At 37.4% G+C, this 72,089-nt stretch overlaps 1 protein-coding gene and 1 long non-coding RNA gene across 4 annotated transcripts; one reads left to right on the top strand and one right to left on the bottom strand.

The window, feature by feature from the left end:
* Nucleotides 1-41,091: 41,091 nt before the first annotated feature.
* Nucleotides 41,092-54,990, bottom strand: LOC140794279 (uncharacterized). 3 transcript variants are annotated; one of them, XR_012110101.1, is made up of 13 exons: nt 54,752-54,982; nt 53,487-53,771; nt 53,313-53,393; nt 51,428-51,523; nt 51,176-51,259; nt 51,008-51,077; nt 50,842-50,924; nt 47,794-47,873; nt 47,563-47,661; nt 42,288-42,396; nt 41,735-42,185; nt 41,426-41,515; nt 41,092-41,332 (listed from the first exon to the last, which is right to left on the bottom strand). XR_012110101.1 is itself a non-coding variant. In XM_073146241.1 (12 exons), the coding sequence occupies exons 2-12, from the start codon at nt 53,733-53,735 to the stop codon at nt 41,294-41,296; spliced, it is 1,080 nt and encodes a 359-aa protein (XP_073002342.1). In that variant the 5' UTR covers nt 53,736-53,771; nt 54,752-54,990; the 3' UTR covers nt 41,092-41,293. The 3 variants fall into 3 exon arrangements, 2 of the variants coding, with proteins under 2 accessions (XP_073002342.1, XP_073002343.1); XM_073146241.1 differs by lacking the exon at nt 41,735-42,185 and having other exon boundaries at nt 54,752-54,990; XM_073146242.1 differs by lacking the exon at nt 41,735-42,185 and having other exon boundaries at nt 53,487-53,754; nt 54,752-54,990.
* Nucleotides 54,991-64,344: 9,354 nt separating this feature from the next.
* On the top strand, nt 64,345-65,731 carry LOC140793976 (uncharacterized). Its single transcript, XR_012110041.1, has 3 exons — nt 64,345-64,476; nt 65,307-65,396; nt 65,491-65,731. It is a non-coding gene; the product is annotated as an uncharacterized lncRNA (long non-coding RNA).
* Nucleotides 65,732-72,089: the final 6,358 nt, after the last annotated feature.

The following is a 72,089-nucleotide window of genomic DNA, read 5'->3' as shown; positions in this document are numbered from 1 at the left end:
AGCGTGTTCAAATGCGGGTAAATGCGTTCGCACAAATAGAAACATCGTCTTCACTAGCGCATTTGAACACGAGCGCACGCGTTCGCACAGACAGTACCTGCTGTTTCTACGCGCGTTTGAACGTAGCCTAAGCTGTTCGAACGCAACCTGTGAAAATCAAGCTGCCGCGTTCGAACGCACTTGGGCCCATTCAAATGTACCTGAGATTAAGTCAGGTCGTTTGAATGCACTAGAGCCGCGTTCAAACGCACGTACGAAGTTTGCAATTTTTGGACTTTCGTGAGTTCGGATAAGACTTGGATTTGACTCTATCTTGGAGATCTTATAAAAGTATAGTGATGCCCTAACTCTCTAGGGTGGTTGGTGAAGCAATTTTGAAGGAGACTTCTTGAGGCTACATCGTTTCTTCAACCAATAAGGTCCTTCTCATCTACAAAGCTTAATCTTTCACCTTAAGGGCTATCTAGACGAAAGAACAATCTCGAGGGCTACTGAGGTTGCACATCAATCACGAGAAGCAGTGAATCGTGGGTTCTAGCAAGCAAGACTGAGAGGAACAAAGTCGTTTGGATCGACGAGTTGTTTTGTGAGTCAGTTTTGTAACTGCTACTATTCTAGTGATTGGTTTTGATTAGAGTTTGGATCCATAGTTTTTTTTTCCCATTTGGGTTTTTCCATGTTAAAATCTTGGCGTTCATCTTTCTTTCATTTTTTAATATATCTTTTGATTTTATTTAAGCAAACGAGTGATATCATTACCTAGGATTTAGATACATACGTGTGAAAAGATAGATATGGAGTTGGATACACTGGTAATTCAAATAACTATAAAATTGTCTTTGTCTCTGTAGGTCTACAAAAGGAAGAAAATCTAAGGTCATCAACCGCATTTATAAAGCAATCCTAGATGAATATCTCTAAACTGAAGATAAATCAACAATCTGGTAAATCTTCAACGGTTCAAAAGGTAAACTTTAGACATACTCCTCAACTAAAGGTGAGTAAAAAATGGTTTGTTCCGACATGCTTTCATTGTGCCATTCTAGGGCATAGACAATCTTATTGCAAATTTTTACAAAAACCTAGGAGTGCCTTCATTTATGGGGTGAAGACAAAGGCCATATGGGTCAAGAAAAGTGATTTGAAATGTTAAGTTGTACATACTGCTTTGAAAGCTTTAAATTTTGACTTGTGTTATTTAGACAGTGGCTGCTCAAGACATATGTCAGGCAACAAATCCTTATTTTGTAATCTCGAAGAACATGAAGGGGGGAGTTGTGACATTTGGAGATGGCAATTCATCCAAGGTAATAGGTAAAGGAAAGGTAAGTACTCCAGGTGTTAAATGTTCTTTATGTTAAGGACTTGAAATCAAATCTTCTCAGCATCAGTCAATTTTGTGATGAAGATTATGAGGTAAAATCTTCCAAAAATGATTGTACTATTCTAGATCATGATGGTAATGTTTTATGTTTTGGATCTAGAGCATCTGATAATTGCTAAGTTGTTTGAACTTCACATAAATTGAAATGTAACAATGCGTCTTTTGACATTACAGATCTATGGCATCAATGTCTTGGACATGTGAATCACAAGGAATTGCTTAATTTGTCCAAACAAGAAGTGGTAAGAGGAATACCTAAGATGAAGAAAATGTAAAAAAGAGTGTGCAATTCGTGTCAAATTGGAAAACAAATTAGGATCTCACACAAGAAAGTAAATGCAGCTACCACTGACCGTGTGTTACAATTAGTCCATATGGACTTAATGGGTCCTACTAAAATAGAAAGTCTTGGAGGTAAACGATATATAATTTTAATGGTCGATGATTACTCCAGATATACCTGGGTTGCCTTTTTACGTGAGAAGTCTGAAACCTTTGAAGTTTTTAAATCACTATGCTTGAGACTACGGAATGAAAAATTTTCTACCCTAGTTAGGATTCGTTCTGATCATGGTAGAGAATTTGAAAATAATTATTTTTTTCATATTTTGTGATTCTCTTGGGGTATTCAGCAAGAATTTTCAGCTCCTATAATAACTCCATAACAAAATGGGATTGTGGAAAGAAAGAACCGTGTTGTGCAGGAAATAGCTAGGGTTATGCTTCACGCTAAAAAGGTTACTAAAAGGTTTTGGGCTGAGGGTCAATACAGCGGTACATGTGATAAAATCGTGTTTATCTAAGACTAAGTACAAAAATGACTAGATATGAAATCTGGAAAGGTAAGAAACCTAGCATTAAATATTTTTGAGTATTTGGTAGTAAATGCTATATCTTGCATGATCGAGAATATTTGACTAAATTTGACACTAGGAGTAGTGAGGGCATCTTCTTAGGGTATTCTAATAATAGCAGAGGCTACAAAGTATTTAATCTTGACACTTCTTCTATTATGAAATCTGCTAATGTTATTATAGATGAATCCATTGCTGACAAAACTGAAGCTTCTTCTATTTTTGTTCCTACAGGTACATGACGAAGACATTGGAAATGAGCTTGATCTAGAAATTGAGAAACAGGACGAGGATAAGGTTGAAATGAACAAAGATGACTGCAACATACTAGAACCATTTGCCCGAGTGAAACTAAATCATCCACTGTCACAAGTGATCGAAGACTTTAATGAACCAATGAAGACAAGACGACAAATCCAAAGTGAGGTATCATTTACTTGTTATACATCTTCTTTTGAACCTAAAAATGAGAAGGAAGCATTGTTAGATAACTCTTGGTTCAATGCTATGCACGAGGAACTAGAGCGATTTTCTAGGAATGATGTTTGGTATTTAGTTCCTAGACCTAAAAATGTGAACGTCATTAGAACAAAATGGATATATAAGAATAAAAGTGATGAACATGGCAATATAGTTAGCACAGGGATATACTCAGGTTGAGTGTATAGATTTTGATGAGACATTTGCTTCTGTTGCTAGATTAGAATCTATTCATATACAGGGATATACTCAGGTTGAGTGTATAGATTAAAATGGATATATTGCTTATCATTTAAAATTTAAATTATTTCAAATGGATGTTAAAAGTGCTTTCTTGAATGGTATCCTGAATGAAGATGTTTATGTGGAACAACCTAAGGGTTTCGAAGATCAGAAATTTCCTTTTCATGTGTTTAAATTGAAAAAGGCCCTGTACGGGCTAAAACAAGCTCCAAGAGCTTGGTATAAGAAGTTGACCACTTTCTTAGTGGATGCGGGGTTCACTCGGGAGGAGTGGACAAGACATTGTTCATTAGACGTGAGAACAAGAGTTTATTTGTGGCACAAATATATGTGGATGACATTGTCTTCGGGGCAATGAGTCAATCTTTAACTAAGGAGTTTGCAGATCTCATATACAATCAGTCATTTTGAGATGAGCATGATAGGTGACTTAAAGTTCTTTTTGGGATTTCAAATTACTCAATTGGAGAGAGGGATTTTTATTGTTCAAACGAAGTATGCTAAGGATCTTGTGACTAAATTCGGTTTGAAAATATAAAACATGCTAGAACTCCTATGAGTACAAGTACCAAACTAGGTAAGGACATTTTAGGAAAAAGTGTTGATTAGACACTATATAGGAGCATGATTGGTAGTCTTTTGTACTTAATTACAAGTAGACCAGACATTGGATTTAGCGTCGGTGTGTGTGCTAGGTTTCAGTCTGAACCGAAGGAGACACATTTATTTGTTGTGAAATGTATCATAAGATATGTCAGTGGCATAGTTGATTTAGGTATCTAGTTTACTTATGACTCGGATGCTATCATATCGGGATGCACGGATTCTGATTGGGCAGGTTCATGTGATGACAGAAAAAGTACCTCAGATGGATATTTTTATGTTGGAATTAATCTGTTTGCTTGGCACAGTAAGAAACAAAACTCGATATCTTTATCTACTATGGAGGCCGAATACATTGCAGCGAAGAGTTGTTGTTCTCAGTTATTGTAGATGAAACAGATGGTCAAGAATTATGGCATTGAACAAGATACTATGGTGCTTTATTGTGATAACATGAGTGCTATTAATATATCAAAAAATCCTGTTGAACACTCGCGTACAAAACACATTGATATCCAACATCATTTTATACACGAGTTAGTTGAAGACAAAATAATAGTACTGGAACATGTTGAGACGAAAAATAGTTGGGAGATTTGTTTACAAAACCTTTGGATATATAGAGATTTGAGTATCCTCGTACTTCTTTAGGGATTTGTGCTTTGGACTGATTTTTTCTTTCAGGATTTGTGCTTTGGTTTGTGTGTTTTTATTTCTTTTCATTTCTTTTAGGTTTTATTTTACTCTGATTTTTTTTTAGGTTTCAGTTTTAGATTTGTCGAGAGTTTGATTTTTTTTTTTTAAAATGATGCACTTATAAATTCAAAAATATATTCTTGACATATAAATATGACTTTTTCTTGATTATGAGTTACCATAGTCAATTTTGTCATCTCCTAGTATATTGTGTCATTTCTAATTTATTCACTCTCTCGAATTCTATAATAATTAAGTTAAATTTAATGCCCTCATAATGTGTGTATATTCTTGAGTGAGCATGACATCATGAAATTTTTTTCTTAAATAGTTCACTATTGACCTTGATTTGCACAGTTTGACCTCATACTTAGTCATTAGTAATGTGTTCATAAAAGATCAATGAAAAGGGCTACAATGAGTTAGTGTGAAAATCATCTTGTTTAGAGTCCAGTTTGACTTAGTACATTGCTTGAAAAATTTTCAAAAAAGAAAAAAAGAAAAAAAAGGGGGTGATATATGTGAATATCAGTTTGCATATTGTTTGATATGTACTACAAGAAAAGGGCTACCTACTCATGTGTGAAAACCATCATTGCACCTATATGGGTTCAGCGCGAGAAAAAAAAATATACAGGAAAATTTTTTGTCAAGTTCTAGTGAATAAGTCGAAAAGTGCAAAATTATATACTAAGTTGGTTTAACTACTGTGTTGGATCACTGTTTAAAATAGAAAAGTTTGTTTAAGAAGATTGTTTCAAGTTGTCTATGCTCAACTTGCATATGCATAATGTTATGATCAATCAAGATTAATTTTTAATGTGAGTGATGCATTAGAGTTGATCATAATATGCTCTTGATGATTTTATTGATCCGTGTATGACTTATTTCCTTTGATTGTCATATTCTATGTCTTGAATCTATTTTGAATTTTTAGTAGTGCATCTCCAAAAATATTTTTTAGATTTTGTTACTCATTTAAAAAAAATGGCATTCAAATGCAGTCTTCTTGAGTTCAAACGTGATGCCTGGCACGTTCGAATGCGCAGACTGGTGCGTTCGAATGCACTCGGGGGTTCTTTAAATATTGCGTCTGAACCCAAGGGTTTTCATCTTTCTCCTTTCAAACCCTAGAAATCCTTCATTTCCTCTCTCCCAAATTCTCAAGATCGTCACGTTTTACATCAAAATTTTCACTTCAAACTCTTTTAAAAGCTAGTTCTACTCCGGATCTAGAGTCTTTCGGCCGAATCTTCAAGTTTTTCTTTACTTTTTGCGATGTATGATCGTGCATACAATTTCTTATTTTAATTCAAATTAGCCTCTTGATCTTGGTTGATTTCGTGCGTTTTTGAGTTTTGATCACGTTAGAGTTAATATCTTGATGTTTCCTGAGCGATTGAACGTAACAACTTAGCTTTTTTCTAGTGGAAGATGGATTTTACTTAGGACTTTCATGGTTTCTAGTATTTTTTTGGCTTTCTTGTTATTTTCTGTATGCTTTGGGCATGTGTTGAATCTTGCAATTTGTTCTCTCTCTAAAATGCCTAAAAAAGCTGCAGTTTCTAAGAAACCAAGGCCGCCTTCCTCACTATCTTTGTCTCCCAAGTTTTCTTCATCAACTGCTGCAGGGAGATACAAATATAATTTTAGCACTCGACCAATAATTTGTGAAAGACTAGTTGTTATTTCTGATTTTTACCGCCATGGGGATAGAACAAATATTTACTAAGCGAGGAAGGTTGTTAGTGTCGGATGGACGGGACAGCATATGTGGAGGTTGCTCGGGAGTTTTTCAACAATGCCAATGTTTTGGATCGTTGTATACAGTCCACCGTCCGTGGGGTCTTTGTATACTTGGACTCTGAGGTCGTCCATGCTGAATTCCAAATTCCTAATGGCGAGTTCCAGTATCCCTCTACTGATCCTCTTCCTTCTGTTCATGATTATGCTAGTAATGTGTTAATACAAGGGGAAGGTTGGATAGGTAACATGATTCCACATCCGAAACTGACTTTAGTGGCTCGCATGTTACATCTCATTTGTCTCTACAACGTCACTCTGAAGACTCGGCATTCTAGTATCAGTCAGGACCGGGCCTTCCTCCTTCATGCAATACTGTCAGGGGTTTCTATTGATTTGGCTGCTGTAATCTATGATTCTATTTTGACAGCTGCTCAAAAAGAAGCTCCCTGTGAAGGTTTCCATTTGGTATTTTTCATTACCAAATTGTGCATGCAGAGAGGGGTGAGAGTGCATGCCACAAAAGCTTCGCTTACTCCATAGAAATCGTTGGATCGGATCACTATTAAGACGAGTCAAGCTCATGATCAACTGTCTCCTTACAAGCCGACCTCCTCTTTTGCCGCTGGACGTCAATCACACCATGACAGTTCTACTGACAGCTCTGACGATGATTCATATCACCCTGAGGGAGAGTTACCACAGTTCTCCGACCGATTTGATCAGCTTAGCACTCAGGTGCAGGACTTACAGTTGGCTGTAACGCCTCTGCCCGGCATGGGCACGTGCATGCCCAAATGAGCACACAATATGCGCAACGCACGTGACAAGTCGGGCGGGGCCTGTCACGCACAATACTCTCCTATGCACTAATAATTATGACATCATCAAATAAAACCTGCTAACCTATCCATGATCACATAATTCATCACCAAATAAATCATACTATTAACCAAATAAATCTGTTAACATATATATATCCCAGTCTACAATAATATATATTAGACGACTACATAATCTGGTAGGACCACACAGGCCACAACAAACTATCAATATACAACTAAAACAACTAATACAAGAGTACACTATGATTTGACCTGTACTGTCTAAATCATCGTCTAATACAAAAAAGAATACAAATATCAAATACTGGTACAAACTCAATATATGGTTAAACTATCATCTATACCGTCTCGCATCTATAGCTCACAACATCATCGCTCTAAAATATCTTCTCAAGATATCTCAAGTCGCTATCACGTACCACATATCTGAGAGGGTTAGAAAAGAAATAAAAAGAGTCATGAACAAAAGGCTCAGATGATAATGAAATCATATGTATTTCTACATCTCAGTCATCAATGTTATCTCTATATGTCATCATCATATTAGACCACTGTGCATAGTCAACACTCGATACCCGGTCTCAACATCATGTCCAAAGGCTCAAAGCATACTCTGCTACCCGCAAGAGTATCTCAATTATAACCATACCCCGCCACCCGCTAGGGTATCAACATCCATCCAGACTGGGCACCCTTCCTAGCTGATAGAAACCTTATGAGGATAACTCGCCACATATGTCCTAGCGAACGACATGTGTCCAAATGTCTACTGCGCACATAGACTAACGACGTCGAACGTAAGGTCAATAGGATCGCGGCTATGTCGGAGCGATCAATCATCCACCAAGCGCGTCCTAACCCTCGCGCCAACTCGGGTATCCTCACGCTTTCTATCAACTATCCTATCAATCACATTTCATGCTTTCCTTCTACATGACAGATCATATGTATATATCCAGTACGATAACAAGTTACTGCATAATAGAAATTTAAGTGAAATAGGAATCAAGAGAAAAATGATACAATGTAGTCTCCAACTATGTAGTCTACACATGCATACTCATGCTACAAATCAACTGAACATAACCTTACAACAGTATAATCATCTCTCCTCATCTCTATTTATCATCATCATACTCACATCCAAGATCAGCCTAATTATATGCATGATTTAAATGTGCTCGACTGTAATCATCTCTAGATAACGTCATATAATCATCCTGGAGGCCAAGACATACATGTACATAAGATATAATATATCCTAATTGGAGGAAGGCGTCTAGGGGATAAGACTACTCACCCTGATCAGAAGACGCAAACCACGTATCACTTATATTCGCTAATCAACTAAGTGACACTCCTCGCTAGCAAGGTCCCCAGGGTCTCAAATAAGGGGAAGGGGGTTCGGGATCTGAAAATATTTAAGTAGCATGAAGTTAGCCATTCACCTAATTAAAATCCATTCATATAATATATGATGATTTATTAGGCTTTATAATATCTAATTATCTTTATAACTAGCTAGATTTTTAATTATAAATAAAAATATAAGTATAGATAAGAACCTAATTATAATTAAATTATATCTTGATTAATTAGGGACTATGTAGTCATTACTTTATAAACTAATAAATAAATACTTAAGCCTACTATTTTATTTGTTACAAAATAATAATGTATAATAAATTATTAGAATTATTTAAAATGTATCACATAAGAATATTAGTATATAAATTTGATAATTATAATTTACAAAGGTGTATATATATATTAATCTAATAGAGATATATATAAATAAATAAATATGAGTATTACCTATATTTATACCTAATTAATCATTGATTATACAAATTATAATTTATACTAATCTTATTGAAGAATATATATTATTATTAAAATAATTAATGTCTAAATAATCTATTTGCATTAATTAAGAAAAACAACTTAAATAAATAAATGAAAATATGGATGATGGGCTTGGTCCAGCATTAGCGTGCTACAGTGTTGGGCCAAGCCTAGTACTATTGTAGGAAAAAGAAGAGAAGAAGCAGTTGAGGAAGAAGAAGAAGAAAGGAAGAAGAAACAAGAAAGAAGAAAACGAGGAGAGAAGAAGAGAAGGAAGATGAGGGAGGGAAGTGTGGACCCGGGACGGCGGGGAGGGCACTGGCCGCTGGTGGCCATCCAGCGGTGGACCTCTCGTCGGCGGCTCGGCTTCAGCGAGTTCGAGCCCAAGGGCAAGAGAAAGGGAACTAGAGAGAGGGTTACCCAGGCATTGGTAGGCCGGCAGCGGCACAAGGGAAAAGAGATAAGAATATTGGAGATGCGCGTAGAGGAAGATTTCCAAGCTAAAATATCGATGCATGCATATTCGGATACTTACGCACCGAAGAAGATATCCAAGCTAAAATATTGGAGATGGCACGAAGCTTCGAGCGGGGAGCTTGTGTTGCCGGGATGGTAAATGGGTAGAAGGACACGATATCATTGTGGACTTGTATCTGTTGGTGCTGTGAGGAGTGGATATTGTCGTTGGCACTCAGTGGTTACAGAGCTTGGGACTAATCACATTTGATTTCTGGTACATGTGGATGAAATTTAAGCAAGGAAGCAAAGACGTGCGTCTTGATGGTGTTCGGTCCCTGTTGATTCTAGCGATGCAGCCAATGGTGGGGCTGCCTTGTGCGTGTGATTTGGCCTACCTTCTTCAGTTAGGTCCAGCCGGAGATGACCCTCTAATGAGTCCAAGTACTATAATTATATAAATTTGCTGGACTGTTTGAGAAGCCAAAGGAGTTGCCATCAAGGTGAACGGTGGACTATGGCATAGAGATTGTACCCAAGGCTGCACCAGCGAAAGTGAGGCTGTATTGGTAAACCCATGTGCAAAAGGAAGTTATCTCGAATGCGGTAGTCGAGATGTTGAAGCAAGGCCTCATACAACTAAGACATAGCTCTTACTCATCACTCATGCTGTTGGTGTGAAAGAAGGATGGGATATGGCATTTTTGTGTCGATTATCGAGTACTAAACGCTATCACCGTCAACGACCGGTATCCCATTCCGATCTTAGAGGAGCTGCTAGACGAGCTTGTAAGGGCGACTATATTCAGCAAGCTTGACTTGAGGGCTGGGTATTAGCAAATTAGAGTTCACCCGACAGATGTGCACAAAACTGCATTTTGGACTCCGGACAGGCACTACGAGTACTGGGTGATGCTATTTGGTCTTACCATGCTCCAGCTACTTTTCAAGGCCTCATTATTGATATTTTCGGCCTCTACTACGAAGGTATGTCTTGGTATTCCTTGATGATATTTTGGTGTACAATAAGACTGAAATGGAGCATTGACAGCATTTGGAGGATGTGCTGAATTTGTTGAAGCAAAACCAGTTGAAGATTAAGAATTCCATGTGCCTATGGGGAGTACCACAAATGGAGTATTTAGGCCACCATCTCAGCGGAAGGTGTAGTGGCGGATTTTCAAAAGGTAGCATGCATAACCGCTTAGCCGATACCTACTACTACCACAGGATTGCGAGGATTCTTGGGGCTAACCGAGTATTATTGCCGCTTCATTGCCGGGTATGGCAAGATCGCTGCTCCTCTCACTTCTTTATTGAAGGACTCTTTTAGATGGACGGATGAAGCCACTATAGCTTTTAAAAAATTGAAAACAACAATGACAACGACACCCGTTCTAGCTCTACCGGACTTCACCAAAGAGTTTATTGTGGAATGTGATGCATCGGGAGTTGGCATAGGAGCTGTACTAATGCAAGGTGGACATCCCATAGCCTTTCTTAGCAAGGCTTTATCACAAAAATTGCTGCAATTATCTACCTACGAGAGAGAGATGTTGGCAATTCTGCATGCGGTGACAAAGTGGAAGCCTTTATTTGATCGGTAGGCGATTTATTATTTGAACTGATCAAAGGAGCCTTCCATACTTTATGGGACAGCGTATACACACTCCGACACAGCAGAGATGGGTCACAAAATTGTTCGGGTATGATTATGAAATTCAATACAAGAAGGGAACGGAAAATAGAGCGGCGAATACACTATTGCGCCAACCTGATACCGTTGAGGTCGCAGTATATTCTTCTCCTACCTTTCCCTTCCTTGACGAGCTGAGGCATGCATGTACATCTGACCCAGATGTTTTGAGATTGTTATGGGAGGTATTGGATGATCCGGAGCGCCATCCAAAGGTGGAGAATCGAGGCGGTTTGCTGCTGGACTGCGGGTGCATTCAGGTGCTTACAAATGATAGATTGCAGTAGAAATTGTTGGAGCACTTCTACCAAACTCTAGAGGCTCGTCATGACGGTGTCTTGAGGATTTATAGGAGTATATCTTAGAGTTGCACGTGGCCAGGATTGAAGCGTGATGTGAGGAGTTTTGTCCATTCTACGAAGTCTGTCAAAGGGCTAAGGCAAACACATTGAAACCGGCCGGATTACTATAGCCTCTACCGATGCTGGACTATGTTTGGGAAAATATTTCTATGGATTTCATCGAAGGTCTTCCGATGGTATGTGGTTATTCCGTTATTTTTTTGGTAGTTGACAAATTGAGCAAGTATGCACACTTTTCTTCATTGTCACATCAATTTTTAGCCATGTCAGTGGCTGAAATTTTTGTTAGAGATGTTGCTCAGTTACATGGCATGCCACGCACGATTGTCTCGGATCGTGATCGTTTATTTATAAGTGACTTTTTTATGGAGTTTTTCATATTATAGGGACTCGATTGAACTTCAGTTCGGCCTACCATCCATAGACAGACTGTAACAACCTATCCTTAAAAAAAATTAAGTTCTGCATGGGCACGACGTGTGTGGCCGACCTCGTGCCCATGCAGTTGGGCATAGCGTGGGGGTGCCACGCACCCCGTAGCGTGGCCGCAGCCGGCCGCCAAACACACCGCCTCTCTCTCCCTCTAAATATCTCTTTCTCTCTCTCTCTTGTTTTCTCTCTATCTCTCTCTCCCTCTGCCGGCGTCGGCTTGCGACTGCTGCCACCGCCTCCACTAACACAATGAGCCTCCTGTCTCTCTCTCTCCTTATGTATTTTGACATGTTAGTTGTTTCGATGATACTAATTGGAGAGATAACTTGATAGAGCTATTCATAGAGCCTATAGATATGATTATTTATTATGACTGATAGATGATTTGGAAGTTGAACTAATTGCTTCAAAGGATGGCAATGAAAAGAATATAGAGGACTATGATATTTCATATACATTGTATCGATGGATCTTTATTATACTGCTAGATGATGAACGGATAATGATGTATAGAGAAGTGATTATAATAGCATTTGTTTAACCGTTGGCTTACATGTTCGATTATTACTGGAGGTTATTGAGCGAGCCTTTTAGAATAATGAGGTTGATCTTAATGATTGTAAAAACTTACATGTTTACGTTTAATTCTTAAGATAAAGATACTTGATTGGGATATAATGATTTCGTGATTAGTTCTATTATAGATTGTCGAAATTTAATCTTTTAATGAATTGCAAAGTTAAGATTGCGAGAAGGCTGTTATCTATATTTTTGGATGTCTTCTAATCTATAGGAATCAGTTAGTTTATTAGCAGATCATAATAGCATTATCAATTCGGGAGATTAATCTTAGTAGCTTTAGTTTATGTATAATGATTTTGTGGATTTGTCTAAGATGTGTTTATGTATTCTTAAAGATCAAGTATGATGGATTAGTAAATATTTGTGTGGCAATGGATTAATATTATGAACTGAATATTATATCTGTCAAGATATTGAAGAGATTATTGGATTACTTAGTAGAACTCAGTAGATAGTCTTTAGATTTGAATATCGATATCATTAAGTAATATTTTGGGGGATATACTAGTAGTGATAGGTATTAAATAGATAATGATAAAACTAGAATTATAGGAATCGAGGAATGAATAGTTTAGATACAGAAGTGATTGATAAAAAGATCATTATAAAGTTTATCATGTATGTTTCTTGAGATAGTTTGAATTTAACCTTTTAGCTATTGCAGATTAAGAAGGAAGATAATGTTGAGAATCAAAAGAGGAAATAAATTTCATTTGATGCACTGCATGTTATTTTTAAGAATGTATTATGAATACACGTTGATATTGTAGTCTTATATGGATAGGTGTGATTTCTTATATTGATTTATCTAGTAATTTGTATAATGGTTTAAGTATATGATTAGTGCATTTTAAATAAGTGACTTTGTGCTATCGCCTAAATTTTTTGAGAATTTCGAATGATGCTGAGTATATTTAGATAAGTGATAGTATTTGTCTAGAAAGAGAAGCATGAATTAAGTATTTCAAATGTTCTGGAGATAACTTGTATTTATTGTTGTACTTGGTATTAGTGATAGTATTGAGAGATAATCCATGGAGTATGTTTGGGATCGGAGTATACTTTTAGTAGATTGGAGATAATTTAGTTAAATAGGTTGTATTGTATTATCATAGGTGATTATGGCTTTACGATGTTGTATTGTTGTAGTTAATAGGAAAAGTAATAAAAATATACGCTTTCCTGCATGCCAGTGGTATTATTGATATTTATAGATAAGGTATGATTACCTGACTGACTTAGATCTAGAAATTTTAATTTTGTAAGGGAGTTATTTGTGTCGGTATAAGTTATAGATTTGAAAAAAATGAGATTGCACGGTTGTCGATTTGATTAGAATGTAGTGGAACTAGAAATGTGGATTATCTTACAATACCAGCACGATATAAATTTTGGGGGTCAAAATTTTCGTAAGGGAGAAAGGAAAATGTAACAACCTATCCTTATAAAAAATTAAAAGAAAAATTAAGTTCTGCATGGGCACAAGTGTGGTCGGCCTCGTGCCTATGCAGCAGGGCATAGCGTGGGGGTGCCACGTACCCCCTATCGTGGCCCCAACCATTCGGCTACGGCTAGTTGGCCGCGGCGGGCCCCAGCGCCGCTGTGGCCGCCGCCAAACCCCCCCCCCTCCCCCCCACTGCCTCTCTCTCTCTCTCCCTTTGCCGGTGTCGGCCTGCGACTGCCGCCGCCGCCTCTTCCACTAACACGGTGAGCCTCCTCTCTCTCTCTTGCACGAGCTCAGGCTCATCGGAGCCCTCCCCATCGGCCCCGGTCCGCAACCTCCTCCCTCACCTCCTCTCTTTCTTCTCTTCCTCTTCGCCTCTTCTTTTCTTCTTCTTCTTTTTCTTTCTTTCTTTCTTTTTTTTTTCTCCTTCTTCCTCAATTCCTTCTCCTTCTTTCTACACAGTGCTGGGTATTTTATTTATGTTATTTATTTAGGTATTTTTCTTCCTAATTAATGCAAATAGATTACTTAGACATTAACTATTTTAATAATATTATATATTCTTCAATATAATTTTATTAATGATAATTTTTATAATTAATGATTAATTAGGTATAAATATAGGTAATACTTATATTTATTTATTTATTTATATATCTATTAGATTAATAGATAGATTTATAAATTATAATTATTAGATTTATATTCTAATACCCTCATTATACATATTTTAAGTATTTCTATTAATTTTATGATTATTCGGCAACAAATAAAATACTAAACTTATTTAGTTATTTTTTATTATTTTATTGAGTAAAGAATGCATTGTCCCTAATTAATCAAGATAGTGTATGAATTATAAAATTAATTATAATTAGACCTTTTCTATACTTATTTAGCCTTTTATTTTATTTTATAATTATATATTTAGAAATACTCTCATATAAAAGGAAACATACCTCTTCTCCTTATGTGATAACGAATATTTTATAATAATAATATAATTATAGTATTTGAATCTTACCTATAATGTGAATGTAGTTATGTACAAAATAAAAGATGTGATTTTAAACTAAATAAACCTTTATATTCTACTTGAACTAATTCTAATTGGATAAACGACAAACTAATATTACTTGAATATTTTCAGATCCCGAACTCCCTTATGTGAGGCCCTGTGGACCTTGCTAGCGATTAGTGTCACTTGGTTGATTGGTGAATGTAAGGAAAACGTGGTTTGCGCCTTCTGATCAGTGTGAGTAGTCTTATCCCCTAGATGCCTTTCTCAAATTATGTTATATTATATATTATGTACATGCATGTTTTGGCCTCTAGTATGATTATATAATTTTATCTAGAGATGATTACAGTCGAACATATTTTATCATGCATTTGATTATGCAGATTTGGAATATGAATACATTGGTGACATATATATAGAGATGATTGTAGAATTCAGTTGCATATCGTTTGGAGCTGTCAGAGGGGTCGAGAGTGCATCTTGTCTTCCATGTTTCATTCCTGAGGGAGCGGATTGATGATCATGAGGTCATTGGATCAGCTTTATCGGAGCCATTGGAGGAGACAGAGATCCTAGAGCCAGTTCAAGTACTTGCTAGCCGCCGCCGACGTCACGGTACCAGATTAGAGATGGAGATTCTAGTTGAGTGGCTTGGCAAGCCATCCGATGAGGCAACATGGGAGTTCGAAATGGACATCTTGGAGTGTTTCTCCGACTTTACACCTTGAGGGCAAGGTGGGGAAGCGTGGTATACACCTTGTTAGAGTCTTTTCTTATTGCACTAGTTATTTATTTTCATTAAAATAAAATTTTTGTAGGTCGCGTTCGAATGCCCTGGCGAACGCCTACATCAAGTTGAACACCTACATTTCGTGTTCTCTCCAAAACCAAAGAACACGAAATGCGCATCCGAACGTGGTCGGGCGTGTTTGAATGCCTTTATAGCGTTCGCATCGACAGATAATGCTTTTTGTGCGTTCGAACGCTATCGGCGAGATTCCACTAAAATTAGGGTTAGTTATTGTTATTAGGGCTTGTTGGCTAGCCTCTATAAAGGTGTGGATGGCAGCCAAAATTATTATGCTATTAGAATATTAGTTTCTTGCCTCTCTATCTTCTCTCTACCCTAATCTTCCTCCTCACCAACCTACCACCTCTATCGTTGGCAAGGTCTCTCCTAACTTCTAATCTCTCTCGTCTGTTGAGTCCTCCCTCTTCTTTGGGATCTCGACCACTTCTTCCCCTTCATCTTTATCCCTTAAACAACATCACCCATCCACCCGCATCTCCATTATCATTCATAACCCTAACTTCCACTCCACCCATCACCACCACCATCATCCGCAATATATTGCATTTTCGTCCCAGTTTCATTTCGAATCTATGAAGGACATAAGTACAAAAAACGTTGATCAGGTAGTTATGGATCGATTCCAATTAGTTTCGTAATTTTAATACTATGGGAGAAATTTGGTAAATATTTTTCATCGGTTGCACGGACTTCTTCCTACAATAAATTCAGATCTTGAAAGAATTGTTCCGTGACCTATCAATAATGAAATAAAATAAAATGAAAGAGCTTCCACCAGTGCTGGGCAGCATCATAAAGAAGGGGAGAAGAAGCTGAGGAAGAAGAAGAAGAAGAAAGGAAGAAGAAAGAAGAAAGAAGAAGAAGAAGAAGAAGAAGAAGAAGAAAAAGAAGAAGAAGAAGAAGAAGAGAAAGAGAAGAGGGGAGGGAGGAGAGGCAGGCTGGCGGGGGGGCTCGGCCGCTGCTAGCCAGCCAGCTGCCGGTGGCTCGATTTCGGCAAATCTGAGAGAGAAAGAGAAAGAGAGAGAGAGAGAGAGAGATAAAATAAAAAGGAAGGAAGAGAGAGAGGGGGTGGGGGAAGGATTTCGGTGGTGGCTACGGGGTGGGGCCCACCGTGGCCAGCTAGCCAGGCTTGCGACGCATGGTGCCCCCATGCAGCGCCAAGCTGCTTGAGTGGTGCTGCACGTTGTGCCCAAATTCTTTTTTTTTGTTTATTACAGTAGATGTGGCCAATTGGGGTTTGGTCGAACCCACCCCAAACACGCCACACCCGAGACCGGCATTCTAGGCTTGGTGTGTAGGTCATTAGTGGTCCACGCTGGTCGATGATTCACCTTTAACTATCGTATCTTCTGTTCCATCATTTGAGCCACTAGGAAGGCTTTCAACAAGTGGATCGAAAGCTCTTCCCAAGTAGTGAAGGTGCGCGCGCGATGTGCTGCTTGAAACCACCTCACCGCTACATCGTCAAGGTGGAATGAGGTCAAAAGCACCTTTTGGTGGTTAGGTGTCCCATTATAGTTGAAAAATTGCTCCGCCTTATGGTAGATCCAATCCAACAGGTCACCTCCGCTAAATTTGGGAAAATCAACTCGAACGGCTTAGGGTTGTAGCGTTTGATCGCGTCCGTTCTCGCGTCCTCTGTGAACTAGCTCATTTATCTAGACTATTGGTTGATATGGGGGCTCCTCCTACTCCTCCCAAGGTTCCTCCTCTGGGTAATGGGCCATGGGAGCCCTCAGATGCAAAGGCCGCAATTCGACATGGCACCATTGCGGTTTGGCACATAGCTACCATGGTGCAACCAAGATCGGTCCTTGTTAGACCCAATCCTATAACGCCCCTGCCCGACACGAGCACATGCACACCCACGTGCATACACGGCATGCGCGGCACACGTGATAGGACGGGCGGAGCCCATCACGCACAAATACACCCTATGCTCACATAATCAATCACCAAATAAATTATACTATTAACCAACTAAACCTATTAACATATGAAAATCCAAGTCCATAATAATATACACTAGACCACTAAATAATCTAATAGGGCCCACACAGGCGATGACAAACCATCAAGATACAACTAAAACAATTGATACACGAGTACACTATAATTCGACCTGTATTATACAAATTATCGCCTAATACAATGGAGTACAAATATCAAATAATGGTAAAATTTAATTTCTATATAATCTATCCTCTACACCTTCTCGCATCTATAGCTCACATCATCATCACTCTAAATTTCTTCTCATGATATCTCAAGTCGCTATCACGTACCATAATATTCATGGGGTTAGAAAAGAAATAGAGAGAGTCATTAGCAAGAGGTTCAGTGAATAGACCTTACCCCGAATCAGTGATGCCAAACAAAGAGTAAATCATGTACTGGATAATATGAATCAAAAAGCGCATCATATCATGAATGAATATGTAAATGTATCCTCAATAATATATAAATGTATAATGGATATTGTGTCCTAACTAATCAAATATATAATTCTTGACAATGTATAAATAAATCTTCATGTCATACCATCATCAAAACTCTGTCAATATGACACATATGATGCATGCCGACCATGACCATGTTATGATATCAAATACAACCACATATGATGTATAATGACTACTTGATAATCAGGTATATAAAATGATAATGAAATCATATGCATTTCTTAATATCTCACTTGTCAATATTGACTCTGAATAACATCATCATACTAGACCACTGTGCACAGTAAACACCCGGTACCCGATCTCAACATTCTGCCCGTAGGCTCGAAACATACCTTATCATATGCTAAGGGTATCTCAATTTCTCAGTCATAATCATACCCTGCCATACGCTAAGGGTATCTTAGTCATATAATCATATACTCTAAGGATATATCAAAATCCATCCAGATCGGGTACCCCACCAGTTAATAGAAATCACATGAGGGTAACTCGCCACGTGCATACCCTAGTGAATGATAGGTGTCTAATTGTCTGTGTGAAATGAACTGAGCGTCCACTACCCGATCAAACTCAGATGCAGAAAAATAGTCCACGCAGTCGGAGAAAAATAATCTTAAAATATTCTGCCGTAGACAGAAAATTACAAAACCAGTGATGGCCAATTTGTAACTTCCTAATCTATGTTTTTGGTATTCACACCCTTCGCAGATTTCTACTGCACTTGGGACGAAAATACACAAAACTGGGGTGAAGGTGAAGGTGTCGGGTGATGGTGATGATGGGGTGAGAGAGATGATAATGGTGATGGATTGGGGGGGGGATGTGGTGTTGAGGGGATAAGGATGAGGGGAGAGAAGTTGGACGTGATCCCAAGGACGAGGGAGGATTAGAGGTAACCGGCGTCGAGATGGCACACGGCTAGTGCTTGAATGAAGAGGGAGAAGAATTAGAGTAGAGAGGAAGGGAAGGGATAGAAAATCAATATTTATTCATAATGATCCTTTAGGTTCCATGCACATTTTAAGAGGCTAACCTAACAAGCCAAAATGACAAATAATAACCCTAGAGACAATGAATTCTCGCCGACCGCGTTCAAACTGGGTCGAGCGTGTTCGAACGTGCAATTCGCGTTCACTATTGATGCAAACGTATGCAAGCGTTCGAAAGGGGTCAAACACGTTCGAATGCACAAATTGCGTTCTCTGTCGATGCAAAAAACCTACAGGTGTTTACAAGAGGCGTTCAAACGCGACCCTCGCGTTCGAACATGACATACATAATTCTTATTTCTAAAAATAATAACTAGAACAAAATAAGAATCGATCCCCCTAGGTTGTATCCATGCTGGAGATGACTCAGTGTGGTCCGAATCACATCGTTCCACCATGCTTTTTCTCACTTTGTCCTCAAAGTACAAATTCAGGATAACGGTCCATCAATGTTGCCTCAGATTCCCAGGTGGCTTGCTCCTGTGTCTGACTGACCCAGCTTACCAACACCTCTATGACTATTCGTCTTTCATGTCTGGCCCTCCTTCGTGCTAGGACCTTCTCTAGAGTGAACTCAACTACCTCCGGTTCGGGCTTGGGTAGTTCTGCCACAACTTGCTCAACTGGACCAAATCGGGCTCTCAAGTTAGATACATGGAAGACCGGGTGAACTCGGGATGATTCTGCTAGATCCAGCTTATATGCAACAGCTGCCACCTTCCCTAAAATCTGAACTGGACCAAAAAAGTGATGTGCTAGCTTTTGGTTCTGAATAGTTCGTACCAAGATTTGTAGGTATGGTTGAAGTCGAACATAGACCCAATCGCCAACTTCATAGCTTCTTTCCTAGTGTTTGCGGTCATGCATTTGCTTCATTCGGTTCTATGCCACTACTAGGTGAAGCTTGAGCCACTTGAGTACTTCATCCCGTTCTACTAGCACCTCATCTATGTCGGCTCAGTCAAGTGAACCCAATATTGGGGGGCCGCACCCATAGACAACCTCGTAGGGTGTCATTCCAATAGCAGTGTGGTGAGCCGTGTTGTATGAGTACTCCGCCAAGGGTAGGTAAGCTAGCCATCTCTTCGGCTGCTCCCCGGCGAAGCATCGCAAATATTGCTCAAGGCAGCGCTTAACGACTTCGGATTGCCTATTGGATTGTCGATGCGCCAAGCTCATTCTCAGTTCAATACCTTGCTGTTTGAAGTACTCTTGCCAAAAGTGACTCATAAAGATCGGATCATAGTTTGAAACTATTGACTTCGGCATTCCATGCAATCGGGCTATTTCCTTGTACAATCTTCCCCAGATTAGGTTTGATCTATCTAGTTATCAAACCTAGATAGGACTTGGCACGTAACTTTAGAAGGAGATTCCTGAAGATATAACCATTGGATCAACATGAAATTTTGATAGCTCATAGCCCTCGAAAAGAACTTTCCAATGAATCTAATATTAGATGATTCGAAAGGCAGCATCTAGAGATATCTTCAAATAAGTGGGCGAACATTAGGGAGTCCGATCTGCAAGATTCAGATCAGAACGTGGTTTTAGAATCCGTGGATGGGGGCAGAGGATCCTAGGTGGAATATGGAGGCGGTAGGAAAGGATTATGGATGATAGAAAGGGTTAGGGCGAAGGTAGAGAGAGATTTGAAGAAGAGGGAGTAGTGGGCCGCCCCTAAGGGACTAGCGTGAGTGGCCAGTCAAGGGAGGCTAGAGGCGGCGGAGCTGTGGGATGAGGGAATGAGAGGGAAGGAGAGGAAGAAGATTAGGGACAAGAAACTTAATTGATTATAATCTTTTTGGTTGCCATCTACACCTTAAGAGCTAACCAAACAAGTCAAAAATGACAATTATTAACCCTAGAAACAGTGGATTTTTGCCGACCATGTTCGAACGGGGTCGAATACGTTCAAACGCACAAATTGCATTCTCTCTCGATGCGAATGTATGCAGGCGTACGCACGCGGGCGTTCGAATGGGGTCAAGTGTATTCGAACACATAATTTGCATTCTTTGTCGATGTGAACGCCTGCAGGCGTTCGCAAGCGCATTTGATCTTACCCACCCATGTTCGAACGCAACCTACAAAAACCTTATTTTTCCCTGAATAAAATACTAAGACAATAAGAAAAGACACATGTAAGGTGTATCCATGCTCGAGACGACTAGATGAAGTCTGAATCGTATCAATCCACCATGCTTCCGCCACCTTGTCCTCAAGTTGTGAAATTGGGAAAGTGGTTCATGATATCTAACTTGAGCTCCCAAGTAGACTCGTTAGTGGGCTTGCCTACCCACTCGAGCAACACCTCTATCTCCAATCTAGATCCATGGCACCGTCTTCTATGGCCTAAGACTCGGACTGATTCAGCTGGGCTATCTTCCTCCATTGGTTCGGTAAAGCTGAAATCACCACATGATTAAGCCCGATCTGGGCCTTCAAAGTCTACACGTGGAAGACTGGATGGACTCAAGTTCTTTCAAGTAGGACCAATCGGTAAGCTACTTGACCGATTCGATGTAGCACTCGATACGGCTCGTAGTACTTATGACCTAGCTTCTGGTTTATAATCGGCCTCAATGTGGATTGCCGATATGGTTGGGCTTGAACGAACAACAATTGACCCACCTCGAACTCGAGCTCACACCGGCCCTTGTCATCAGTCTGCTTCATGCGGTTTTGAGCCGATGCTAGGTGAATCTTGAGTCATCTCAAGGTTTCATCTCAGTCCGCAAGTTCCAAGTCAAGCTTGGTCCGATCCGACGCAGTTGAGTCTATCGTAGGCACACAAGACAGGGAATGTGCCCATTAACTGCCGCAAGGGGGGTCATGCCGATGCTAGAGTGATGAGCTGTATTGTAAGACCACTCGACCCGTGGGAGGAATTTGACCCAATCCCTTGGTCGGTCCGCCACAAACGAACGCAAGTATTGTTCGAGTGCACGGTTCACCACCTCGGTTTGGCCATCCGTCTCAGCGTGATAAGCTAAACTAAGGTTGACTCGAGTCCCTTGCAATCTAAAAATCTCGGACCAAAACTCGCTGATGAAGATGCGATCCCCTGTCGACATGATCGTCCTAGGCATCCCATGCAAGCGTGCCACTTCTCGAACAAAAATTTCAGCAACCTTCAACTCCACGCCTCCGCAAATAAAATCAGCCCGTAGTGTGGTGCGATCTCCGATTGTCACATCAAACCCGTTCATGGGTTCCGACTCGAGCCTAATCTTCCATAGGAGCCTCTCATCGATGAAGTTGTGAATGGACTCGGTGTCGATCAGGATTCTCACTGTGGTCTTCTTCACTACACCGTTCACCCGTAGGGTCTTTGGTGCAGCTGTCCCGGAATAGGAGTGGAGGGAGATCTCGGTCATAATTTCTTCCACGGGCTGCTCCTCCACTACTCCTTGCTGTTCAGCCGTGCATCATCTTCTGCTGCAATCTCATCCTCAACTTCCTCCAATCCATCTATTAGCATCACCAATCCCATTAGTTTGGCAGCGATGTCTCGGTACGAACTTCTCATCGCAGCAAAAGCAAAGGCATTTGGCTCTTCGCTCCTCCACTTGAGCAGGTGTGAGTGCTCGACCCGGACCTCTAGCTGCGTATTTCAAATCATGGGAGGGCCTCAGGGGTGCCTGCACCATTGCAGCCACAGCTCTTGGTATGCCGGCTGCATTTCCTACCGCTATGGTTGGGTGAACCGGGTTGTGGCTATCTCGACTTGTCCAGTTCTGTTTGATGTGCATCCTCATTGCTCGATGCTTATCTTCCATTAGTACTGCATCCTCCAGGGCCTCCTTTAATGTTCTAGGCCATAAAGCCCTCACGTCCGCTTGTATGTCTCCTTGCAGCCCCGAGATGAAAGTGCTGCGAAGTCATTGATCGGTCCAAGGAGGTTGGCAGCGACTACATATTCTCTCAAATTCTTCTTAGTATACTCCAACCGTGGTCCTTTGTACAGTTTTTAAGAGGAGAGAATCGAAGTCTTCATACCCCGATGCTCCAAATTGCCGAGTGATATCGGTGCAGAAATCGGCCCACCTTTGAATCGTATCACGCACATTAGCTGCCCGAAACCAATGAAGTGCTGCATCTTCAAGGTGGAAACTCGCAAGCATCACCTTATGCTCTTCCACTATACCTTAGTACACGAAAAATTATTTTTCCCTATGCAACCAATCGACCGGGTCGCCACTTTTGAACTTCAGAAAGTCGAGACGCATGGTTCGCCCATGGATACCATTGTCTCGGTCTGGAACATATCGAAGCCCTTGTCTAACTTGAGGAGGAAGCATCATGAATGGTTGATGATCCCTCCTTCAGTTTATGTTAATCCGATGCGGTTCCAGTTCATCTTGCTCCGCCCAAGGGTCTAGACTTCTAAGATGATCGTCATTTAGGTTTGGTCGATGGACGGGCTCACCCGCAATACAGTCTAATCAAATGCTAGTGTGTCACATGCATACTCATACCAAAGTCCTAACAATACAGTCTAATCAAATGCATGATTAGTCTATATATATCATCAACATAAAGTCCTAACAATACAGTCATCTCTAATCATTTCTATATATATCATCAACATACTCATATCCCAGATCAGTCTAATCAAATGCATGATAAAATATGCTCAACTAAAATCATCTCTTGATAAGGTTATATAATTATGCTGGAGGCCAAAACATACATATACATAATTATATAATAGATTTTAATTTGATAAATGTGTCTAGGATATAAGAATACTCACAATCTGATCAGAAGATACAAAATACGTATCCCTCATGTCCGCCAACCGAGGGTCAACTCATCGCTAACCGGATCCACGGGGTCTCACATAAGGGGTTTGGGATATGAAAATATTTAAGTACTATGATTTATTAGGTTTAGAATTCCTCTTTTGATATTTTATTAAATATCTAGATTTAATTATAGATATAATTCTGGTAATATAAATATATTATTATTATAAAATGTTAGTTATGAAATAAATAAAAAGTGATTGTTCCTTTTATATAAAAGTAGTCTAAGTATATAATTATAAAATAATAATAAGAGGCTTATATATAATTATAAAAATATAAGTATAGATAAAATCTAATTATAGTTAATCTTTGTGGTTCTAACCCTTTACTTTAATAATCGCCACATACATGTAAAATAATCATTATCCAGTCATATAAAAATAATTATAAAAGTTTAGTATTTTATTTTTATACAAAATAGTATATAACAGTAAGGTGCTAGAAATACATTATATATATAATGAATATTAGGGTATACTTATAAATCTCATGACTATAATTAATGAAGCTAGGTATTAATCAATTATATGCAAGTAATATGTATATTTAGGTGTTTATAATATAATAAATTATTAATTCTACTAATTATAATTAGATAATAATTATATTTACCGAACAAATATATATAACAATATAATTAACTGCCCAATTAAACTAAATGCATTAGTTAACAAAAAAATTCTTTATTAATAGAAAAAGAAAGAAAGAAAAAGAAAATAAAATAAGAACAATAAAAAGAAACTGCTACAATGCTAGGCTTGACCCAGCACTGTCTGCTATAATGCTGGGCTCAAGCCCAGCATTATAGCAACCATGAAAGAGGAACGAGGAAGAAGAAAAAGAAAGGAAGAACAAGAGACGAAAAGGAAGGAAAGGGAGGAGGAGCCGGGCCAGTGCACAGGGGCTTGGCCGCTATTGGCCAACCAATGACCAACCTCTCGCCGGAGGCTCGGTTGATACACCTTGTTAGAGTCTATTCTTATTGCATTAGTTGTTTATTTTTATAGAAATAAAATTTCTGTAGGTCGCGTTCGAACACTCTTACAAACGCCTGCATCAGGTTTGCAAAAATAGAGAACGCGACATGCCCGTTCGAATACGGTCGAGCGCATTCGAATGCCTGCATTGCATTCGCATCAACAGATAATGTTTTTTGTGCATTTGAACGCGATCGGGCGCGTTTGAACGCGATCGGCGGGATTCCATTAGGATTAGTGTTAATTATTGTTATTATGGCTTGTTGGCTAGCCTCTATAAAAGTGTGGATGGCAGCCAAAATCATTATCCTGTTAGAATATTAATTTCTTGCCTCTCTATCTTCTCTCTACCCTAATCTCCCTCCTCCCTCTTCACCAACCTACCACCTCTACCATTGGCAAGGTCTCTCCTAACTTCTAATCTCCCTCGTCTGTCGAGTCCTCCCTCTTCTTTGGGATCTTAACCACTTCTTCCTCTTCATCTTTATCCCTTAAACAACATCCACCATCCACCCTCATCTCCATTATCATCCATAACCCTAACATCCACTCCACCCGTCACCACCACCATCATCTGCAATATATCATATTTTCATCCCAGTTTTAGTTCGAATCTGCAAAGGGCATAAATACGAAAAATGTAGATCAGAGATTACGGACCGATCTCACTTGGTTTTGTAATTTTCTGACTACGGGAGAATATCTGCTGAATATTTTTCCTCGGTTGCAAGGACTTCTTCCTAAAATAAATTCAGATATGAAAGGAATTGTTCCGTGACCTATCATTGGTATCGAGCCCAGGCGAACCTCAGACCTCCATTAATGGTAGAAACAAGGAAGATGACATCAACAAAGAGACCAATGGAGAGCACACCGACAAGGGAAGACTCAATCGACACTAACCCTAATCGTGAGGCCGATTCCTTTGGAGCGACCACGGCAGGACCGAGTCAACCAACGTCTATGGGTGTGAACATGGGCTTGGCGGAAGAACTTAGGTGCATGTTCCAAACATTGCTGCATAGAGTTGACGCAATGCAAAATGATTATAGTGCTTTAAAAGAATATGTCATGAACCGATCGGCTTCGTCATCTCCTCGACGAAGATTAGTGCCTCAAGAAGGACCAGCGGTGGGACCACATCGAACCGATACCCCACAGGTCCAGGTGTGACATGTGAGTGTCAATGATCCTCTTTTACCTATGCCTACACATCATCCCCCACCTCCAATACAAAATCCAAGACAGGCAGTGGTGGAACCCGAGAGGCGTTCGACACCGGTGCCTTCATTGATGAGGAGGATTGGCACTTTGAGAATGAGGTTGATCCCTTCGGAGATGGTGATGGACGAGTTCGAGGATATAGAGAACGAGATCAACATGCACAAAGGGTTACACATGAACCAAGGATCTTTCACGAACCCGACAATGCTATTCGGGGGAGAACCGCACGCTTGGACTTTCCAAAATTCTAAGGCGGTGATCCAACGGATTTGGTGTTTCAAGTTGAACAATACTTTGATTGTCAATGGTGATAGGGTTCTACGGTACCAAAAGATAGGCTATAATATAAATTTGATAGGGTTCTACGGTACCAAAAGATGGCTCTAATAGCAATCCGTGCAACTGAGGGAAAATATTAACCAAATATTCTTCCGTACCTAGACAATTACAAAACTAAGTGGAATCAATCCATAACTCACTGATCTACGTTTTTCGTATTTACATCCTTTGTAGATTCGAACTGCAACTAGGGCGAAAATATGATATACTGCGGATGATGGTGGTGGTGACTGGTGGAGTGGAAGATAGGGTTATGGACGATAATTGAGATGAGGGTGGATAGGTGATGTTGTTTAAGAGATAATACGAAGGGGAAGAAGTGGTCGAGATCCCAAAGAAGAGGGAGGACTCGACAGACGAGGGAGATTAGAAGTTAGGAGAGACCTTGCCAACGATGGAGGTGGTAGGTTGGTGGAGAGAGAGGAAGGAGATTAGGGTAGAGAGAAGATAGAGAGGCAAGAAATCAATATTCCAATAGCATAATAATTTTGGCTGCCATCCACACCTTTATAGATGCTAGCCAACAAGCCAAAATACAATTATTAACTCTAATTCTAGTGGGATCCCGCTGATCGCGTTTGAACGCGCCCAATCGTATTCGAACGCACAAAAGATATTCTCTGTATATGCGAACGCGATGCAGGCGTTCGAACGCATATTTTGCGTTCTCTGTTTTTGCAAATCTAATGCAGGCATTCGCAAGGACATTCGAATGTGACCTACAAGAATTTTATTTTAATAAAAATAAACAACTAGTGCAATAAGAAAAGACCCTAACTAAATTATCAAAACGGCGGACTATCGGATAGAGATTACTCAGGGCTGCACTAGCAAACGTGAGGCCATATCGATATCCACATGTGCAAAAAGAAGTTATTTCCAAGATGGTAGCTGAGATGTTGGAGCAAGGCCTCATACAACCAAGATGGTAGCCAAGAAGTTATTTCCAAGATGGTAGTCAAGATGGTAGCCGAGATGTTGGAGTATTTAGGCAACATCATCTCAGCGGAAGGTGTAGCGGCGGATCCTCAAAAGGTAACATGAATGACCGCTTGGCATCGACCTACTGCTCCACTCACTTCTTTGTTGAAGGACTCTTTTAGATGGACGGATGAAGCCACTACAACTTTTGAAAAACTCAAAACAGCAATGGCAATGGCGCCCGTTCTAGCTCTATCGGACTTCACCAAAGAGTTCATTGTGGAATGAGATGCGTCGGGAGTTGGCATAGGAGTTGTACTAATGCAAGGAGAACGTCCCATAGCCTTTCTTAGCAAGGCTTTATCATGAAAATCCCAGCAATTATCTACCTACGAGAGAGAGATGTTGGCAATTCTGCAAGCAGTGACAAAGTGGAGGCCTTATTTGATTGGTAGGTGATTCATTATCCAAACTGATCAAAGGAGCCTTCCATATTTTATGGGACAGCATATACACACTCCGGCACAGCAGAGATGGGTCACAAAATTACTGGGGTATGATTATGAAATCCAATACAAGGAACGGAAAATATAGCGGCGGATGCACTATCGCGCCAACCCGATACTGCCGAGCTCGCAACAAATTCTTCTCCTACCTTTCCTTTCCTTGACGAGCTAAGGTGTGCATGTACATCTGACCCAGATGTTCTGAGATTGTTACAAGAGATGTTGGATGATCCGGAGCGCCATCCAGAATTGGAGAATCGAGGCGGTTTGCTACTGGACTGTGGATGCATTCGGGTGCCCGTAAATGATGTATTGTGGTAGAAATTGTTGGAGCACTTCCACCAAACTTTAGAGGCTGGTCATGAGGGTGTCTTGAGGACTTATAGAAGAATATCTCAGAGTTGCACATGGCCAGGATTGAGGCAGAATATGAGGAGTTTTGTCCGTGCTTGCGAAGTTTGTCAAAGGGCTAAGGCAACCACATTGAAATCGGCCGGATTACTACAGCCTTTACCTATACCGGATTGTGTTTGGGAAGACATTTCTATGGATTTCATAGAAGATTTTCTGCTGGAACATAGTTATTCAGTTATTTTTGTGGTCGTTGACAGGTTGAGCAAGTATGCGCACTTTTCAGCATTGTCACATCCATTTTCAGCCAAGTCAATGGCTGAAATTTTTGTGAAATATGTTGCTCGATTACATGGCATGCCACGCACGATCATAATCGTGTATTTATGAACAACTTTTGGATGGAGTTTTCATATTACAGGGGACTCAATTGAACTTTAGTTCGGCCTAACATCTATAGACGGATAGCCAAACCGAGGTGGTCAATCGAGGCATTGAGCAGTACTTGAGGTGCTTTGTTAGAGAAATGCCGAGACGATGGTGGGAGTTATTACTGCGGATGGAGTGGTCTTACAACACCGCCTACCACAGCAGTATTGGCATAACTCCATTCGAGGAAGTATATGGGTGCACGGCTCCAATATTACACTCTGCAGATCGGACAAAGGTGGACTTAGCTTTGATGGATAGAGACACCACATTGAGAAGGTTGCGTGCCCATCTTAAACTTGCTCAAAACCGTATAAAGCAAGTTTATGATCGTAGCCATCGGGAGCAGGAGTTCGACATCAGTAGTTGGGTGTTTGTGAGAGTACAACCGTATTAAAATAAAATTTTTGTAGGTCGCATTTGAATGCGGAAGGGGTCGCGTTCGAACGCGGAAGGGGTCACGTTCGAATGCCCTTGCGAACACCTCCATCAGGTTCACAAAAATGGAGAACGCGAAATGCGCGTTCGAACGCGGTCGAGTGCGTTCAAGTGCCGCGTTCGAACGCTTGCATCGCATTCGCATCGACATATAACGATTTTTGTGCGTTCAAACATGATCGGGTGCGTTCGAACGCGATCGGCAGGATTCCACTAGGATTAGAGTTAATTATTGTTATTAGGGCTTGTTGGCTAGCCTCTATAAAAGTGTGGATGGCAGCCAAAATCATTATGCTATTAGAATATTGGTTTCTTGCCTCTCTATCTTCTCTCTACCATAATCTCCCCCCTCCCTCTTCACCAACCTATCACCTCTACCTTGGCAAGGTCTCTCCTAACTTCTAATCTCCTTCATTTGTCAAGTCCTCCCACTTCTTTGGGATCTCAACCACTTCTTCCTCTTCGTCTTTATCCCTTAAACAACATCCACCATCCACCCTCATCTCCATTATCATCCATAACCCTAACATCCACTCCACCCGTCACCATTATCCGTAATATATTATATTTTCGTCATAGTTGCAATTTGAATCTACTAATGAGATGAAAAATGTAGATCAGAGAGTTACGAATCAATTCCACTTAGTTTTATAATTTTCTAGCTACAGGAGAATATCTGGTGAATATTTTCCCTCGGTTGCACGGACTACTTCCTGCAATAAATTTATGCCACATCATTTCAGTGGATGGTGTAACGACGAATATGGCAAGATCGCTGCTCCTCTCACTTCTTTATTGAATGACTCTTTTAGATGGACGAATGAAGCTACTTTAACCTTTGAAAAAACTAAAAACAGCAATAACAACGGCACACATTCTAGCGCTACCGAACTTCACCAAAGAGTTCATTTTGGAATGTGATGCGGTGGGTGTTAGCATAGGAGCTGTACTAATGCAAGGAGGACGTCCCAGCAATTATCGACTTGTGAGAGAGAGATGTTGGCAATTCTATATACGGTGACCAAATGGAGGCCTTATTTGATTGATAGGCGATTCATCATCCGAACTAATCAAAGGAGCCTTCCATATTTTATGGGACAGCGTATACACACTCCGGCACAACAGAGATGGGTCACAAAATTGTTGGGGTATGGTTCTGAAATCCAATACAAGAAGGGAATGAAAAATAGATCGACGGATGCACTATTACGCCAATCTGATACCGCCGAGCTTGCAGCCTATTCTTCTCCTACCTTTCTCTTCCTTGTTGTAGGTGGTGATGGATGATCCGGAGCGCCATCCTGAGTTGGAGAACTGAGGTGGTGTATGGATGCACGGCTACAACTTTGCGCGCTTATGATCTAGTGGCATCTGCAGATCGTACGGAGCTAGATTTAGCATTGATGGATAGAGCCGCCATAATAAGGAGGTTGTGTGCTCATCTGAAACTTGCTCAAAACCGCATTAAGCAAGTTTATAATCGTAGCCATAGGAAGAAGGAGTTCAACATCGGCAGTTGGGTGTTTGTGAGGGTGTAACCGTATCGACAAGTGACCTTGCGTCCGATGCGTAACCAAAAGTTAGCATATCACTACTTTGGTATGTTTCGGATGTTGGAGCGTATTGATTTGGTTGCATATCATTTGGAGCTGCCGAAGGGGTCGAGAGTGCATCCTGTCTTCCATGTTGGATCAACTCTACCAAAGCCATTGGAGGAGATAGAGATCGTAGAGCCAGTTCGAGTACTTGCTAGACGTCGATGACAACATGGTACCGGATTGGAGATGGAGATTCTAGTTGAGTGGCTTGGCAAGCCATTTGATGAGGCGACATGGGAGTTGGAGGCTGATATCTTGGAGCGTTTCCCTGACTTTTCACCTTGAGGGCAAGGTGGGAAAAGCGTGGTGGGCTGATACGCTTAGTTATGTTCTTTTCTTATTGCATTAGGTATTTATTTTCATTAAAATAAATTTTTATAGATTGCGTTCGAACGCAAGAGGGGTTGCATTTGAACGCCCTTGCGAACGCCTGCATCTGGTTCGCAAATACAGAGAACACATATTGTGCGTTCGAACGCGGTCGGGCGAGTTCGAACGCCCACGTTCGAATGCCTGCATCGCGTTCTCACATCTAGAGATGGAGCTTTTTGAGTGCGTTCGAACGCGATCGACGGGAAAGTTCTAGAATTAGGGTTTCATATTGTTTTAGAACTTATTGGCTAGCCTCTATAAATATGTGGATGGCAGCCAACTTCATTATGCTATTGGATTATTGATTTCTTGCCTCCTATCTTCTCTAAACTCTCTCCCTCCTCCCTTTTCACCATCCTCCACCTCTATAGTTGGCAAGATTTTTCCTAACTTCTAATCTCCCTCGACTGTCGAACCACCCCTCTTCTTTGGGATCTCGACCACTTCGTTCCCTTTGTCTACTTCCCTTAATCACATCCACAATCCACCTTCATCCCCATACCCATCGAACCCTAATATCCACTCCACCCATCACCACCACCATTACCCACGTTATTCTGTATTTTCATCCCTTCTACAGTTAGAATCTGTGAAGGATGTAAATACAAAAGTTGTAGATCAAGAAGTTACGGATCTAACCCAATTGGTTTAGTAATTTTTAACTATCGAAGAATATCTGACGAATATTTTCCTATGGTTGCACAGACTGATTCCTAATACATTCAGATCTTGAAAGAATCGTTATGTAGCCTATCTTGGTTTCGGATCTTATCAATATTTTAGAGTTAAATATGGAAGATGCGGATATCAAGGAGTAGCGAATTTATTTTCTTATTAGGGTTGTTTATTCTTTTCTTCCTAGTTGGATTTTAGCCCTTGCGAGGGTTATTATGTTTTAAATTTGTGTATGGACTTGTATTTCTAGAGGCTTGTTGAGGCCTGTGTTTATTGTAATTCTAGATTATTTGCTTGGATTGTTATGGTAACTTTAGACCTATCTTAGATAGTTTGTGAGATTATTACACTAACAGGTCATGTGAGAGTCACGTGGATTTTTCCACATGACGTGATTTTGGAGGTGTTTTAGCTACCGAGTCCTTCCTCTCTTAGGCATTTGACTTGAAGGATCTTGGTAACTTGTCATATATTTTGGGCATTGAGGTTGGTCGCAATTCTCAGGTCTATGTTCTTTCTTAGATCATATGCGCCTTTGACATTATTTATATTCCTTATCATTCTGCTGGTAAAGCGTATAACATTCCACTTGCTATCAATGTCAAACTTTTACCTACAGATGGTACTCCTCTACTACCAACCGGTTGGCATGCTTACATAGTTAATTATCACTAGGCCTAACATCGCTTATGCATAGGGGTGTAGACGAGCCGAGCAGCCTGAGCAAGTTGGCTCTAGCTCAGGTTCAACTCAAAATTAATTTCAAGGCCTACTTTGATATTTAGGCTCCGCTCAACTCAACTCAAGCCGAGCCGAGCTCGAGCTAAGCTAGACCAAGCCTGAGCGGAGTACAAGTCGAGTCCAACCTTGATTAGAGGAGGAGGAGGCAGCGGTGGGGATAGTGACTTGCCGAAGGAAGAGGAGGTGGTAATGCCTTGTCGAAGGAGGATAAGGAGGAGGCGGCGGTGACTGAACAATGGAGGAGGAGGCGGCGGTGACTTATCGATGGAGGAGTATGAGAAGGAGGCCGACTGAGAGGAGGAGGCAGTAGCAATCCCTTCTCAAAGTTGTAGCAAGAAGGGCAATAAGCAAGAAATTAGATCGAAACCATACCTATAAACAATAACCCACTCTTCCTCGCCAATCTCTCCGATGGGCAAGCAATCGCTTCTCATTTCTAACCATGCCACCTCCCTCGGCAGTGACAACATGATCATCGCCCTCGACTGCATCATCCCCTCCACCGGTGAAGCTTTCTCTTTCTCCTCACCTCCACCCCCCACTCTTCCCCGACGACCACCAACTTCCACTCCTAGGGCTCTGCTGTTGAAGTGTTCCATTTTCACTGGATGCACCAAAATTAGACCTAGTTTTGATGAGAGACGGGGAAGAGAAAGAGGTAGCTCTTAGCCGGTGGAGGAGAAGGCCTAGAGTTTCAGAAAGACTCTGATGAGGCAACCGGGAGGTCAAGGAGGGACCGAGGGAGAAGTCGTGGCGGTCATTGAGATAGAGGCCATGGCTTCACTTGGGGTGGTGAAGCGATGGGAAAGGGTAGGAGAGATGAGGCCGCTAAGGAAAAGGGGCGTTCAAGGTTTGGGGTTCGCTCTATGGTGGCGGTGGTGCTTATCTTCTTCACCCTTTGTTGGATTCAAATGATGCATGTTCAAATCTTCAGTGGGTAATTAATAGTGAAGCCCCAGAAATAGGAATGTAAACGAGCCTATTGAGCCAAGCCTGAGCGAGCCGGCTCTAGCTCAGGCTCGACTTAAAATTCAAATCGATCCTCAAAATAAGCTCAGGCTCGACTCAGCTTGAGCTGAGTCTAGTCGAGCCCGAGCTTTAGCCGAGCTGAGCCGCTCATTTATTTTGACACCCTTGCTTATGTAGTTCATATTGTCTCCCAATTCACCGTGTCTCCTCGCACTGATCACTACTCTGCAGTTCTTCGGATTGGTTGTTATCTTCATGGTACCCTATATCATGGTCTTTACTCTCTTCCTTATCCTGTACAACTCTATGTGCCTATTCAGATGCCAACTAGGTCGGCATGACTGAGTTCCTCGTATTTCTTAGCGACTCTCTCATTTTCTAGAAGAACAAAACGTAGTGTTTTTTCCCACTCTAGTATGGAATTTGAGTATCATGCTATTGCTAACACCACTGTTGAGATTGTGTCGCTTCGCTGACTTCTTGCCAATCTTGGTGTTCCGCAGATGCACCACCAATACACATTTCTCAAAATTATGTTTTCCATGAATGCACTAAACACGTTGAGGTTGACTGTCATCTCGCTTGACATCATTATCAACATCGGACCATATCTCTTCCATATATTTCGGCTGAGCTATCTCCTGACAAAATCTGTCTGTTTACCTTTCTATCATCCAAACTTCAGCTGTTGCCCCTACCAGCACCTAAAGTTTGAGGTGGAGTGTTTGTGATATATGCTTTGATTCAAGGGATTGATTTGTCATTCTTTGGCAAGTCTGATATATCCCTTGCTATATGCCTTGATTGACTTGTCATTCTTTGGCAAGTTCATTTAAACATTGGTTAGTATATACTTGATTAGACAATATTTAGACTATCATATTATATATTATATGTTTGCGGTAACAATCTGATTCCAAAGTCTCACAAAAATCTTATCAAAATAAATAAATTAAATAAACTTATAGATTACAAAATATAAAATTCTGAATAGTCGAGTCTAGTATTGGACACTATCTCCTTAAGACCAATTCGCCCTCCACCGATTGCTTCTGGAACAGTGGATGTCGGTTTCCCAGGATACAATGACTGTCTTGCACTCAAAAGGAAGCAACTTTCGAATGCCTTGTTAAACCTGAATCGTGCTGTGCTCTCTCTCAAATGTAGACTCAAACTTAAGACTCGACTCTAGAAGGAATGAACTAAATTTCTATATGAAATTATGCAGACTGACAGCCTATTTATAGAATTAAACAGGCTCAATGAAAAGATGCAAAAGGTCACCGACTGGATGCATCATTTCCGGTCTGAAACCAATTAACAGTTACAATGTGAAGGGATGCACCATTTTGGGTTGGGTTCAACCAACTAACCGATTGATTAACTGTTAATCGAAGGGACACACCACTTCGACCCCGAACCAAACCAGATTTGAACCCTTATCAGGCAAAAAATTAAAATTGGACTTAACCCGTGTGTGCGAACCGAGCCGAGCCAGGCCGGGCGGTGCGCATGTGTGAGTTAAGTTACATAGTAACCTTTACCCACAAAATAGGTACCCCTTTTGGGGCCTAAAGCCCATAAGAAGTTTGTTACTTATATACTATACTAATATTTCTCAAATATCCAATATGGTACTAAACTCACTTTTCTTTATTTTCCATTACTATGATACCCACTTTAGAGCCAATTTTCATTCACTTCTCTTCATAGATTTGACTAAGTGAATATATGACAATAAAGTACTCTTTGAGCTAAATTAATTCCACATTAAACCATCATTAATAATATGGGGCCTCACTTAAAACTTAGCTCAAAGTTAATAAAAAATTCATGTCAAATACATGAAATTACCAACAATCCCCCACATGAATGAATGGCTAAAAATGCATATGAAATGCAGACTTGACCGAGAGTACACCGAAAATTACCGCATCAGGATAGGTAGCTTTTGGCTTTGAACCTTCGATAGTGAAGTAGATAGATTTATTCGCTAACTAGTGAACATGATGTTTTGAACTATTCAGCTTTCGTATAAGTCAAGACAATAATACGCACACAGCTCTTTTCAACACAGTCAGTTCTATATGTTGTATCCATTTCGGCCCTGGACGCACCTGGTAATTCTTTGGGTGCTCTAGAGATTTAGCCTAGTCATCTCATAGAAGCGGCCCGCTTCACACTCACATAGGTGACCTCTCATTAAGAGTATCCTACCATACTCTACTTGGATTTCCAAAGTATAAGAGTCATTAAAAGCATTGCTTACCCTAACACTTAGTACAGGTTTTTCACTATGTCATCATAGGAAAGGTGTAGGAAATTTAATTCCTTAGTGATTTTAGAGAACGCCCCGACAACTCGGTTGTCCCTTTGAACCTAGATCTTGGGATCTCCAGTTAACTAGGTTGGGTTGCCGTTGTGTCGTTACTCTAGGTAGGCTTCAAACCCATTCCCCTCGATGAACAATATACTTGATTTCTTGTTAAACCCTTAGTTAATGCATCCGTGATGTTATCCTTTGATTTCACATAATCAATGGATATTATATCATTTGAGATCAATTGTCGCACTGTATTATGCCTACGACGTATATTCCGTGACTTACCGTTATACATCTGACTCTATGCCCTTCCTATAGCCGATTGACTATCGCAATGTATACAAATTACGGACACAGGTTTTCGCCACATAGGAATATCTTCTAAGAAATTTCGAAGTCATTATGCTTCTTCTCCAGCCTTATCTAATGCTATGAATTCAGATTCCATAGTAGATCTAGCTATATATGTTTGTTTAGAAGATTTCCATGAAATAGATGCACCTCCAAGTATAAAGACATATCCGCTCGTTGATTTGGTATCTTTTGTATTAGAAATCCAATTTGCATCACTGTACCCTTCAGTACTGCTGGATATCTTGAATAGTGCAATCCATAATTAGTGGTGTATCTCAAATATCTGAGTACCCTAACTATCGCCTTCCACTGATCACTGCCTAGATTACTTGTATATTTACTCAGTTTACTCACAGAGTACGCAATATCCAGACGAGTGCAATTCATGACGTACATCAAACTGCCTATTATCCGAGAATATTCTAACTGAGATATACATTCACCTGTATTCTTTGTGAGATGAAGATTCACATCTACAGGTGTTCTGGATATATTGTTATTATCTTTATTAAATTTATCAAGTAATTTCTCAATATAATGTGATTGAGATATAACATACCCTTCAGTTGCCTTAGTGATCTTTATACAAGAATCACATCTGCAACTCCCATATCTTTCATATCGAACTTGTTAGCCAACATGTTCTTGGTAGCTTTAATGACATTAATATTGCTACCGGTTATTATCATGTCATCCACATATAGACATACAATGACATAATTATCTGAAGTGCATTTCACATAAACGCATTTATCACATTCATTAATATGAAAACCATTTGACATCATAACTAAGTCAAATTTTTCATGCCATTATTTAGGTGCTTGTTTAAGCCCATAAAGAGACTTAACTAATTTGCACACCTTTCTTTCTTGTCCTGGAGCCACAAACCCTTCGGGTTGTTCCATATAGATTTCTTCATTTAATTCACCATTCAAGAATGCAGTTTTCACATCCATTCGATGTATTTCTAGATTATATAATACAGCAAGAGTAATTATTAATCGGATAGACGTTATTCTTGTTACAGGTGAATATGTATCAAAGTAATATATTCCCTTTGTCTGTCATATCCTTTGACTACAAGTCTCGCCTTGTATTTGTCAATTGAACCATTTGCTTTCATCTTCCTTTTGAATATCCATTTGTAACCCAATTACGCCCTGGTGGAAGATCCACCAATTCCCAAGTATAATTTTGCAAAATGGATTCAACTTCACTATCAATGGCTTCTTTCCATAAAGGAGCTTCAGGAGTAGACATTGCTTCCTTATAACTCTAAGGTTCTTTTTCTAACAAATATGTTAGAAAATCAGGACCAAAAGACGTAGAAGTCCTTGCCCTCTTACTTCGTCTAGGTTCATTATCATTTCCTTCTTGCATGGACTCTTGGTCCTGCTTATTTTCATAAGTTCTTTTGAGAGAACTTACTTCTGATGTAGATTTATATGGAAATATATTCTCAAAGAATGATGCATTCCTAGACTCAATAATTGTATTCTCATGTACCTCAGAATTATCTGATTTGTGAACCAAAAATCGATATGCACTACTGTTATGAGCATAACCAATGAATATACAATCAATAGTTTTAGGTCCAATTTTTGTTCTTTTAGGAACTGGAATTGCAACATTTGCTAGGCACCCCCACACTCTTAAGAATTTATAGCTAGGTTCTTGACCTTTCTATAACTCATAAAGTGTTTTATCCAATTTCTTATGGGGTAACCGGTTGAGAATGTGATTTGCAGAAAGCAAAGCTTCCCCCCACAAATTCTGGGGTAAATCAAAACTTATTAACATGGCATTCATCATCTCTTTCAGAGTTCTATTTTTACGTTCAGCAATACTATTTTGCTGTGGAGCATAAGGAGCCGTTGTTTGATGAATAATTCTATTTTCTGCACATATTTGTGCAAATGGTGACTCATACCTCTATCACTTCTTAGCATTTTAATATTTCTGCTAAGTTGGTTCTCAACCTCAATTTTGAAATGTATAAACATTTCTAATGCCTCATATTTGCTTCTTACCAAATACACATAGCAATATCTTGTGCAATCGTCAATAAAAGTAATAAAATACTTTTTTCCACCTCTAGTTTGAACAAATTTCAAATCACATACATCGGTATGTATAAGTTCTAGAGGTTTTGTACTTCATTCAATGGAATTAAATGAAGTCTTAGCCAATTTAACTTCAACACATATTTCTCATTTTTTATTTAAATCAATTTGAAAATTAGGCAACATGTTAAGATTAATAATTCTACGCAATGTACCATAATTAACATGTCCTAATCTACCATGCCAAATTTCACAAGACTCAAGCAAGTAAGAAGAAGATTCATCTTTATTTATTTTTGAAGTTACAGTCATTACATTCATCTTAAAGAGGCCATTTGACAAGTAGCCCCTTCCAACATACATGCCATTTTTTATAAGTACAAACTTATCAGACTCAAACACCAACTTAAAAACCTTTCTTACTCAATAATGATCCTGAAACCAGATTCTTTCGAATGTTGGGCACATGCATTACATCATTAATAGTAAGTTCTTTTTCTGAAGTCAATTTTAACATGACCTTCCATATTCCTTCCACTTTGGAAGTTGCTGAATTGCCCATGTAAAGTTTTTCATCTGTTGCAGTTTGATAAGATGAAATATTGGCACAAATGTGTCGAGTAGCTCCAGTGTCTACCCAACATTCTTTAGGATTACCACCAATCAGGTTTACTTCCAAGACAATAGCGGAGAGGTGCATGTCATCGACATCAGAACGAAGGTTTTCCATTTCAGTTACATTGGCTTGTGGCTTTTTCTTTTTAGAGTTCTCTTTCTTTAAGTTCTTCTTTTTTTGCAAACGGCAGTCCTGAGCACGATGCCCTTGCTTGTCACAGATGTAACATTTGCCCTTGAACTTCTTTGCATTGCCACTTTAAGAGCCTTCGCCGGTATGCTTCCTTTTCTTGTCCTTTGTGGACTCCACAACATTTGCCTTTGACACGTATTGGCTTCCAATTTTCTTTTCAACAGTACAATTATCTTCTTCAATCCTCAATCTGACAATAAGTTCTTCAAGTGTTATTTCTTTGTGCTTGTGTTCTAGGCAATTTTTGAAATCCCTCCAAGACGATGGCAGCTTTTCTATAATAGCTGCCACTTGGAATGATTCATTAATCACCATCCCTTGAGCATGAATCTCATGAATTATTACTTAAAGATCTTGCACCTGGTTAATCACTGGTTTAGTGTCAACCATCTTGTACTCAAGAAATTTACCGACTACAAATTTCTTTACACCGGCATCTTTTGTCTTGTACTTCTTGTCTAAAGATTCTCATAATTCCTTTGATGTTTTTACTGAACTATACATGCTATACAACGAGTTGTCCAGTCCATTGAGGAAATTGTTTTGGCAAAGGAAGTCGGCATGCTTCCACGCATCCACTGTAGTAACTAAGTGCCTATCAGTTTCCTCCTTTCGGAGTTCTGGCACATCTTCATATAAGAATTTAGTCAAATTCAAGGTGGTCAGATAAAGAGCATTTTCTATTGCCATCTCTTAAATTCTGCACCACAAAACTTCTCAAGCTTTTCTCCATGAATTGTAGGTACGGGAGGAGTAGTGATAGGAAAAATAGTACTCTTTACTATTTCAGCCATCTAAAATAATGAAAGAAAAAATCCAATCAGAAGAAAAGAACACTAATTAGAATTAGAGTAACAACCAAAGAATTGGTCTTAAGATCAAAATAAATAAATTAAATAAATTTACAGATTACAAAATATAAAATTCTGAATAGTCGAGTCTAGTGTGACTTGACCTGTGCGTGCGACCCACAAAATAGGTACCCCTTTTGGGGCCCAAAGCCTATAAGAAGTTTGTTACTTATATACCATACTAACATTTCTCAAATATCTAATATGTACTCAACTCACTTTTCTTTATTTTCCATTGCCATGATACACACTTTAGAGTCATTTTTCATTCACTTCTCTTCATGGATTTGACTAAGTTAATATATAACAATAAAGTACTATTTGAGCTAAATTAATTTCACATTAAACCATCATTAATAATATGTGGGGCCCACTTAAAACTTAGTTTAAAGTTAATAAAAAAATTATGTCAAATATATGAAATTACCAACATTATATTCTTGGGTTTTCCCATACTGGCATTGTATTATGTATAAAGATGTAATTGATCAATTCTTATAGTAACATAACAGTTTGTTATTAATGAAACATTTTCATCACATAAATGCATTATATTAGCAAGAAACATGAAATTAAATAGAACTATAGAAGTCAATCCATTTGATAAATTAACCATCACAAAATTTTAAAACACAAATGTGTTATTAACCAAACAATTTTCAAAATTTTAGAACTAAAATACCCTTAGGATAAAAAATAAAATGACTAAATATTGAAGATAATTAGGTAATTTTGTAAAAGTAAGAGATCCAATTCGCCAAAAATAAGCTGGGTTCCACAGGTTGCCATTAGCTGATTTTTATTGAGTCCGATAATTATGGTAATGCTGCATATTATATCTACAAAATTTTAGTATGAATATGGATCAAAACTAGATATATCCAGATCCATTTTCTAAGCCCGTAAGAATCACAACATTACTCAATTTAAGAAAATTAGTACATATATGACATATGATATATGTGAAAATTTATATAAAAAATACAAAATTATATCTTATTTCACTATTTTCATAATATTATAAACTACATTAATAAATGAACAATTTATTCGGACAATACTTTGCTCAACCTCATTCCGTTTAGAAGATTGGTAGACTAGTTTTTGTACTCGCGAGTAGATTGGTAAGGACATCATTTTCAATGGCAAAGACTATTTTTCGTCCTGGCAAGTATTTCTTTTAATACCTACCACTACGAATCTCACGAATCGATTTCTGTTTGGCTTCATTGAAAGACTGCAAGAGTGTACGTTGCCACGTTAACAGCATTTACCCTGATGATAGGATAAAATAAGGCATAATAATGCTACATCTAAACGTATCTGAAATATTAACGATACAAACTATATTCTCAAAAAGTGATACAAAGTTGCAAACTATAAATAGCGCAGAATTAGAATGCACGACTGAGTTTATATAAAGCTCAACAAGTTACAAGATCAGAACTTACTCAGACAGCTAAGTTACAAGATCGGAACTTAGACAGCTAGATTATGTCATTCGACACCACCAATCGTTATATATTAGATATTTCCTACAAGACTTTTGACCAAATGAATAATTATCCTTTAGCAAAATCTTGAGATCACAAGAAGAATCGCCTTCGGCTTGTGTCCATCTCCGCCTAGAAACGAAAGAAGACCATTTTAAGTTCCGAGAAATAAGATCGCACAACATTGGAATGATGAAGTTATACATTGTAAATGCAGGAACTTACCTTATGAACCCATTCAAATTCTCCTCCTTTAGAATCAAATGTTCCTTGTTGCAGACTAATAAGCTTCAGAGTGAATCGAGGACCACACTCCTGCATAATCAAGAAGAGAAACAACTATTACTGCAGATATCATCTATAAAAATGTACATCAAACTACATAGATCCCAACAATGGACTTCTCAGGACAATGATAGTGCGTCTGCAGTCTATAGTAATGCTACTGAGTTACACCAATCAGCAAAGTACGCTTGAGTAAGAAAAAACAAGCCAATACTGGCTATCGTATTGTGTTTATGTTGAACATATTACCCCATATACAAATCCAAGTTCTTCTCGATTCCTCCGGCAAGCCTTTTATTTTGTTTATATCTCTATCCAATATACCAATTATTCTAGGCCATACTCTAAAACTCCTAATCTTGTGAAAGGTGGCAAAGGCCAACTGTCCTCCTCCAAATCAGCAGCACCTGCCTGCTTGGCGTCCACCATAGCTGCCATTTAATCCCATTTCCATTGATCTTTCTTTTCAAAGAGGCAATAAACGGAAAAAACAGCATTCTACCAACTCACCCTCCCATCTCTAGTCAACCCATGGCTCAGCCTTTCTTACTGTACTTACTTTCTGAACTCCAATTGCCAAGTCCAGCTAATTTAGAACTCAACAGAGCTCCATTTAGAACTAAATCCAAAGTCACCCCAATCTGTTCTAGCCAGACATTAATCCAGATACTGAGTGTAGCATGTGCTAACCCCATCCACCCTGCCGTTTATCATGCGTATTAAGGAATTAACATTAACTGATGGAATATGTGTAAAAACAGTTCAGGCATGCAAGAGATTTAGAAAATTTTAACCCACATACCTGAAGGCGAGCAATCACTTTCTGTTGAGGTGGTAAATTCTTGCTCTTTGCTTCCTTACTAGACTTATCTTTTGTCTCATCTTTTTTCTCTTTGGTTTCAAAGATATACCTAGTTTTCACATTGGATTAAAAATTACAGTGAGATTAGAAGGTTGCAAGAGTATTACAACTGTAATCAACTATACATATTATAATATGACTTAGAAAATATTGTCTTAATAGCAGGTAAATGAGAGATACAAATCAATAGAAGATGAACTCAACTCAATTCATGTTAATAAAGACAGACTAGTCAAGATCCAGTGACAGAATGAAACTATATTATTGAACTAGAAAACCAAATATCCAATACATGAGAAAAGTTAAGCACCAAATATCTATTTAATTTAAATACAAAATTTGCTAAAGAAAGAAATAGTATCTAGAAGAAAAGAGATGTAAATAGTTGTCCAATAGAACTTGAATGTATATTGTTATAACATGTAGTCCGCATGGATCTAGATAAACAAATATGACCCGTGACTGTACATACAGCAACTAATACCTGCTTTATGTTAGATGCAGCATAGAACATTCCCAATGAAGTAGAGAATCTTAAAAATATTAAGTAATTTTTATGACCACAAATGGAACCAAATAGTGCCTATGGTCTTTTCCTCCAAAAACACAAAAGTGAAAAAGGAACCAAGTATGCTGTATATTGGAACTCTAAATACCAAAGAGGAGGATGACAGACATTGTTAATTAGAAATTCCTCTAAGTCTAGCTTTCCTAATTAGAGAATGAACCGTGTACTTCATATCCAATTAAAATTTGGCAAAGAAACTGAAGTTTGCTTTCTATTATACCATTACTTACTAGATTAAAATCATATTATACCATTACTTACTAGATTAAAATCAAAACTTTATGCCTCCAACGCTACAATTTCAACTAGGGAGTGAATCAAGTGTATGGTGAATCCCACTGATCTTTGGCAGAAGTTTTCAGCTTGATTTTCTACAACCCTTATTTGCTAAAGAAAATAAAAAGATAACCCAGGCTATAATATTGAAAATCAAAAGAGATATTAATCAATTACTACAACTAGTACACAAACTCTAGCAATCTTACCATATATGACCACAAAAGAATAATGGTGTTTCAAAGAAGATATGTGGGCCCTAGAAGAAAAGCAGCTTTCCTTCCAATCTATAGCAGTTATCAGCTTGCACTACACTCAGGTGTCACGGCAGGCACATACTAAAGGCAAGAAAAGAAAATATCTACTTTTAGCCCTAAGATTTCAATGATTTGGTATTTGATTTGATAAAAACAAACAAATGAATTTAGTAACTATTTTGACGATAGCAAACAAATTTCTTATAATAGTAATTATTAATTAACAATTGAGAAACATTTTCCGTTTAATGCAAAGGCTGAAATAATTATGAGTTTTGGTCTTTCATACATAACTTTTATTTGGAACATGATATCAATGTGATTTTCTTCTATCTCAAAAAAAGGACTCATTTATCTACATTTTTACTATAGTAGATTTTCTATAATTCTCACATTTTATATATCAAACTTATGCCACAAATTAGAGATTGTAGAACAGTATTATTGATGAACAGATTTTTGACACTTTATCTAATATTTTTATCATAACATTAGAGATTGTAGAACAGTATTATTGATGAACAGATTTTTGACACTTTATCTAATATTTTTATCATACATTATATAACGTGCTCTAATGGATGTAATATTTTTCACGAAAAGTACAATTAATATTCCATACTTTTCATATACAAGTATTTTTCAAATTCAAATGTTAGCTATGTGCAATAGGACCTACGAGATTATTAATCATAATTGTATTTTAGGCAACACCATCTGAAGACAGGTTCTCTGTTTATAACTTTTCAACCAAATATCATTTTGTTGTGATTTTCATTAGGCAAGAAAGACAGCTCAAAAATCTATAATTTTGCTTCTGCTGACAAATTCAAATTCAAATGTTTTCTCAATCAAATAGGTGTCACAAATCAAAGAACAAAATCTAACTCGAATCTATCCACCCACATTAAATGTTTCACAAAAGGGTTTCCAAGACTTTAAACTCTCTAACAAAAAGAAGGCATTTTTAACTTATAAAAGGGTGTTCATACCTCATATTGAAATAAGATAAGATAAATTAAGAGTCAAAAGAGAGCAATCTATCTCAGTTTATATTAAAGAAGAGAAGATCTCAATTCGACAATTTCCTTTCTCTCTATTTTCTTTTCATTGTGAGCTTTATTTGTAAATCCAATTCCTTGAGAGTGTTTACACACTGTGTATGGTCTTTTCTCATATATTTGAAGTGAAGAAGGTAGGGGACCCTTCTTGGTTTGTAAGAGAGATTAGGTAAATCTATCAAAAGAAGCCGGTAGATTTCTTGATACAAAACAGACATTTTGAGGGCATAGAATTTTAGGATAAATCACGTGTAACCTAGTACATTGAAAAGCTAGTTTATATGTTTTTTACGCATGTTAAATTCTCAAGGAATGAGCCTTAAAGAGTGGATGTAAAAATTAGCCAAACCACTATAAATCTCAATGTTTTCTTTCATCTTTTTTCACCGTTTATCTTGTTTTAGTTTTCATAGGATACTCATACACATAAGGATAAAGTTTGTCACTTGTATCCTTATTCTTAAATTGCATAAAGCTTTTAAATTTTTCATTATCTTCAAATTTGCACATACATTTGCATACTTGAATTTTATTTTATTTTAACTTCTTTTTTGAAAAACATTAACAACCCTCTCCACCTCTCTTGGATTTCTTAGTCGAGCCAACATCTATTGATTCTACCAAAAAATTATTTTCTTATAGCAATCTTTCTGTACAGATTCAGTATTGTCACTTGTCATCTTAATCAGTTACCTACTAATAAGCATTCTTGACTAGATAGATCCCTTTCTCTTCAAGAATTCATCTAATAGTCAACAACTAAACAAATAATTAGGTTCAAAATATCTACATGTAAAGAAGACGAACAAATTGGATTATTAAACTTGCAGGTAAACTAAGATAGCAAAAAATTTGTAATCACAACACATCACATCAGCAACCATGGATAACTTTGCATGATAGTGGAATGCAAATAAAATAATGGAGGGAAACCTTCACTTGACTCCAACCACCAACATATTTTCTTATAACCATAAGAAAGTTTTTTTCCATGATAGCCAGAACAAAAGGAGATAATTAGGAGAAACAAGAAATTAGTGGCTAGCTAATCTTTCACAGGAGAATAGCATGTATCAAATTTGATGAGAAAAATAACTGACTAGGTTTAGGACTTTCTTAACTTGATTAACCTGTTAGCATCAATGGAGCTAAGAGATCTAGACTCATAAGGCAGAAAGATACCAAACATACAGAAAAGCAACAAGAATAAAATAAAAAGCATCCCACTAATGCAACTAACAGTTAGTGCAATGCTATCATCACAGATCTTAGCCAAATCAAACAAGCAAGCACTAATACACTTATACACATATAACTATCATTTAGATTCTTCAGCTTCCTACACCCTCAACCCACCTAACCAGCCCCTTCTTTTCTTTTAGTTGGCACGCTCCATTGGAGGTTTTTGTATTTCTAGTCCATTATAAATACCTCAAGTAAATATAGATTTTCATTCAAGGGAGAGTTATACATGTTCATTCCTCTCGAAAGATCATAATAACAAAATGAACAAAGTTGAAAATAGAGGTAATTGTAAAGGACATTATTCGTACTTGTTATCCTGTGGTACTTGCATATAGATGTGTCAAATAAGCTCATTGCCTCACAAACCACTTGATCTCAGTCCGTTTTCAGCTTGTGCCAGGCTTGCTCTTCAAGTAAACAAGTTGAGCTTGAGCTCATTTCATGAAGGAGCTGAGTTGAATTAGCTCAGTATGTCTATATATAAAATGTATATATTATATTTATATTTTATGCTATTTTACCATCTGAAGTGGTATCCTAGATAGTTAGTTTGTTAGATTTGTTTGAAGTAGCTTGCAGTTAATTGGATAAAGCAGCCTATATATTTCTTCTTTCTAGCAACCTTCAAACTATGTGAATCGGCAGTTTATTGGTCTGCCTTTTTTTTTTGGCAAACAAGATTTATCCAAGCCGAACTCATGTTTCTCAATTTTAGGCTGAGTCAAATTTGATCCTGCCTTAGTCAGCTCATCTCAAGCTCAATCAATGCTCAAGCTTTGACTCTAGGTAACTTTGAGCTGATTGGAGTCAAGCTCAGCTCATTTACACCCTAGTTGCATAGTGACTTTCGGGTTTCAGTACATATTATATTTCATGGATTAGGGCACATGGAAAATAAAACACAATAGTGCAAAACAAACAAATAACTAATGCAGATTGAATTGATATGAACAACGAATCCAAATTAAGTTATGAACAGAATATGTGTCGAAGCTGCCTTGATAGAAATAGTGATCCACTCTTTCCGACTTAAGTTTCGCTATGATTTTCTATAACAAAGAATTCACATTTGAGGCCTTAAAACAAGAAGTCCTAGAAAGTAAATAAATTAACTACTTAGCATCTCTCCTTTTACTCAATACAAAAAACGCACATAAGTTTGATTAACACATATTAACGAGAGCTACGCATGTCTTTCTATGGTAGATGAGAGGTTGCAGTAGAGTTATTACACTCCTTTGTCGTTTTCTATCGTAAATAAAGTTTATCCTTGTTGATTGTAGAGGAACCAATGTTTCTTTATTCTATCTTATAAATATTTTTCTCATAACTTTTGTCAATATAGGAATAGACGTTGAACTTTGTAGGTCATATCCTTGTAGAGATATTTTTAAAAATGTCATTATGCACATGACTATTATGTAATGAGATGTACGAAATGACAAGATATCTATGGTTAGATAAAACCTTAACCCAATTATTTAAGAGACACCTTAGTTCAAGCTTTTATAGTGCTCATTTTCAAAAAAATATGAGATATCTTTCTGTTGCTGCTTTGCAGTGCTGGTCAGTAGTTGGCGCACCTTTGACAATCGCTAGTGGATGGTATGAGTCTAAAAGTGTCTAATATACTGGAGAAGGTTTTTCAAAGAATTCCTAGTATAATCTATAATGTGTCATTACATGACAAGTCCATTAATCTAAAGATTCAAGTATAACTCACAATCATTAAGCTTCAAACATACTGGATTTCTTATCCAAAAAAGATTTTTCATTGGTCTACAAGAACAGCAAGCATATAATTGTACCTGTGATGCCGGAAGAATATGAAATCTCGCTGATTATGAAAGGTTACTACTCGACGACCACGGAAATTAGGATCTTGGGGAAAAAGAGACTGTATCAATCTAAGAAACAAGAAAATCCCAAGAACAAATTAACAAAGAGAGTTGAATAACGGGTTAAAAAACTACAAATACCACACAAAAGTAGACAAACTAAATGAAATAAAGAAAAAAACATCAACTTTTCAAAATCACCTTCCAATGCGATGACCAAGGCGTGTAGAGAAGTTGTTCAACACTAACTCAGGCTGATGACTTGTAGGATTACCATGATTCTATATTTCGCAAACAAGAACACACTAAAATTAAAGGATATCTTTTGACACGGAAAATACTAACATCATTTATAAAGGAAAAGATAGCAACCAATATAAAAAATTTACAGGATGTCCAACATTAGGGCACATAAGAAAGTAACAAATGATAATATTTTTATGCCCTAAGTAAACAACCGCTTGGTACAACTGAGGATGTTGGTGATCCAACCAATAATAAAATATATACAAAAAGAAGTAATAATAATCCTCAGGAAACATGTAAATATTTTAAGTAAAAATTAATATCTTACCTAAGAAAAAATATGCTGGAAACTATTGAGTTATATTAGAAGGAGGAACACTCAAGTTGTCAACTTTAGAGTAATTTTGAAAAGATCACTACAACAGTAATGATGGTAGTAAAGCTTGTGTACTTAGACCTGAGTGGTCATTGGTCCGAACAATGAAAAAAGCCTCTCTCCAAATTAGGGTAGGTTACATAAATCCGCCATCCACATACCCCATATTGAAGAGGATAAGGGAAGCATGGATATGGCAAGTCAGTTGTGTGCAAATTAAGTGCATGTACAAATATGCATTCAATAGGATCTGAGGGGTATTTGATATGTTTCTTCAAAAGTTCAATGAAGTCATGGACAACGATAATCGTACCGGCAGCATACTGGTGTGTGGCACGAGGGGTGCCGCACAGCACCCTTCTTAATAGTTTCGTCATCTGCAACTTAAGTTTTTATTCCACACAACCCAACCCACAACTCTTTCTTCCTTCTCAAGGTAGGGCACCTCAGATGCATGCGATTGGGGCCTCGAGCTCAAGGGCGACGAGACAATGGGTAATGGCGACGACAAGGTCAGTAGAGAGCTGTGATGGCTGGTGAGTAGTCTCCCTCATCTTTTTCTCTTCCTCTCTTACGGCACGATCGGCAAGTGCCGCAGCACATACTGTGTCGTGCCGTGCCGGCCGGTGGTCGACCAGCCGGCACAGGTCATGCCTGTGGCACGACCATCCTTAGTCAAGGATATGTTTTGTCTACGGTCAAGAATATATAGCCGAGAATGTGGTTAAGAATATAAGGTAACATCAATATCGGGTTTGTTTTCATTAACACAACCCACGTCAACGTATGAAAAGAAAACTACTCCATTCTACAACTAGGTAACCAATGAAAAAGGGGATTACAGTTTAGGTGGCATTACTATCCCAATCAGTGTATTGAAAAGCAGCTATTGCAGCTGCCTAGGCAGCAGACTTGGTAGAGGGTTGGTGGCCCCTATGTCGTCCAACCGCATAGGCAGGCTTGGCAAGCTAAGTTAGTCAAGAAAGCAGGTTAGGTTTAGAGACTTACCGGTTAGTTTAAAATAAAAAGTACAAAAAATTTCTGTCATCGAGCCCAATGTTTTGAAAGGTGGCCACCTCAGCATTGGCAGCCTATGGACTGCCCCACATAGACCAATATGAGCCTACCAACGCGATTGAACCGCATATATGCATGTTTTGACTGCACGTGGTTTTTGGCGACACATGTGGTTTTTGGCGACACATATGCCATTTTGGTAGCCATTTGGCAGTTTTAAGCGCTCATTTGACGATTTATTCTATATTAAATTAAAAACATGATGCAATCAAATGTTATAAGTGTACATAATATAGTCCTACACATTATTTAGTACATTTATACAAATATTAATTTACTACTAACCAAATATTGCATATAGCATATATTATATCATATAATATTATTAAAATATTAAAATAATAAGTTGCATACCACGGGTGCTTTTCACAACATTGTCGATCTCTAGTCCCCTCCTCCTTTCAATCCCTCTCCTCTCTCCGGTGGCAATCCATGGCTATGGCGATGGCGATAGGCACACAGCAAAGGTGGCAAGGTCATGTTTGGCTAGGTTATATGGGTATTAGTAAAGGGATCCTTTTCCAACTAGTTCATGTTTGGCTAGGTCAATGCAATTTACAAATGATCAAGGTTGGGTTTTCTACCTTCACTCAATCGATCATTCTAGGTGGATCAATAAAGTTCAAGAAAAGTGATGCGTCTATAAATAATGGGAAATCAACAATAAAGAAGACTTTGATTGGTTGTTCAAAAAAAAAGAGAAAAATAGTGCTTAATATCGTTCACTTCTTCAAGAACCTTCTTTTCCATAATGGTGTCTTTTACAATTCTTAAACAAAAAGTCGACTATTTTTTGTAACCAGAGGTTGATTACGTTGGATCCAAATAAAATAAACCAGCCAGGTTTAGTCTTTAAAACTTAAACATATTATGAAAGTTCTGGGTATGTGGCTAACCCTAACTTTCAAAACCAATATGATCTATTGTCACCCCTTGCTACTAGCTATTTGGATGCATAGGGGTTGTAACAATATCGTTCCTTGGAGCACCGGTGCCTATGGAGTAAATTTCATGTATGAGATAGATTTAGCTTGACAAAGAAGATTAGCTAAGTTTGATATGGAAATAAATTTGCAAAATGAACCCAGCACTAATGAATTAAGTCTATTATAAAAACAAGAAACTGAATTTTCAGGATATCACTATTAAACAGAGTGATAACATATATTTTACAACTTTTGTTTATAATTTGACTCTAAAATACTACTACAGTCGTCCTTTATTCCTGCACTCGAAAAATTTCTAGGCTTTAACCTCAAAATTTCTAATAAGAACAATCAATTCAATTTTAACAGCAATATCTTCAACTAATATCTACTGTAAATTCTTTTATAATATCTACTTGCTTAATTGAAACAAAGTCCCCTTGTCTTACAAGAATAAACAAAAGAAACACGAAACAGGAAATAAATACATGCACTCGAATTAAAAAACATCAATTCCTAAAAAAACATAAGATCGTTAATATTTATAAACACCTTACACAGTAATTCCTACTTCTTATGTTAGAAAGCTTATAAACACCTAACACAGTAATTACACAAAATTACCTTGATATCCTTACGCAGGACAAGTCTAGATAGTTTGAAATGTGCAGTGGGTCCATCAGGTAAGCTAATGATTAGAAGTGCATCTATAAAACAAATAATTAGAACAAAGATAAGAGATTTCAATAAGAAAAATCAATAGTCTCCTATGAATGAAAAATAGTCTAACCGGGTTCTCGCCGATTTGTGTGTACAACTATAATCGAAGTGAAGTCCTTGCTATTTGCATATTCTACAATCTGTAATAGGAATGGCAAAGATCAATAACAATACGCCTAATTATGCCACTATGGTTTTAAAGTTAATTAACCTAAATTTACCGATATCAATAAAATACCTTTTTCAGTTCATAAGTTCCTCTCTTAAAGTAATGGGCATTAGGGATCACTGATAAGAGCTCCTCAATAAAGGCAGGTCCCCTCTACAAATATATAATGAAAAATAAAAAGTATAAACAGTTTAAAGATTTTCGGTAAATTGGAATATGCATATCAAAAGTTACAAGATCCCAAAGAGATTGCAGAATGAAATAAGGAACACAAGAATCAAAAAGACAAAAGACGGAGCAGAAAAGTGAAGGGAGACATACTGTAGAATTGAAACGACATGTGGTGATTAATATCTTTGGAGTAACATGCTGTTTCAGAACTGTACTAAATTCATCAGCATCATTTCCAGCAAATAGCTGCATTTACACCCAGAAATCCATTCAATGTTTCAAAAAATGAAAGTTACTGATAAGAAACCTTGATCTCTATCAAATAAGAACAAATATGAGCTTTACAATAATAAGAAATAGATTCCACTAATCTTCTTCTCCTACAAGAATCAAATCAAATTACGATTAAATATGAATGATTATGTGAACTATGTCAAATTTGTATCAAGCAAAAGAATCCTTATTCATATTGACTTAAACAAAGCAAACTGTTAGAAATCCCTATCACTACAAAACATTAAAAAAAAAACTATGTTGCAGTACTTAAAAATAATTTCAAGCACAACATTTCCTGTTTTCAACATTTCTTGCAGCACATAAAGTGAATGACAAAGTAACAGCAAATATGACAAAAGGAAATAATCAAAATAGATAAAGGGTTTATGAATCCATCCTTCTGACACCACTGAGGCGATCAAGAAGAATACACCGTATACTCACCTCTCCAGATATTCTCCTGAGAAAGCGACATACAAGCAGGGATTCGAAATCAATAGAACACTATATTTTTATAACAGACAACTTGCTTACACCTATTAAATCTCCTCTCATAAGCTAGAACTCCCATTCTCCTTCCTTGGCATTCATCTATTAGTTAGTACTTATTAGTAAATATCTATTACATGCCCCTCTTATCCTCATAACCTCCATTCAGCAGCTGATCTTCCCCAAGTCCCAGTAGAAATAAGCCTCAACTATAAAAAAACAAATCATTATCCACGAGTCAAAAAGAAACAAGCCTAAAAGGTAGTTGAATTAGCAAAATTATCAAACCTGCCCGCATTCAATTAGTTTATTATATAGATTAACCAAACCCCCAATATATCCCTTATGTCAAGCCAAGTAGTAAGTTGTTTACTTACTCTGGGAAAAAAATCCCAGTTCTAGTCAACTTTGAACCCATTCTTCCGTCATTTCCAATTTTGTTCATTATTTTCCTTGAAATAAAGTGACATCTTATAGGAAGCCATTATTTTTGCACTGTATGCTTCTCTACCATAACAGTAAATGGGTGAAAAACTAGATTTGCTGTTATTTTGGAATTTTTCTTCTTGAAGATGCATAGACATTCTTCCAGAATTTGCCAGCTAATTTAATTGTGGAATCTACATTTTCATATTGGTACCCACCAATCTAAGAATACTAAGCATGACAACAACTAGGGCCCGTATAAAGGTAATCAAGTGCATATCCAATATAGCCTTCAACTATTAGACTGCATACAGATTTTCATCTTGACTCAGCTGCACATTTCAAGGTTACAAACATCAGCAACCATGGAATTAACTACCAAATTGAAATTTTTCTCCTTACCTTTACAAGGTAAGTTGTATTGTAAAAAAATCTCTTTCATCTTCTATTATGCTGCCATCAAAGTGGTATAATTCCTTTTCTAATAGAAATAAGTGATAGTAATTATGATGACCATTTAAGATTAAAAAATAATGTAGGAGAAAGCTATCAAATCCAATAAAATTCTCCTGTTTAAATTACAAGTGCCATAAACCATCTTATATAAACCTAAAGCTATCGCACCTTATCATGTGTCTACTACATAAAAGCTGAAAACTACATCCATCATGCCACCTAGATGGTAAAAGTTTTGAATTCAAAGAAATGCAATTCCCTTCTTAAGTGATATTAAAAAAACACTTTCTTCAACAAAGCATGCTATACTTAGCAGAATAAGCACAACCTTCACCCACAAATCTATAGGCATCCAAATCAACGAAACCAAATACGAGAAAGCACGCACCTCTTCATCATCTGGTCGACATGCTGTCTCATCGGCCTCCCTCGTGTTCTCAATCGTGCGAGGCACCTTCTTCTCTGGAGGCTGCACTTCCCAGAACAACACAAACCACAAACATTAGCAAAACTTGGAGCAAAATGAGGAGACCAAACACAATAGAGATTTAGATGTAATCACCTCCTCGCCGAGCTCAATGGCTCTCTTGATTTCGACATCACGGGCCTTTGCTTTCTCACGCTTTTGAAGATTCTTCTGGCGCTTGAGTTTGGTGTGGACAGCACTCCTCTTCTCCTTGTTCTTTATCTGCGATGGTAGCGTCATCTTCTTTGGCTTCTTGCTTTCTCCCCCGACATCGCCTCCCGTCACCGATGGTTCATACTCGACAGATTTCTTCCTCTTATTCTCCTTGCTCATCACCTTCTTCATCCTTTATGCGAATCGACAGCTGCAAAGACTGACCACCTGCTTAAGGTTTAAGAGAAGAGGTGATTGCTATGGGTTGGGTTTAAATATGTTGATAGTGACATTTGATCTAAATGTATTTCGAAACCACTAACCTAGTTAATGACTTCTAAATATACATTGCTGACTGGGCCTGTGAATTATATCTAAATTTTAAATCTTCTAAAAAATATACTAAGTTTTAAGATGGAATTTTTATATAAATCATTTTTCGATACAGTAACTTTCAAATATAAGCAGCTAACTAGATTAACGACTTATATAGAAATTTTTTCTTTATACTTGATTATATTTTTAGAAATTTTAAAATTTTCATATAAGTCGTTGATCTAATCCTGTGAAGCATGGATACCGATACGAGATACGGAGATACGGGGATACGGATACAGGGATATGATAAATTTTAAAAACTAGGATACGGATACGGCAATAACAAATTAATTAAAAATATTTTTAATATATTGCAAACCAATATAACATATGGTTTAATGCATATCATTCTAAGTTTCTAACTTATCTTGTGAATGTTTTGTAGGTACCTTCATAAAGGACAAGGGTTGAAAAGTGGCGAACGTATGCTTTAGTTAGTGAGGCAGTAATTAATTTATAAAACATGACAGTGAGGAAGTAATTAATTTCTAAATCATGGCTCTAAAACATGGCAGTGAGGCATACACTAACAGTGAGGCAGTGAGGGAGTGAGGCAGTGAGGGAGTGAGGCAGCGAGGGAATGAGGCAGTGAGGGATTGAGGCAATGAGGAAGGTGCGAAATTACTCTAATAGCATTCGAAATTACTCTAATAGAATCCTAAATTACTCTAATAGCATCCTAAATTACTCTAATAGCATCAATCAGCTCACTGCCTCACTGTGATCAAAACCCCTAAAAATGAAATCGAAACCCTAAATTCTAATATCACAGACAAAGGTGCAGGAGGAAGGGAGGAAGGAGCGTGATGGAAGGAGATGAAGTAGGGTACCTCAGTCACCGGAGGGAGTTGCCGTCGTGAGGGGGAGTCGTCGTTGCGAGAGGGAGCCGCTGTCGAGGGAGTCGCCGCGCAGGGGAGGGGAGGGGGGGAAGCTTTCGTCGCCGGTGCGTGAGGGAGGAGGGAGGGAGGCCTTCGTCGCCGGCGCGTGAGGGAGGAAGGTGTGTTTTCGTCGCCGCCGACGCGTGAGAGAGAGGGGTTTTTTAGGTCGCGCGCGAGAGAGAGAGAGGAACGGGAGAGCAATGTCGGGTTAGTAAATATTAACGGGTCTGTTGTTAACGGGTTCTAAATTAGTTATTTGCAGACCCGACCCGTTTAACCTAAATAATTCATAAACGTATTCCCGCCGTATTCCCGCCGTATCCCCGCTGTATCCCCGCCGTATTAGATCCTATTGAATGCATATTTGTACATGCACTTAATTTTCTCACACTGACTTGTCATATCCATGCTTCCTTTATCCCCTTCAATATGGGGTCTGTGGATGGCGGATTTATGTAACCTACCCTGATTTGGAGAGAGGCTTTTTTTTATTGCCCGGACCAATAACCACTCAGATCTAAGTACGCGAGCTTTACTACCATCATTACTGTTGTAGTGATCTTTTCAAAATTACTCTAAAGTTGACAACTTGAGTGTTCTTCCTTCTAATATAACTCAATAGTTTCCAACATATTTTTTCTTAGGTAAGATATTGATTTTTACTTAAAATATTTACATGTTTCCTAAGAATTATTATTTCTTCTTTTTGTATATATTTTATTATTGGTTGGATCACCAACATCCTCAGTTGTACCAAGTGGTTGTTTACTTAGGGCATAAAAAGATTATCATTTGTTACTTGCTTATGTGCCCTAATATTGGACATCCTGTAAATTTTTCATATTGGTTGCTATTTTTTTCTTTATAAATGATGTTAGTATTTTCTGTGTCAAAAGATATCCTTTAATTTCAGTGTGTTCTTGTTTGCAAAATATAGAATCATGGTAATCCTACAAGTCATCAGGCTGAGTTAGTGTTGAACAACTTCTCTACACGCCTTAGTCATCGCATTGGAATGTGATTTTGAAAAGTTGATATTTTTTCTTTATTTCATTTAGTTTGTCTACTTTTGTGTGGTATTTATAGTTTTTTTACCCGTTATTCAACTCTCTTTGTTAATTTGTTCTTGGGATTTTCTTGTTTCTTAGATTGATACAATCTCTTTTTCCCCAAGATCCTAATTTTTGCGGTCGTCAAGTAGTAACCTTTCATAATCAACGAGATTTCATATTCTTCTGGCATCACAGGTACAATTATATGCTTTCTGTTCTTGTAGACCAATGAAAAGTCTTTTTTGGATAAGAAATCCAATGTGTTTGAAGCTTAATGTGTAACAACCCAACTTTAAAAAAAAAATATCTTTGCATGGGCACAACGTGGCCGGCCACACTACCACAGTGTGGCCGACCTCATGCCCATGCAGTGGGCCAGCATGGGGAGAGGGTGCCACGCACCCCCTCACGTCGCCGCAGCCACCGCCAAGACCCCCCACCGTCTTCCCTCTCTCTCTCTCTTTAAATCTCTCTCTCGGTCTCTCCCTCACTGCACTCTCTCTCCACTCTCTTCTCCTCGTTGCCGACATCGACCTGCCACCGGTGAGAAGCTCTTCCTCTCTCTCTCTCTCTCTCTCTCTCTCTCTCTCTCTCTCTCTCTCTCTCTCTCTCTCTCTCGCCCAAGCTCGGGCTCGTCGGAGCCGAGCTACCGGTCGCTGGCTGGCCAGCAGCGACCGATAACCTCCCCGCCGCCTCGGGTCCGCAACCTCCTCCCTCACCTTCTCTCTTTCTTCTCTTCCTCTTCTCTTCTTCTTCTTCTTCTTCTTCTTTCTTTCTTTCTTTCTTTCTTTCTTTTTCTCCTTCTTCCTCAGCTCCTCCTCCTTCTTTCTGCAAGTGCTGGGCTCGGCCCAGCACTGTAGCAAGTAGTGCTGGGTCGAGCCCATCACTAATGGCAGAGTTAATTTATTTATTAATTAATTATTTTATTTATGTTATTTATTTAGGTATTTTTCTTCTTAATTAATGCAAGTAGAGTATTTAGACATTATAATATTATATATTCTTCAATATAATTTTATTAATGCTAATTTTTATAATTAATGATTAATTAGGTATAAATATAGGTAATACTTATATTTATTTATTTATTTATATATCTATTAGATTAATATATAGATTTGTAAATTATAATTATTAGATTTATATTCTAATACCTTCATCATATATATATTTTAAGTATTTCTATTAATTTTATGATTATTCTGCAACAAATAAAATACTAAGCTTATTTAGTTATTTATTTATTATTTTATCGAGTAAAAACTGCATTGTCCCTAATTAATTAAGATAGTGTATGAATTATAAAATTAATTATAATTAGACATTGTCTATACTTATAGTTATTTAGCCTTTTATTTTATTTTATTTTATAATTATATATGTATAAATACTCTCATATAAAAGGAAACAGACATCTTCTCCTTACGTTATAACTAACATTTTATGATAATAATATAATTATAGTATTTGAATCGTATCTATAATATAGACCTAGTTATGTAATAAAAAATAAAGAGAAGTGATTTTAAACCTAATAAACCTTTATATTCTAATTGAATTAATTCTAATTAGATAAACGGCTAACATCATATTACTTAAATATTTTCAGATTCTGAACCCCTTATTTGAGACCCCGTGGACTTTGTTAGCGATGAGTGTCACTCGGTTAACTAACGGACATGAGAGATGCGTGGTTTGTGTCTTTTGATCAGACGGTGAGTAATCTTATCCCCTAGACGCCTTTATCAAATTAGGTTATATTATATATTATATATTATGTACATGCATATTTTGGCCTCCAACATGATTATATAATTTTATCTAGAGATGATTACAGTCGAGCATATTTTATCATGCATTAGATTATGCTGATTTGGAATATGAGTACATTGGTGATATATATAGAGATGATTGGAGATGATTCTACTGTTATGATTGTATACTGAGTTGATCTGTAGCATGAGTATGTATATAATAGATTAGAATGAGTATGCATGTGTTGACGATATAGTTGGAGACTACATTGCATCATTTTCTCTTGATTCCTATTCCACCTAAATTCATGTTATGCATTGACTTATTATCGTACTGGATATATGCATATGATCTGTCATTTAGAAGGAAAACATGAAATGTGATTAATATGATATTGATCAAAAACATGAGGATACTCGAGTGGGCGCAAGGGTTAGGGCGTGCCTGGAGATAATTGATCGCTCGACGTAGTCGCGATCTTGTTGGCCTTACGTCTAAGGTCGTTAGTTTGTGTGCACAGTAGACATTCAGACACATGTCGTTCGCCAGGGCATATGTGGCGAGTTATCCTCACGAGGTTTTTATAAACTATGTGGATGCCCGGTCTGGATGGATATTGATACCCTAGCGAGTGGCGGGGTATGGTTATATTTGAGATACTCTTGCGGGTGACGGAGTATGCTCTGAGTCTTTAGACATGATGTTGAGACCGGGTACCGGGTGTTGGCTGTGCACAGTAGTCTAGTATGATGATATTATACCGAGGTGTCGGTGATGATTGTGATATTGAGAAATGTATATGATTTTATTATCATTTTGTTACCTAATTATCGAATGATCAATATGCATCATATATAGTTGTATTTAATATCATAGCATGATCATGGTCGGCATGCATCATGTGTCATATTTAAGAGAGAGTTATGATGATGATATGACATGGAGATTTATTTATACATTGTCGAAAATTATATATTTTATTAGTTATGACATAACATGTTATCTATTTTTCATTTATGGATTATTGAGGAACATTCATACACTCATTCGTGGCATGATGCTATTTCGATTCATATTATTCCAGTACATGATTTACTCTTTGTTTGGCATCACTGATTCGGGGGGTAAGGTCTATTCATTGAGCCTTTTGCTCATGACTCTTTATTTCTTTTTCTGTCCCTCTCAAATATGTGGTATGTGATAGCGACTTGAGATATATTGAGAAGATATTTTAGAACGATGATGAGGTGACCTATAGATGCGAGACGGTATAGATGATAGTTTAACTATATATTAAGTTGTACCAGTATTTGATATTTATACCCTTTTATATTAGACAATGATTTGGATATTACAGGTCGAATCATAGTATACTCTTATAATAGTTATTTTAGTTATATCTTAATGGTTTGTTGTGGCCTGTGTGGGTCCTGTAAGATTATGTAGTGATCTAATGTATATTATTGTGGACTGGAATATTCATATATAATAAGTTTTATTTGATGATGTCTTGATTATATGTGCACATGAGACTATCTGTGCGTGACGGGCCCCACCAGACCTATCGCGTGCCGTGTAGGCGCGTGTGCGTGCATGTGCCCGTGCTGATGCCGGGCGGGGGTGTTACATAATGATTGTGAGTTATACTTGAATCTTTAGATTAATGGACTTGTCATGTAATGACACATTATAGATTATACTAGGAATTCTTTGGAAAACCTTCTCTATTATATTAGACACTTTTAAACTCATACCGTCCACTAGCGATTGTCAAAGGTGCGCCAACTACTAATCAGCACCGCAAAGCAGCAACAAAAAGATATCTCATATTTTTTTTGAAAATGAGCACTACAAAAGGTTGAACTAAGGTGCCTCTTAAATAATTGGGTTAAGGTTTTATCTAACCATAGATATCTTGTCATTTCGTACATCTCATTAATAATAGTCATGTGCATAATGACATTTTAAAAAATATATCTACAAGGATATGGCCTACAAAGTACCACGTCTATTCCTATATTGACAAAAGTTATAAGAAAAATATTTATAAGATAGAAATAAAGAAATATTGGTTCCTCTACAATCAACAAGGATAAACATTATTTACGATAGAAAACGACAAAGGAGTGTAATAACTCTACTGCAACCTCTCATCTACCATAGAAAGACATGCGTAGCTCTCGTTTATATGTGTTAATCAGACTTATGTGCGTTTTTGTTATTGAGTAAAAGGAGAGGTGCTAAGTAGTTAATTTATTTACTTTCTAGGACTTCTTGTTTTAAGGCCTCAAATATGAATTCTTTGTTATAGAAAATCATAGCTAAACTTAAGTCGGAAAGAGTGGATCACTATTTCTATCAAGGCAGCTTCGACACATATTCTGTTCATAACTTAATTTGGATTCGTTGTTCATATCAATTCAATCTGCATTAGTTATTTGTTTGTTTTGCACTATTGTCTTTTATATTCCATGTGCCCTAATCCATGAAATATAATATGTACTGAAACTCGAAAGTCACTATGCAACTAGGGTGTAAATGAGCTGAGCCTTGACTCCACTCAGCTCAAAGTTACCTATAGTCAAAGCTTGAGCATTGATTGAGCTTGAGATGAGCTGACTAAGACAGGATCAAATTTGACTCAGCCTAAAATTGAGAAACATGAGTTCGGCTTGGATAAATCTTGTTTGCCAAAAAAAAAATTCAGACCAATAAACTGCCGATTCACATAGTTTGAAGGTTGCTAGAAAGAAGAAATATATAGGCTGCTTTATCTAATTAACTGCAATCTACTTCAAACAAATCTAACAAACTAACTATCTAGGATACCACTTCAGATGGTAAAATAGCATAAAATATAAATATAATATATACATTTTATATATAGACATACTGAGCTAATTCAACTCAGCTCCTTCATGAAATGAGCTCAAGCTCAACTTGTTTACTTGAAGAGCAAGCGTGGCACAAGCTGAAAATGGACTGAGATCAAGTGGTTTGTGAGGCGATGAGCTTATTTGACACATCTATATGCAAGTACCATAGGATAACAAGTACGAATAATGTCTTTTACAATTACCTCTATTTTCAACTTTGTTCATTTTGTTATTATGATCTTTCGAGAGGAATGAACATGTATAACTCTCCCTTGAATGAAAATCTATATTTACTTGAGGTATTTATAATGGACTAGAAATACAAAAACTTCCAATGGAGCGTGCCAACTAAAAGAAAAGAAGGGGCTGGTTAGGTGGGTTGAGGGTGTAGGAAGCTGAAGAATCTAAATGATACTTATATGTGTATAAGTGTATTAGTGCTTGCTTGTTTGATTTGGCTAAGATCTGTGATGATAGCATTGCACTAACTGTTAGTTGCATTAGTGGGATGCTTTTTATTTTATTCTTATTGCTTTTCTGTATGTTTGGTATCTTTCTGCCTTATGAGTCTAGATCTCTTAGCTCCATTGATGCTAACAGGTTAATCAAGTTAAGAAAGTCCTATGCCTAGTCAGTTATTTTTCTCATCAAATTTGATACATGCTATTCTCCCGTGAAAGATTAGCTAGCCACTAATTTCTTGTTTCTCCTAATTATCTTCTTTTGTTTTGGTTATCATGGAAAAAAACTTTCTCATGGTTATAAGAAAATATGTTGGTGGTTGGAGTCAAGTGAAGGTTTCCCTCCATTATTTTATTTGCATTCCACTAACTATCATGCAAAGTTATCCATGGTTGCTGATGTGATGTGTTGTGATTACAAATTTTTTGCTATCTTAGTTTACCTGCAAGTTTAATAATCCAATTTGTTCGTCTTCTTTACATGTAGATATTTTGAACCTAATGATTTGTTTAGTTGTTGACTATTAGATGAATTCTTGAAGTCTCTAATAAGAGGGAAAAAAAAGGAAAATTTAGTTCATGTTTAAGTACATAGTGTCGTGCCACAAATGCATCTCTTGCCTTCAAGAGAAAGGGATCTATTTGGTCAAGAATGCTTATTACTAGGTAACTGACTAAGATGACAAGTGACAATACTGAATCTGTACAGAAAGATTGCTATAAGAAAATAATTTTTTGGTAGAATCAATAGATGTTGGCTCGACTAGGAAATCCAAGAGAGGTGGAGAGAGTTGTTAATGTTTTTCAAAAAAGAAATTAAAATAAAATAAAATTCAAGTTTGCAAATGTATGTGCAAATTTGAAGATAATGAAAAATTTAAAAGCTTTATGCAATTTAAGAATAAGGATACAAGTGACAAACTTTATCCTTATGTGTATGAGTATCCTATGAAAACTAAAACAAGATAAACGGTGAAAAAAGATGAAAGAAAACATTGAAATTTATAGTGGTTTGGCTAATTTTTACATCCACTCTTTAAGGCTCATTCCTTGAGAATTTAACATGCGTAAAAAATATATAAACTAGCTTTTCAATGTACTAGGTTACACGTGATTTATCCTAAAATTCTATGCCCTCAAAATGTCTGTTTTGTATCAAGAAATCTACCGGCTTCTTTTGATAGATTTACCTAATCTCTCTTACAAACCAAGAAGGGTTCCCTACCTTCTTCACTTCAAATATATGAGAAAAGACCATACTCAATGTGTAAACACTCTCAAGGAATTGGATTTACAAATAAAGCTCACAATGAAAAGAAAATAGAGAAAAAGGAAATTGTCGAATTGAGATCTTCTCTTCTTTAATATAAACTGAGATAGATTGCTCTCTTTTAACTCTTAATTTATCTTATCTTATTTCAATATGAGGTATGAACACCCTTTTATAAGTTAAAAATACCTTTTTTTTTGTTAGAGAGAGTTTAAAGTCTTGGAAACCCTTTTGTGAAACATTTAATGTGGGTGGATAGATTCGAGTTAGATTTTGTTCTTTGATTTGCGACACCTATTTGATTGAGAAAACATTTGAATTTGAATTTGTCACCAGAAGCAAAATTATAGATTTTTGAGATGTCTTTCTTGCCTAATGAAAATCACAATAAAATGATATTTGGTTGAAAAGTTATAAACGGAGAACCTGTCTTCAGATGGTGTTGCCTAAAATACAATTATGATTAATAATCTCGTAGGTCCTATTGCACATAGCTAACATTTGAATTTGAAAAATACTTGTATATGAAAAGTATGGAATATTAAGTGTACTTTTCGTGAAAAATAATTACATCCATTAGAGCACGTTATATAATGTAATGATAAAAATATTAGATAAAGTGTCAAAAATCTGTTCATCAATAATACTGTTCTACAATCTCTAATTTGTGGCATAAGTTTGATATATAAAATGTGAGAATTGTAGAATATCTACTATAGTAAAAATGTAGATAAATGAGTCCTTTTTTGACATAGAAGAAAATCACATTGATATCATGTTCCAAATAAAAGTTATGTATGAAAGACCAAAACTCATAATTATTTCAGCCTTTGCATTAAACGGAAAATGTTTCTCAATTGTTAATTAATAATTACTATTATAAGAAATTTGTTTGCTATCATCAAAATAGTTACTAAATTCATTTGTTTGTTTTTATCAAATCAAATACCAAATCATTGAAATCTTAGGGCTAAAAGTAGATATTTTCTTTTCTTGCCTTTAGTATGTGCCTGCCGTGACACCTGAGTGTAGTGCAAGCTGATAACTGCTATAGAAAGTAATTGGAAGGAAAGCTGCTTTTCTTCTAGGGCCCACATATCTTCTTTGAAACACCATTATTCTTTTGTGGTCATATATGGTAAGATTGCTAGAGTTTGTGTACTAGTTGTAGTAATTGATTAATATCTCTTTTGATTTTCAATATTATAGCCCGGGTTATCTTTTTATTTTCTTTAGCAAATAAGGGTTGTAGAAAATCAAGCTGAAAACTTCTGCCAAAGATCAGTGGGATTCATCATACACTTGATTCACTCCCTAGTTGAAATTGTAGCGTTGGAGGCATAAAGTTTTGATTTTAACCTAGTAAGTAATGGTATAATATGATTTTAATCTAGTAAGTAATGGTATAAGTAATGGTATAATAGAAAGCAAACGTCAGTTTCTTTGCCAAATTTTAATTGGATATGAAGTACACGGTTCATTCTCTAATTAGGAAAGCTAGACTTAGAGGAATTTCTAATTAACAATGTCTGCCATCCTCCTCTTTGGTATTTAGAGTTCGAAGATACAGCATACTTGGTTCCTTTTTCACTTTTGTGTTTTTGGAGGAAAAGACCATAGGCACTATTTGGTTCCATTTGTGGTCATAAAAATTACTTAATATTTTTAAGATTCTCTACTTCATTGGGAATGTTCTATGCTGCATCTAACATAAAGCAGGTATTAGTTGCTGTATGGACAGTCATGGGTCATATTTGTTTATCTAGATCCATGCGGACTACATGTTATAACAATATACATTCAAGTTCTATTGGACAACTATTTACATCTCTTTTCTTCTAGATACTATTTCTTTCTTTAGCAAATTTTGTATTTAAATTAAATAGATATTTGGTGCTTAACCTTTCTCATGTATTGGATATTTGGTTTTCTAGTTCAATAATATAGTTTCATTCTGTCACTGGATCTAGACTAGTCTGTCTTTATTAACATGAATTGAGTTGAGTTCATCTTCTATTGATTTGTATCTCTTATTTACCTGCTATTAAGACAATATTTTCTAAGTCATATTATAATATGTATAGTTGGTTACAGTTGTAATACTCTTGCAACCTTCTGGTCTCACTGTAATTTTTAATCCAATGTAAAAACTAGGTATATCTTTGAAACCAAAGAGAAAAAAGATGAGACAAAAGATAAGTCTAGTAAGGAAGCAAAGAGCAAGAATTTACCACCTCAACAGAAAGTGATTGCTCGCCTTCAGGTATGTGGGTTAAAATTTTCTAAATCTCTTGCATGCCTGAACTGTTTTTACACATATTCCATCAGTTAATGTTAATTCCTTAATACGCATGATAAACAGCAGGGTGGGTGGGGTTAGCACATGCTACACTCAGTATCTGGATTAATGTCTGGCTAGAACAGATTGGGGTGACTTTGGATTTAGTTCTAAATGGAGCTCTGTTGAGTTCTAAATTAGCTGGACTTGGCAATTGGCGTTCAGAAAGTAAGTACAGTAAGAAAGGCTGAGCCATGGGTTCGGATGCTGTCTGTCCATTATCATCTCTCATATAAGGTGGGTAGGAGGTGAGTATTGGGACTAGAGATGGGAGGGTGAGTTGGTAGAATGCTGTTTTTACCGTTTATTGCCTCTTTGAAAAGAAAGATCAATGGAAATGGGATTAAATGGCAGCTATGGTGGACGCCAAGCAGGCAGGTGCTGCTGATTGGGAGGAGGACAGTTGGCCTTTGCCACCTTTCACAAGATTAGGAGTTTTAGAGTATGGCCTAGAATAATTGGTATATTGGATAGAGATATAAACAAAATAAAAGGCTTGCCAGAGGAATCGAGAAGAACTTGGATTTGTATATGGGGTAATATGTTCAACATAAACACAATACGATAGCCAGTATTGGCTTGTTTTTTCTTACTCAAGCGTACTTTGCTGATTGGTGTAACTCAGTAGCATTACTATAGACTGCAGACGTACTGCCATTGTCCTGAGAAGTCCATTGCTGGGATCTATGTAGTTTGATGTACATTTTTATAGATGATATCTGCAGTAATAGTTGCTTCTCTTCTTGATTATGCAGGAGTGTGGTCCTCGATTCACTCTGAAGCTTATTAGTCTGCAACAAGGAACATTTGATTCTAAAGGAGGAGAATTTGAATGGGTTCATAAGGTAAGTTCCTGCATTTACATTGTATAACTTCATCATTCCAATGTTGTGCGATCTTATTTCTCGGAACTTAAAATGCGTCTTCTTTCGTTTCTAGGCGGAGATGGACACAAGCCGAAGGCGATTCTTCTTGTGATCTCAAGATTTTGCTAAAGGATAATTATTCATTTGGTCAAAAGTCTTGTAGGAAATATCTAATATATAACGATTGGTGGTGTCGAATGACATAATCTAGCTGTCTAAGTTCCGATCTTGTAACTTAGCTGTCTGAGTAAGTTCTGATCTTGTAACTTGTTGAGCTTTATATAAACTCAGTCGTGCATTCTAATTCTGCGCTATTTATAGTTTGCAACTTTGTATCACTTTTTGAGAATATAGTTTGTATCGTTAATATTTCAGATACGTTTAGATGTAGCATTATTATGCCTTATTTTATCCTATCATCAGGGTAAATGCTGTTAACGTGGCAACGTACACTCTTGCAGTCTTTCAATGAAGCCAAACAGAAATCGATTCGTGAGATTCGTAGTGGTAGGTATTAAAAGAAATACTTGCCAGGACGAAAAATAGTCTTTGCCATTGAAAATGATGTCCTTACCAATCTACTCGCGAGTACAAAAACTAGTCTACCAATCTTCTAAACGGAATGAGGTTGAGCAAAGTATTGTCCGAATAAATTGTTCATTTATTAATGTAGTTTATAATATTATGAAAATAGTGAAATAAGATATAATTTTGTATTTTTTATATAAATTTTCACATATATCATATGTCATATATGTACTAATTTTCTTAAATTGAGTAATGTTGTGATTCTTACGGGCTTAGAAAATGGATCGATATATCTAGTTTTGATCCATATTCATACTAAAATTTTGTAGATATAATATGCAGCATTACCATAATTATCCGACTCAATAAAAATCAGCTAATGGCAACCTGTGGAACCCAGCTTATTTTTGGCGAATTGGATCTTTTACTTTTACAAAATTACCTAATTATCTTCAATATTTAGTCATTTTATTTTTTATCCTAAGGGTATTTTAGTTCTAAAATTTTGAAAATTGTTTGGTTAATAACACATTTGTGTTTTAAAATTTTGTGATGGTTAATTTATCAAATGGATTGACTTCTATAGTTCTATTTAATTTCATGTTTCTTGCTAATATAATGCATTTATGTGATGAAAATGTTTCATTAATAACAAACTGTTATGTTACTATAAGAATTGATCAATTACATCTTTATACATAATACAATGCCAGTATGGGAAAACCCAAGAATATAATGTTGGTAATTTCATATATTTGACATAATTTTTTTATCAACTTTAAGCTAAGTTTTAAGTGGGGCCCACATATTATTAATGATGGTTTAATGTGAAATTAATTTAGCTCAAATAGTACTTTATTGTCATATATTCACTTAGTCAAATCCATAAAGAGAAGTGAATGAAAATTGACTCTAAAGTGTGTATCATGGCAATGAAAAATAAAGAAAAGTGAGTTGAGTACATATTGGATATTTGAGAAATGTTAGTATGGTATATAAGTAACAAACTTCTTATGGGCTTTGGGCCCCAAAAGGGGTACCTATTTTGTGGGTCGCACGCACAGGTCAAGTCACACTAGACTCGACTATTCAGAATTTTATATTTTGTAATCTGTAAGTTTATTTAATTTATTTATTTTGATCCTAAGACCAATTCTTTGGTTGTTACTCTGATTCCAATTAGTGTAGTAAAGAATACTATTTCCTCTATCACTGCTCATCCAGTACCTACAGTTCATGAAGAAAAATCTGAGAAGTTCTGTGGTGCAGAATTTAAGAGATGGCAACAAGAAAATACTCTTTTATCGACCACCTTGAATTTGGCTAAATTCTTACATGAAGATGTGTTTGAACTCCGAAAAGAGGAAATTGATAGGCAAGTAGTTACAACAGTGGATGCGTGGAAGCATGCCGACTCCTTTTGCCAAAACTATATCCTTAATGGACTGGACAACTCGTTGTATAACGTATATAGTTCAGTAAAAACGTCAAAGGAATTATGAGAATCTTTAGACAAGAAGTACAAGACAAAAGATGCCGGTGCAAAGAAATTTGTAGTCGGTAAATTTCTTGAGTACAAGATGGTTGACACTAAACTAGTGATTAACCAAGTGCAAGATCTTCAAGTAATAATTAATGAGATTCATGCTGAAGGGATGGTGATTAATGAATCATTCCAAGTGGCGGCTATAATAGAAAAGCTGCCACCGTCTTGGAGGGATTTCAAAAATTACCTAAAACACAAGCGCAAGAAAATGACACTTGAAGAACTTATTGTTAGATTGAGGATTAAAGAAGACAATCACACTGCTGAAAAGAAAATTGGAAGCCAGTACGTGTCAAAGGCAAATGTTGTGGAGTCCACAAAGGATAAGAAAAGGAAGCATACCGGCGAAGACTCTAAAAGTGGCAATGCAAAGAAGTTCAAGGGCAAATGTCTCGACACATTTGTACCAATAGGTGGATGTTTTCATCATATGAAACTGCAATAGATGAAAAACTTTACATGGGCAATTCAACAACTTCCAAAGTGGAAGAAATATATGGAAGGTCGTGTTAAAATTGACTTCAGGAAAAGAACTTACTCTTAATAATGTAATGCATGTGCCCGACATTCGAAAGAATCTGGTTTCAAGATCATTATTGTGTAAAAAAGGTTTTAAGTTGGTGTTTGAGTCTGATAAGTTTGTACTTATAAAAAATGGCATGTATGTTGGAAGGGGCTACTTGTCAAATGGCCTCTTTAAGATGAATGTAATGACTGTAACTCCAAAAATAAATAAAGAGGAATCTTCTTCTTACTTGCTTAAGTCTTGTGAAATTTGGCATGGTAGATTAGGACATGTTAATTATGGTACATTGCATAGATTAATTAATCTTAACATGTTGCCTAATTTTCAAATTAATTTAAATAAAAAATGTGAAATATGTGTTGAAGTTAAATTGGCCAAGACTTCGTTTCATTCCATTGAATGAAGTACAGATCTAGAACTTATACATACCGATGTATGTGATTTAAAATTTGTTCAAACTAGAGGTGAAAAAAAGTATTTTATTACTTTTATTGACGATTGCACAAGATATGTATTTGCTAAGAAGCAAAGATGAGGCATTAGAAATGTATATACATTTCAAAATTGAAGTTGAGAACCAACTTAGCAGAAAAAATAAATGCTAAGAAGTGATAGAGGTGGTGAATATGATCACCATTTGCACAAATATGTGCAGAAAATAGAATTATTCATCAAACAACGGCTCCTTACGCTCCACAGCAAAATAGTATTACTGAACGTAAGAATAGAACTCTGAAAGAGATGATGAATGCCATGTTAATAAGTTCTGATTTACCCCAGAATTAGTGGGGGGGGGGGGGGGAAAGCTTTGATTTCTGCAAATCACATTCTCAATCAGTTACCCCATAAGAAATTGGATAAAACACCTTATGAGTTATGGAAAGGTCTAGAACCTAGCTATAAATTCTTAAGAGTGTGGGGGTGCCTAGCAAATGTTGCAATTCCAATACCTAAAAGAATAAAAATTGGACCTAAAATTATTGATTGTATATTCATTGGTTATGCTCATAACAGTAGTGCATATCAATTCCTGGTTCACAAATCAGATAATTCTAAGATACATGAGAATACAATTATTGAGTCTAGGAATGCATCATTCTTTGAGAATATATTTCCATATAAATCTACATTAGAAGTAAGTTCTCTCAAAAGAACTTATGAAAATAAGCAGGACCAAGAGTCCATGCAAGAAGGAAATGATAATGAACTTAGACGAAGTAAAAGGGCAAGGACTTCTACGTCTTTTGGTCCTGATTTTCTAACATATTTGTTAGAAAAAGAACCTCAGAGTTATAAGGAAGCAATGTCTACTCCTGAAGCTCCTTTGTGGAAAGAAGCCATTGATAGTGAAGTTGAATCCATTTTGCAAAATCATACTTGGGAATTGGAGGATCTTCCACCAGGGTGTAATTGGGTTACAAATGGATATTCAAAAGGAAGATGAAAGCAAATGGTTCAATTGACAAATACAAGGCGAGACTTGTAGTCAAAGGATATAGACAGACAAAGGGAATATATTACTTTGATACATATTCACCTGTAACAAGAATAACGTCTATCCGATTAATAATTGCTCTTGCGGCATTATATAATCTGGAAATACATCAGATGGATGTGAAAACTGTATTCTTGAATGATGAATTAAATGAAGAAATCTATATGGAACAACCCGAAGGGTTTGTGACTCCAGGACAAGAAAGAAAGGTGTGCAAATTAGTTTAAGTCTCTTTATGGGCTTAAACAAGCATCTAAACAATGGCATGAAAAATTTGACTTAGTTATGATGTCAAATGGTTTTCACATTAATGAATGTGATAAATGCGTTTATGTGAAATGCACTTCAGATAATTATGTCATTGTATGTCTATATGTGAATGACATGATAATAACCGGTAGCAATATTAATGTCATTAAAGCTACCAAGAACATATTGGCTAACAAGTTCGATATGAAAGATATGGGAGTTGCAGATGTGATTCTTGGTATAAAGATCACTAAGGCAATTGAAGGGTATGTTATATCTCAATCATATTATATTGAGAAATTACTCGATAAATTTGATAAAGAGAATAATAATATAGCCAGAACACCTATAAATGTGAATCTTCATCTCACAAAGAATACAGGTGAATGTATATCTCAGTTAGAATATTCTCGGATAATAGGCAGTTTGATGTACGTCATGAATTGCACTCGTCCGGATATTGCGTACTCCGTGAGTAAACTAAGTAGATATACAAGTAATCCATACAGTGATCACTTGAAGGCGATAGTTAGGGTGCTCAAATATTTGAGATACACCACTAATTATGGATTACACTATTAAAGATATCTAGCAGTACTTGAAGGGTACAGTGATGCAAACTAGATTTCTGATACAAAAGATACCAAATCCACGAGCGGATATGTCTTTACACTTGGAGGTGCATCTATTTCATGGAAATCTTCTAAACAAACATGTATAGCTAGATCTACTATGGAATCTGAATTCATAGCATTAGATAAGGCTGGAAAAGAAGCAGAATGGCTTCAAAATTTCTTAGAAGATATTTCTATGTGGCCAAAACTTGTGTCCGTAATTTGTATACATTGCAATAGTCAATCGGCTATAGGAAGGGCACAGAGTCAGATGTATAACGGTAAGTCACGGCATATACGTCGTAGGTATAATACAGTGCAACAATTGATCTCAAATGGTATAATATCCATTGATTATGTGAAATCAAAGGATAACTTTGGGGATCCATTAACTAAAGGTTTAATAAGAGATCAAGTATATTGTTCATCAAGGGGAATGGGTTTGAAGCCTACCACCTAGAGTAATGACACAACGGCAACCCAACCTAGTTGACTGGAGATCCCAAGATCTACGTTCAAAGGGATAACCGAGTTGTGGGGGCGTTCTCTGAAATCACTAACGAATTAAATTTCCTACACCTTTTCTATGATGACATAGTGATAAACCTGTACTAAGTGTTAGGGTAAGCAATGCTTTTAATGACTCTTATACTTTGGAAATCCAAGTGGAGTATGGCAGAATACTCTTAATGAGAGGTCACCTATGTGAGTGTGAAGTGGGCCGCTTCTATGAGATGACTAGACTAAATCTCTAGAGCACTCAAAGAATTACCAAGCGCGTCTAGGGCTGAAATGGACACAACATATAGAATCAACTGTGTTGAAAAGAGCTGTGTGCGTATTATTGTCTTGATTTATACGAAAGCTAAACATCCTGATGCGGTAACTTTTCGGTGTACTCTTGATCAAGTCTGCATTTCATATGCATTTTTAGCCAATTCATTCATGTGGGGGATTGTTGGTATTTTTATGTATTTGACATGAATTTTTTTATTAACTTTGAGCTAAATTTTAAGTGGGGTCCTGATACAATTCGGACTTCACCGACGTCGTCTCGAGCATGGATTCACTTTAGGAGTGTTTTTATTTCATGTTTTAGTATTTAATTTCTATTAAAATAAGTTTTCTGTAAGTCGCGTTCGAATGTGGGTGGAGTGAGTTCGAACGCGATTTGTGAACGTGGTGAAGAGAATGTACTGTGCGTTCGAACGCACCCGATTTGTGAACGTGGTGAAGAGAATGTACTGTGCGTTCGAACGCGGTGCGTTCGAACGCACTGTGAACGCCTGCATCGCGTTCGCAAATACCGACAGGCGCGTTCAATCGCGCGTTCGAACGCCTGCATCGCGTTCGCAAATCCAGAAGAGCGAACTCGGTGCGTTCTAACGCGGTCGGGCGAGTTCGAACGCGGTCAACGAAAATTGTGTTTTTAGGGTTAATTTGAGTTGTTGGTTAGCCTATAAAATGATGTGGTAGGCAACCAAATTGATTATTGATTATTGAGATTGAGTTTTGCCTTGCCTCCTTCGTCTTCTTCGCTCCCGTTCTCTCAATCCCCGGCGACGCCGCTTCTAACCTCCCTCGTTCGACTAATCACCCTAGTCCCTTTGGGGTGGCCCTCTTCTCCCCCTTCGTCCAATCTATCCAACACTTGCCCTAATCCTTCCATCAACCACAACCCTTCCACCATCACTTTTCACTAGTGCCACCACAT

This window comes from Typha latifolia, chromosome 8, assembly GCF_019914945.1.
Source record: "Typha latifolia isolate L0001 chromosome 8, TyphaL0001v2, whole genome shotgun sequence".
NCBI classification, from domain to species: Eukaryota; Viridiplantae; Streptophyta; class Magnoliopsida; order Poales; family Typhaceae; genus Typha; species Typha latifolia.
This window is presented reverse-complemented; position numbering and strand designations above follow the sequence as displayed.

Bases quoted from the DNA above. Each gene is read 5' to 3' on its own strand.
- LOC140794279 (XM_073146241.1), bottom strand. From the start codon at position 53,735: ATGAAGAAGGTGATGAGCAAGGAGAATAAGAGGAAGAAATCTGTCGAG. The intron at 47,874-50,841 runs GTAATTTTGTGT...TGCGAAATATAG, and splicing joins TCCTGCGTAAGGATATCAAG to AATCATGGTAATCCTACAAG. The intron at 47,662-47,793 runs GTGATTTTGAAA...CTTGTTTCTTAG, and splicing joins CTTGGTCATCGCATTGGAAG to ATTGATACAGTCTCTTTTTC.